We start from the raw sequence: 58,325 nt of genomic DNA on the forward strand, positions 1-58,325 counted from the left end.
CACTACGGCGTCCCTCATAGCCTGAATTGCTTTGGGACGTTAACACCCAATAAACCGATAAACCAACATTATTTGCTGCTTCTCCGTAACGAAATTATCGGTTGACGTCACAGGGCCACGTGATCTCAATCGGCCAATCAGGGGGCATAGGGAAATTTGAAAATCCCCAGAAAACTCCCTGATTGGTCGAGACAGGTCACGTGACCTCATGACGTCGCCACAGCCTGTTCACTGTGGAGCGTGGCAACCTACCCACCGTCACCAAATCAAATAATGCATTTGCCACTTGCCCACTCTGGCACCGCCCATGTGCCTTAGGGAGCTCAGGAAGAGCAACCTTGGTCTCACAAGCCCCACTAGTGGCTGTGCTTGAAACACACTCGCCGGGACAGTGGCGCAACGCTTAACCGCTACCGTGGCCTCCGAGATTACCCACCCGGTGGTTGATCTCGGAAGCCATGCCGCTGCACCATAGCGCCAGCAGGGATATGAGGACTCCCCGCGGTCTATGAACGCGATTGAGAGGGTCGTGACGTTATCTACACCATTCATAGGGTACCGCCAAAGTTGAAAATCTGAGGTCACCTGAAATTTGGAAGTTGGCCATCCGCCAGATTCCTAAGGACCTCAAAAATTTTGGAAGTCACCCCAGACCAGAAAATGAATAAGGTGGATTGATAAGTCATTTTGGTCAAATGTTTAGGGGAATCCCCCAAGGTGGAGTAGATTTGTAATAAGGGAGTAATTACTCATTGACATCCACCCGAGCGCAGCCATACGGCTACAAAGGAAAGCTACACAGCTTTCTCAGAAACTTCGTAGTTAAAGAAAAATTCGTCCTGGTCCGGGGTTCGAACCCGGGACCACCGCTTCGAGTTATTGATCAATTCGCTCTCGCCCTACCATAAGCTTGCTGTCCCGGTTAGCTCAGTTGGTAGAGCGACTGTTCCGGTGTAGCGGTGGTCCCGGGTTCGAACCCCGGACCAGGACGAATTTTTCTTTAACTACGAAGTTTCTGAGAAACCTGTGTAGCTTTCCTTTGTAGCCGTATGGCTGCGCTCGGGTGGATGTCAATGAGTAATTACTCCCTTATTATAAGTCATTTTAGTATAAACTCTTATGATACTCCAATGTAAGATAATGTGATGACTCATGAATACCATGTAAGCATGTAAGGACAGTGGAACCGGTTCCAACGGGAATTTTGGCGATAAAATCGCAGGGACTACATTAGACTTTCATGAGGTTTTAGAAGACTTTAGAGAACATTAGACTAAATGTTATCACATTTTCTTCTTTAATAACGTGATTAAGAAGGCCCCCAAGTTTTTAATATTTAAACAACGTTGCTTGTAATTCCTGAAATGTAATTTAGCTGTTTTCGAGTATGTGTGTAAAGTGACTTCATTGGGGTAGGCACTCGGGCTAGCCTGCTGGTGCCATGATACGAAGAAATACGTACCCCGAAAGACAGGGAAACTCTAGGGCTCTGTATAGCGCTCTGTGCGCGTGCCCTAACTGCCCATGCGTTGGTTGCGGTAGGTATTTCTTCGTGTCTTAACGGCTGCACATTTCCTCTTGGTTAATTGCTCCTACCGATATCAGTTCATTATTTTTTTGCATTTTCGCGAAAGGCATTGGGCCATTAGCCACTTTAATTGTACCTGATCATTCCTAAGCCAGCAGTGCACGCACTTTTATACGCTGGACAGTGCTTGCATCAGTTGAGTATTGGTTCGTTTCCTGGCATCCCTGCTGATATCAATTCAGTTTTTTGTATATGCTGATACATTTTTGGGCGGTTGCCTTTTTAATTCTTCCTAGCTGTATCGATGTAAACTTTACACGTGTTCAAACAATATTCACAATGCTGGTCTATTTGTCTGCGCTGCAATCAACCATATTTCAAAACGGTGCTGTGCTTATTTCTTCATTATGGTGCTCCTTTCTTCAAAAAGCAGATTTTCCGGGAACCTTCGCCCTTAGTGGTACGTTCTAAATGTAACATCGCATGTGATATTGAAGTATACTGATATACTGATATAGAAGGATACTGATACTGACATAGAAAGAATATGAATTATGTTTAAGTGTCTTCGGGCGTCTTGGCAGCCTGAAAAAATGGCGAAGAAAATATTAGCAACATTAACAAAAAAATTGCTACAGCGCGAAGATTAAGGAGACAAATGAAGTGTTTTTCTGGACAGAAACAGAAATGCCCGCGACGGGTGCTGTAGCATTAAAAAATACGGTGTAAACGTCGTATAACGAGGTCAATGCGTTATACTTGGGGGAAATGCATCCGTATATGGAGGGATGGCCACGGTGAAGAATTAGAGGGAATAAAGAATTTTTTTCTGGAAGTTTCCACCTCTTATGGCCGCCACATGCAGAAGAAGGCTACACTCTATTCAGAAAGGTTAGCCGTTGCAAGTATGTGCTTCCATCGCATTTCGCGCGCGCTGGACTGAGAGAACGAGGCGCCTACTGAAGGCCGGAGCGGAGGGCTAATCTCTTGAAATGCGAGGTGTGCTTGCTGAGGCCACTCTCGATGTCTTCAGCGATAACCAATTTGTCCGTTCAGCGCTCGCACTCCGAGGCAGCAGGTGAGTGGCCTCGCTATCGGTGCTGGCAGGTGCACCTTAGAAAAAACGCACTGCCTCGCCTGCCACGCAGTGCGCACGGTTGCCATGGGGCGCCTCGTTGTCCTGTTCCCGCTCCTGCTGGTTGCGGCATGGGCGTCCGGTGATCAGGTGTACACCTGCAATGGCACTCAGCTCTTGTCCGCGGGGCTCCTCGCAGAGATTCGAAGCTACGCACCCGTGGTGCAGAGCATCGTCGATTACGTGGTTCAGGGTCCCGAGAGGAACCGCACCTACGAGGAGCTAGCCAAGTTCGTAGATCGATTCGGCGCTCGGATCTCGGGATCTCAGAACCTGGAGAACTCCATCGACTACGTGGTGGAGCTGCTGGGGCGCCAGGGGCTGGACAGCGTGTACACGGAGCGCGTGCCCGTGCCCCACTGGGTGCGCGGCAACGAGTCAGCGTGGATCGTCCGGCCTCGCATGCAGAGGCTCAACATGCTGGGCCTAGGCGGCAGCGTGGGCACGCCTCCTGGTGGCATCATTGCTCCCGTGCTGGTCGTCAGTTCCTTCCAGGAGCTTCACGCCAACGCTGCAAAGGTTAGATCGCTTACACCGCTATAGAATGGAGGCACGGCATTGCGATGAACAGAGCGAACAGGTCGGGACTGGACAGTACAAGCTAGCGCTTGTCCGTGCTCTTCTTGACAGAGTTCCGTCCTGTTCGTGCTGTTCTTCGCAAATTATTTCAGCGGTGGTTTCAATGTGAGAACAGTCTCCTCCGGTACTCTTATCCGATCTCGTCGGATCAGCATCCGCTTCACCCTCGGTCCTCTCCCCAGCCACCAACTGCGTGCACGTTCTCGCCTCTCGCAGCTCCTGCTCTCTTGCGATCCCGAGAGATTTGCTCTGACGTAGATATGTAGATAAGTAAGTGGGGAGAACGATTCCCCTCCAAATTATGAGTGAATGCTTCCTTCTCCAGCTGGTTTCCGGAAATAAACGAAGCTCACAAAGCGAAGTCAACCAGGGGATCGTGCCCGACCACTGAGCAAAACATAGCTAATACTAGCTGAGACGCCTTTACGCAGACGCGTCACACGAGAGCTTGGACCGAAATGCGTTAGCACAAGTGGCTCCGCTTTCACAGCCCCGTGTTCAGTGTGTTTCCTGCCCAAGAGTTAAATCAGAGACGAAACGATAGTGGCAGAGTTAGCAGTTCTCCCACCCAGTTATAGTATCGTTGTTTGCTGCTTGTCATCAACCAGCAACTACTCATCAGACAGCGGCTGTTTTCTGATAGTTTCAACCTTGTTAAATGCTGGCTGAACGCTGTATGTTTTCGTCCACTTGACATCCGCATGACGAATAGCAGACCACTTAAGGACGACCGCGGGGCGCCCATTTTTATCTCTAACCGGATGCGTTAACTAACCGACTTGGAACGATTTTCCGACGAAAAAACAAAGAACGACGTCCGGCGGCGTCTTTCCGGCGGCCAGCGGCCAAGTAGTTGTGCCTCGTTGATCAGCAGAGCTATATACAGGGCGTCCCAGCTAACTTGGACCAAGATTAAAAAAACAAAAAAACTAAGCTTTCTTCGGAACTGGAATCGCATGGATGTTGTTAGGGTTTATCTAAAGTTACAGTACAATTTTATTGCTCGTCCTACTTGAATAATTGGTCGAGATAAATTAATTCACTTTTTAAATATAGCATGAAACGTTCAGGCGCCAACAGGAAAGTTGTGGAGCTCCACAAATATTGTCCAACCCAGGAACTTCCAACGAGATAGAGTTAGCGTAGCCGTTTTTCTTCGAGAAAAGCAAAAGCCGACGGCGTTTAAAAAATACCACGTGACAGCGCGCTCCGTGCGCCCGAATGCGCCGCAATTACGACGACCTCATATGCGCTTTGCAAAAAACATCGCCCGCGCTGCGCCTTCTGTTCGCTTACGAGAAAGGGTTTCAGTCGTTGCTCGGCTCTGATATTACCGGCAGCGGCTGGCGACGGCGCTCCGAAAAAGCGCTTCGTCAGCAGCCGCTCACAGATCTCGCAGATCTCGCGGAAGAACGCGCCGTCATTAACCGTTTATTCCGGTATGATGAAAAGAGCAGATTTTTTTTTTTTTTTCAGTATTAAAGTCGATGCGGAATAGAAAAAAATACACAGAAAACATGTATCATATATCGGCAACCTGTGCGAGACAGGGCATCATTTGTTATAATGCTGCTTTCTTTTCAAGCTGTGCCAACGGCTGGATGCATGCGAGCTCAACTGTATATTACTGTCGTGCCACGTGCAACCGCTTTGAAGAATTTGTTTGCAGTGCCTAAAGCATGCCGTACTCAAGCGAGCAGAACGCAAACATGGTCTTAGCTTTGAGAGTGGCACGGTGCGATAAGAGGAAAGCTGCCAAGGTATACCGAAATTGGCAGTGTGGGGGAAGACTTAGCGCAACCACAACTATGAGGGGTTACTTGACGCTGCAACAAACAGGTAGCTTCAAGAAGACGCGGCACAAAAAGGGTACCATCAGTGAAGAGACTGAGGGAGACATTTTGGTCTTCATGGCTGCAAATCCTCATGCCAGCATGCGTGATGTGAGTGCTGAGGTCGGCATTTCAAAGTCATCAATGTCAAGAATTCTTAGCAAGGCTGAAATGCGTCCGTATCACCTCCAACTGCATCAAAAGCTGGAAGAAAGAGACTTACAATGTCGGCTTGACTTGGCAAACTGGATCCTGGAGAACAATGACGAAATACCGGATTTTGTTGAAAAAGTTCTCTGGACAGATGAGGCAAGCTTCTCCAGAAGAAGTTGCGGGGATACGGTGGCCACAACTGGCAAAGGACAGGGTTAATTGCATAGACATGGGAGAGGCCTTTTCCCTGCAGTGTGAGTAGTCAGGCTGATGATTATGATGACGAACCCACACTGGGTGGCGCAAACCAAACACGCGCACCAATGGTCGTTCAGCGTGTGGTGTTGTATCTTAGGCGGAAGAATAATTGGCCCCATATTTTTGACCTCATGCTCACTGCTCAGCGGTACCTCAACGACATCTTGAAAGGCCCAGTCGACGATTTTCGCTGTGATCTTCCTCTCGCGCTTTTAAAGCGAACTTGCTATCAGCATGACGGTGCACCAGCTCACAGCAGCAGCCTTGCCCGAGTCTGGCTTGACGAAGCCTTCGAACTCCAATGAATCGGGTGGCATGGACCAGCGGCCTGGCGTGCAAGATCACCAGACTCGACCCCTCTTGACCTTTTCGTGTGAATATGTGAAAGACCGCGTGTATCGCAAACCTACAACTACAACGGAAGCGCTAAAGGCAGAGATTGCTGAGGCCTCCGGCGAGATACCGTCTTGCGTCATCAAGAAAGCTACATCGGACGTGATGAAAAGGTGCCAATGCTGCATTATGGTAGAGGGCGACTTGTGTGAACACTTCATTAGACAGACATCACAGCGGATGAATCTCTGCAACCGTTATCCATGAAAAGAGCTATCTGTGTAACTCGTGTACGATGTGGAAAAGGCACATAAGTACTATGAAACTACGCATTCCCTGCCGAGAAGGAATGGTAGGGAAATTAAAGCAACCTTCTGTGTCCATTTACAGTTCTTCCTTTATGAAAACCAGAGTAATTCACACGACGTTATCAATCTTGATACAATGCGTCTTTGCTTGTTGGGATCTTGCTCGCTAATTCGAACTCAAGAGATTGTCATTTTTCCTCTGCATGCATTTTGTTAGCGTGAGAGCACAATTATCGCCGCAGAAACGGGAGCCGCGTTTTCTTTCAGCTGCCGCCCGAATCCACTGGCGCTTATCTTGGAACCAAGCGCAACGCGAAGCTCTGTCGTGGCCAGCACGAAGGGAGCGAAGCGGCGATGTTTTTTACAAAGCACGGATGAGGGCGCTGTAATTGCGGCGCAACCCTGGGTATCAGGTACAATTGCTGGTAAAAAGGACATGGCTAGAGGTAGTTTATTTAAGGACAGGGGACAAACGCAGGCAAGTAAACAATGATCTAGTTAAGTGCCTCAATGACGATATAAAGCAGTTTGGAGACGGTGTCGATATTATTCTGCTCGGTGACATGAATGGCCACATCGATTATCTGGATGGATACACAGATTGTAACGGGAAGTTAATGCTAGACTTCTGTGAGCGGCACAACCAAGTTGTTGTCAAGAGAGAAACTAAATGTGAGGGACAAATCACGTGGGAATCCCGTAACAGGCAGACAACCATTGACTACTGTCTAATGTCGCAGGGCATCTATAGCAAGCTTACAATAATGGAAATAGACGAAGGGGGGACGTACAGCCTAGGAAGTGATCATAAACGTATCAGTCTACAGTTGGGAGCACTGGTCACAGAGAAATGCAGCGATGTCAAAAAGAGAACGCAAAATTAAACGACGAACAAATAGCGCTAATAGCAACCGACATAGAGGAAGCAATCGAGAAACGCCCCATGGAAAAGAGATTATAATCAGTTAGAACTACTCATCAGTACAAAAATGAAACAAGTAAAGGAGTAAACCGCAGGAGAAGAAAGAGGAAGCCACGAAGCTGGCGGAATATGGAAATTAAGGAGGCCATCGAACAACGACGGGCGGCTTCAAGGGAACACAGAGAAGCAAAGAGGGCGCAGTTATCTGAAGAGGAAATAGGCCAAAAATGGGAATCTTATCAACAAAAGAAACAGCAAATCCAGGCCCTCATCCAGGTTAAAATAAAGCAGTCCTCTGATCAATGGCTGGATGAAGTTCGCGATGCAAAGAAAGGGGGGCCAAGAAAATTCTGCACCCATATAAGCTTGTTGGGTAAAACAAATAAAAAAAAGCAGGAACAGATTAAAGATTCTGAGGGAAAATGTTTAGAGGGAGACGACGCTGTGAACTACATTACGTTAGTTATAGCTGCGTCATTTAGCAACGACCATAGGGTAATCTCCCCAAGTGAGGGAACACAGGACCGCACAATAGAATCTCCCGAAGTGAGGGAACACAGGACAGCACAATAAAAAGCAGCTTAGAACTGACTAGTCTTAACTGGAAAAAGACGGAAGCAAATATTCCTAAATCCACATCCGCAGGGATAGACGAAATTCCAATTAAGCTGATTAATGAACTTGGCCCAAGAAGCAAGGAAATGCTGATAAAAGCATTGGACACAGTCACAACAAATAAGCAAATTCCGCACAGTTGGAGACAGAGTAAAATGAATTTGATTTATAAAGGGAAAGGAGATGAGATGAACATAAAATCCTTCCGACCGATTACGATAACATCTGTTATTTACAGGCTGGCAATGCAGGCGGTGAAATTAAAAATGCAGTCATGGGTAGAAGCTAATAGGATACTCGGAGAGCTTCAGAATGGGTTCAGAAGGGATAGGCGCTTAGATTATAGCCTGTTCGTGCTTACCCAATGCATAGAAATAGCTAAGGCGGAAAACAGACGTCTATATTTAGCCTTTCTGGACATAAGCGGTGCACACGACAACGTGAACAGGGAACTCCTGTGGAACATATTAAAAGATTTAGGTATCTGTTATGAGGTAACTGATTTTCTGCAGGAAATCTACCGAGATAATAAAGTTGAAATTGCATGGGAAGAGATAAAAAGTACCACAACTGTGGGGGTACACAAAGGATTAAGGCAAGGTTGTCCTCTATCACCGCTGCTGTTCATGCTTTATGTGATAGATATGGAAAGAAGGCTACAAGAAAGTAACCTAGGTTATAATTATTGTTGATTGGTGTAAAAACTGGCACATGATTCTTAACCCTAATAAATGTAAATCAATGACTTTTAGCCGCAAGCATGTTATTTCTAACTTCATATACTCTATAAATAATACCTCTCTATCAAGGGTTACGTCGTACAAATACCTTGGAATTCAGTTCACACCAAATCTTTCATGGTCTTCTCATATTTCTGCAGTCTGCAACAAGGTATCGAGGACATTAGGTTTCATACGCCGGAACCTTCGGAACTCACCTAGCTCCGTTCGAAAACTTGCATATTTAACATTTGTTCGCCCACAGCTGGAATTTATCTCACCTATATGGTCTCCCCATCAAAAATATCTCATAGATATGCTCGAGTCCATTCAAAGCAGAGCTGCCCGGTACATTTTTAGCAATTATAGTCCCCTTGCAAGTGTATCCCAGCTTAAAAACCTTAATGACATACAGATACTTGAAATTCGTCGCTCCATTTTACTTCTGTGTTTGTTCCATATATATGTTCACACCCGTCCTTCGTTGTTACCTCTGGAATCACCTTTCCGCTCTTCACAACTCTTACACAATCAACTCAGCTTCAACTGGATATATGGGAAGACCCTGTCGTTTAATTCCTCTACATTACCTAGAGCAATAAAACTCTGGAATGATCTTCCTGACAACATAATCTCTTTCATTGATCCTGGTGAGTTTAAAAAACATCTATGTATACATTTATTGCCATAGTGATGTTCGAAATGTACGACAGTTTCATTTGTTCTTGACGTTGTTTTCCCATTTACCACTTCTGTTGCCCCTGGTTGCTTTTTTTTTTTCTCATGTTCGTGTCTCGCTTTTTTTTCTCTATTTTCGTGTCTGATGTTATTTTAACTCCGTTTTGTATAAATTTCGTGTTCCTTTCTTGTATTTGACTTGTACCGCGTTCTTGTACCGATATTACGGTTTTTTCCATCTGTATATACCTTTTTTCGATTTGCCCCCCTCACCCAATGCTCTTCGGGGCCTGTGAGGTACTAATAAATAAATAATAAATAAATAAATAATCTGTCGTAAAGATTAGGCGGAAATGTAGTTGAGCAGCGGCTCCTGGGTTTAATGTATGCGGACGATAATGTGCTGTTAGCAGATAGCCAGGAAGATTTGCGAAATTTGGTTAATTGTTGTGGAGACAAAGGAGACGCTCTAGGTTTCAGTTTTAGCGCAACTAAGTCAGGTGTGATGATCTTCAACGATACAACTGATCACGTGCTTACAATACAAGGCCACGAAATACCCAGAGTGGCCGAATACAAATACCTCGGGATATGGCTAAACGAAGGGCAGATATACACGGAAAAGCATTAACAGTCTCTTAGAGCAAAAGAGCGAAGAGACATCGGGATAATAAAACATAGGGCATTATGTGGGTACAACAAATATGAAGTACTGAGAGGTATTTGGAAAAGAATAATGGTGCCGGGCTTACTTTCGGGAATGCTGTTCTGTGCTTAAGGGCAGAAGTTCAGTCGAGATTAGACGTAAATCAGAGAGCTGTTGGAAGATTAGCACAAGGTGCACTAAGGTATTTGTTTGGGCTAGTCGGTTCATTGTTAAAACTGAAGGCACAGCGCACGAAAGACAGGACTAAGGAAGGGACAAACACAGCGCTGACTTGCGACTAAAATGCTTTATTGCTCGCATGCAATAAAGCGTCAGCGCGTCGCAAGTCAGCGCTGTGTTTGTCCCTTCCTTAGTCCTGTCTTTCGTGCGTTGTGCCTTCAGTTTTAGCACAAGGTGCCCATGGCAAAACCACAAACGAGGCAGTACAAGGGGATATGGGCTGGGCATCGTTCGAAGCACGGGAAGCTCAGAGTAAAATACTATACGAAGAACGCCTGAGGAAATTGGATGATAACAGGTGGGCAGCTAAGGTATTTAAATACTTATACAGAAAGAGTGTTGACTCACAGTGGCGGAAAAGAACTAGGAAACTAACCAGTAAGTATTCCGGACCCGAGGACGGAGAAAGAAAGAGCATTAAACGACAGGTTAAAAACGCGGAAGTTAAAAGTTGGATTAATTCAATGGAAAAGAAGCATAGTGTAGAACTATATCGATACTGGAAAAGGTAGACCAGGAAAGAATTTTTCTATGATAACTCAAGAGGCAGTACCCTACTCTTTGAACTAGGTCAGGGTGTCTTAGAACGCGCAACTACAAAAAAAAATTAACGAAGATGATGACACATGTGCTTTGTGTGGTATATCTGTAGAAATAATTGAACACCTCATACTCAAATGTGATGGTATCCATCCGGATGTCAATGCAGACACAGTCACTCTTCCTGAGGCCCTAGGGTTTAAAGATAACAGTGGTCATGTAAATAAATCTGCGGTCTAAGTTAGCAAAAAGCGATTGGAGGATTGGTGGCTGAAAAGCAGAGAAGTGACATAAGGTTAGAAGTGTAGGAAACTGTACTGAAAGAAGATGGCGCACTTTAATGAGAATTTACAACACAGTTGAACAAAAATAAAGAAAAAAAAAAGCTGAGCATGGTGGCAATTGTCACCACCCCGTTTCAAAGGGGGCGCTCCTATCAATCCATCCATCCAACCCATGGAGGAAAAAAAACTGAGGAGGGAGCGTCCGGCGACAACCTTGAAGCCTAGTCTTTGCAAGTAAAGATATAGCAAAAAAAAAGAGAGCGTGTCCCCCCGTGATCACACCACTTGATAGCGTGCGGTAAAGCCTAGCCTCGCTGCGCGCGCGCATGCGCCGATTAGCGCGGCAGACTATCTGTAGATCAACTTCCTTGCTGTAGACGCCCGCGCCGCGGGTCGCGCATACGCGCGCACTAAAACATACCAGAATCAAAACATAACGGACTGACTAGGAGAGCGAAAAACTGAGGGAGAAAACGACTTCAAAACACTCGGCTTGCGAACGCTGGCCGCGTGACGTCACGCTCCCTCCTTAGTTTTTTTTCCTCCATGATCCAACCCTACTAAAAGTAACGACATCTCCTTCCTCCTCCTCCTATGCCAGCGCTCGTTCTCTCGGCTCCTCCAGGGCGCCGACTGTGGCGGCACCTAGGCCGCGTGAAGCTAGCAGACGCTTCCAACGCTCGCCCTTTGGCGCGCAGTAGACCGCGCGCGCGTTTTGTGCCTTGGCTTCGCTCGAAATGAGATCATGACATGGGAGATTAAAGAATTAGTTACTCAAATAACTGGCACGAGCAAGGTTGCGCTGTTTTATCCAAACTTCTCGAACTGCGATCGATTTGATTGCGGTGCACGCGGTGGAGGTGCCGTGGGTGGCCGAGAGTATCCTCGGAGTGTTGTTTCCCAACGCTCGCGCTTTGACGCGCAGCGAACCACGCGCCCGAATCACTTGTTTGCATTTTCTGAATCGATTCAGCCGCAGTGAGATCCTGGCATGGGAGATTTAAAAAAATTATAGTTATCCAAACAACTGCCCCGACTCATGTTGCACTGCTGCATCGGAACTTTGTGTACTGCGATCGCTTTGATTGCGGTGTACACGCGGTGGAAATGGCATGCGCGAGCGAGCTCACAGCACAGCAGTGAATATCCTCGGAGTGTTGCTTTTCGACCGGCGTCTTTTGTCGAATCTTAATCAAAATTTAACTCCGCCAAGAGGAAGTGGTGCGACATACTACTCGACGTCCGGCCTAGGCTTTATATGAACGGATGGCGGTGTAATGCTGCCATAATATATTCTCCTCCCAAAGGCGCGTTTGCTCGTGCAATCAGCTGTTCGTAGGAGCCTACTCTTCAGTTTTATTTTTTTTTTAGTGATGGGAAGCTTAGCGATTATTTCGGAGTTCCTATATACCTCGGATACCTCGCAGGCTAACGTTAAAAGGACCCCACTGAAGGTATCTTACTGTTTGTTTGTAAATAGGTGAATACGATGCCATAGTTGCGCACTGTAACACGATTGTGACCAGAAGAATTTTGATGTAGGGTTATTGTTTGGGTTGAGTAACAGCAATCAAAAAAGGCTTTTACCAGCTGCTTCGTGCACAGCTACAGAGCTGCATGACTCACTAGAATGTTGTTTGTTTAAGTGATTGTCATCTTGGGTCAGCATGTGCAATAATGGCTTATAAGAGGACATTGTCTTCCCTCGTGTAATTGTTATGCATAACGCGCAACAGCCTGGACTGCCACAGTTAGTCGCTTTCGGTCGAAGCAGCGCGAAGAAAAAAATTCAAGTTCTGAAAAAGCAAAACTCGAATTTACTCAGTCCTATTCGAAGCAAAACGTTCGTTTAGGAAGTTGCTCGACGCGAAAATTGCAGACAAACAAATGTATGCAACTATGTTTGACGGAGGTGCTCGCTTGCATTCTCAAGTATTATCCACGCAGATATCGAGTATTCAAGCTATAGTTCAATCACTGTGGCTAGGCACAGTAACGACCGATTTTGGTATGAACCCTGCCAGAACAAATACTGTCAGCATTGCGCGCAATATGAATGCTAGACCTGCACCACGAGCAGCATGAACAGCGGAGGCTTCAACAGCGAGAACTGCCCTTTGGTATCGAGTTCGCGAGCGAATGAGTCCAACTGCAACAAAACAAATATGTCCAGCGATGAGCGCAACATGAAAGCTATATCTGCACCGCGAGCAGCGTAAACGGCGGAGCTCAAGCAACATGAAGCGCACGTTTTGAGCCGAGCCCACGAACGAGTCCGACTACAACCAAACCGTAATGTGCGCGACATGAAAGTGCACCTGCAGAGCCTAGCAGAGCCAGCAGAGTGAACGGCGGGGCTAAGACAACGAGAAGCACGGCTTTCGTAGGCCGCGAGCGAACGAATCCATCTACAACATGCCAAACGGCATTAACTGCGAAGAAAGACTGCAGTCGCTCGCTCTTCACAACAAATCCCCTGAAAAAAAAAAAAATGCGACTGACAACTGAAAAACATCCACTGACATTGTGAAGACGGGGATTCAGCTCATTATCAGTGTTTTCCCGGCCGATCCTATGCAGCCAAACCTTTCGGCAAGCCGCACTGCTTTTTCCGGACGGAATGACGAAAAACCTTTTCCCACTGCCCCCTCGGTTATTGCACCCGTAAGCGCAGCAGAAGCTCGGCGTCGCCGCAACTCGTAGACGTCGTCAAAGCAGGCGAAACGCTTCCCGCCAAAACTCTGTCGCACAAAAAGAAAACGAAGCGCGATTTCTACCCCCGATAGTGGCGCCGGTGTCTGCTGCGGAGCCAAAAAGCGCGCGCTAACACGTGACCACAGTGCCCCTCGATTATCCGGCCGCGCGCAAGGAGAGGAGAGGAGCCGGAAAGTTCAAAGCTTTTCGCTACTTTTGCTTATTGAGGGGCTTTAGGCGCATTCGGGTGGTGTGAGGTGAAGAAAATGTTCCCGCCAGATGAAGACCCGTGCCCCTCCGGGTCCGCACGCAGGCGTCCGGGGAGGGGCAGCGTCGCAACTGGAAGACTAGCAACGATATAGTCGCGCAGCTTCTGCTGCCAGGCGGGTAGCGTATCGTTGTATGCGCCACGCTAAGTCTATCTCTTGTGTTGGACAATATTTGTGGAGCTCCACAACTTTCCTATTGGCGCCTGAACTTTTCAAGCTATATTTATCAATCAATCAATCAATCAATCAATCAATCAATCAATCAATCAATCAATCAATCATTTTTTATTCAAGACAATAATACAAAACTATTGTCTTGGGGGACGTGACAAAAGGCGGAAAAGTGCCTGACGAGGTCACGCCACCCTGTGGCAAGCAGCGGTTTGACACTCATGCAGAGTTTCAACAGAGTTTGCATGCAGAGAAATTTCTTAGATGAAACTGTATCCCCCAACCCCCTTATTATATTTTTTTTACAGTGCAAGAATATGTACAGGAACGGAGTACAAGAATAAGTGCAGTAACTTCTACTAGCAATGCATGTTAACAAAACACTTCCAAACATAAAATACATGTAAACTATCGAACTTGAAGCACATGGAACATAAAATTGAAAACAAGAAGAAAAACATGAACATAACACACTACTCTTCCTTTAAGAATAATCCCTTCAGTGTTTTCTTAAACCTGCTTAATGAAAGATTTTCGGTTAATAGGGCATGAATGACGGGATAGCTGTTTAATAAATCTGCTATCTGACAGCTTAATCTTTGATGTCCATAGTTTGTTCGAGCTCGGGGCTTGACTATGATGCTCTTTCTTAAATCGTACACACTTCTTTTCTCCTGGTATCTTGTTTCAAAGGTAGATTTATCCAACCGGTATTGGCGGTAAACTTCCAGGCTTAGTCTGTATTTGTAGAACTGAGGCATTTGGAGTATTCCATGCGATCTATAGTAGGGCGCACAACTAGAGGACAGCTCTAAGTTACTGATAGCGCGTATTGCTCTTTTTTGTATTGATAGTAGGGAATCTAAATTTGTTTTCGTCGTGGTTTGCCACACAAGAGAGCAATAGCTAAAACGTGAATGTATAAGGGAATAGTACACCAGTCGTTTGATAGAAGCTGGGAGGTAACACCTCAGTCTGTTTAAGATGCCTAAGGCACGAGAGAGATCAGTTCTAAGTGTGTGGATGTGAGCATTCCATAAGAGATTTTCGTGGAATGTCACACCTAGAAATCTGGTAGTAGAAGACTGTTGTATGTCCAGGCCATTAAATTTTAAACATGGAATTGAAAACATTTCAGTACCTTTGGAGCGAAAGAGTACATACTTTGTTTTGTTTATGTTTAATGCGAGCCGGTTACTTCCCAGCCATGAGGTTAAGCCCAACATCCAATTGTTTGCCTCCCTGAACAGCACATCTAAATCCCTACCCGAAAAGAACACATGAAGTTAATTAATTTTTCTCGACTAATTATTCAAATAGGACGAGCAAAAAATGGTACTGTAACTTTAGATAAACCCTAACAATAACCACGCGATTTCAGTTCTGAAGAACGCTTAGGTTTTTTTGAAATCTTGGTCCAAGTTAGCTGGGACACCCTGTATAGTCTCGCACTACTCAAGAAAGAAGGGGCAAACACTCCTCAAGGAAGGCGCTCCAACCAATGGCGGCGGCTGATTGTCATGACGTCACTATTAATCCCATTTCACGAAGGCACTTACCATTCACTTGCGATGTCACACCAAGGGATTAAGCGCGACGTTATTACAAGTAGTTGATACCATGGGATGGAGAGCCTCCTTTGAGGGATGTTGGCCGCTTACATGATCTCCAGGCGACCTGCCGCTCGCCGGAAGCGGTGAATGCGGGCGTCAGCGCGGTCCAACCAGAGGCGCTACTTCTTCCGACTACTGCTGCCTCGTCTAGCCGGCCGGAGTGCACATGACGACGAACGCGGTGCGCATCGTGTACGATAGAGAGCTTTACAAGAGCGCATGCGCGTTAAAGCACCCTAAACACAAGCATTTTTTGCGACGCTACGCTGTATGTCACATCCGTGCATTTAGTTCAGAGTAGCAAAGGCGACGATACCTATCTAGTTTTTATAAAGGGCGCCATTTTTATCAACAAACTGACGCCTCTTCTTAGGCCTAGAATCTGGCGAATCGTGAAAAGAAATAAAAAAAAGAACAAATTTATTGCAAAGACGAAGCGAAAGCCCTATGAGCCACATACAGCCAGTGGCAATCTGGAAAAGGGCAGCAAAATGACGAATTCACTTCGAACCAAAGGTCCCGCCTGCTTTTCGTCGCGTGTGGTGCAGGTGTGCCGCCGCGCCTGCGGCGAAGTTCGTCGTGTAAATTCGTCCCATGTAGGTTGGCCTTGGTGTAAACGCTAGCCCTCTGTGAAATCTGTGCTGCAGAGCTGCTGTTGCAGTATATCGTCTTGCTTATACTAAGGAATGATCCACGGTGACAGTCTTTGGCGCGTGTGTGTCCCGCAAAAGTAATATGTTTAATATCGTTTGATCGCTATAATCGCAATTTCTGGTCGCAATTTCAGTGTCTTTTAGATGCGGCAGTTATGCAGAGTAAAGGTTATTTGCGTTCATGACGCATACAAGTCCTCAAAAGCGGATCGATAATGTACAAATAATTTTTTTAATTCTCATTCCCGCGCCACTGACGCCAGTCGTGAGGGGCTGTCACTGGCTCGCCAAAAATCGCAACGACGTTCGTAGACAAAGCAGGCGAAAAAGGGGGGCGGGGCATGGCTGGCTGGAGACGGCGGCGCGTGCCATGGTGGGAGAGCGAGCGGTCAAAAAAAAAAGATTATTCAGCTGTGCCTGGGCAGTTGGCCTGGGGATGTATTCGTGGACGAAGCGCATCCTCGCCTGTAATCTTAATTTTTTTTTTTCAGGCTCGCAATGGTGTGCATGCTCAGAGAGAAGAGGAACAGTCACTTTTCAGTCGCCGATATCTATGGTGCTACATAAGCTATAGATCGAATACTCCTGCGGGAGAATGATGGGTGATTAAATGTCAGTCAGCCTTTCGCTTTTCTTACCGCCGGCGCAAACCATTGCGGGTACCCTTTAACACAGCTACTGGTCTTAAATTTCACTGAGAAGCGTTGAGGTCAGTTGAACAAAGCTGTATGGGGTTCACATATCTTGAATAAACATTATAAACATTATCAGCGGCGTAGTGCATCAGAATGCAGCTAAGACAAGCTAACTAGCGGGCTTTTTAAGTAATATGAATAGTTAAATTTTGAACTAGTGCTGTTAGGCTGCTTATTTATTGAGGGGCGCGTAGCCCACCGTAAATAATATTCATATCAGATTTTAGAATTTATAAATCGCGATTACCCTCTCCACCGTCGCTTAATAAATTTGTGCCATTTCTCGCACGTCATTCGACAATCGCGCGCCTGCGGAGTCCGGATAGCGGCGTCCAACAAACCACGTCGTTCGCTCCTCGCCCCCTCGCTTCTCCAGCGCGGGCGGTGCAACGCCACTCTCCACAGGCACGCGATTTTCGAATGACGCACGAGAAATGGACCAAATTTGTTGAGCCACGGTGGCAAGGGTAATCGCGTTTTCAGAATTCTAAAAACTCATACGAATACCACTGAAGGTGGGCTACACGTATCTCAGTAAATAAGCAGCCTAACGGCAATAGTTCAAAATTGGAGGGGGACACTTAACCCTGCCTAAAAGGTATACGACGGGATAAGGTTAATAGTTAAATGCCAATATATGCGGAATTCGTGATTCCCTACTTTACATTCATGGCTCCCTGCACTCTAAACAGAAGGAATGAAATGGAGAAAGGTGTCCTCTAGCGCATTCCCTTTTATAAAGGGGAGGGTGGTAGAGTGCACATTAATCCCTTCTTTACTCCCATATATAGGCGCATCGCATTGGCTGCTGCGAAAGGTGACTTCACTGCGCTTTGGGCGCACTCATGCTGATTACAAAACGTTACAAAACGCTGCACATGGGGCCGAAACGGTATATCTTTGACCAAGCTACGCAGACAGTCAAAGAAATCCCATAGGAATCTTTTCGCCGTCGGAAAGCGCGCAAGCAGCCGCCGACTAACTGTCGAGTTAATCTTTCCTTTTCTATAATCTACACTAATGCACGCAGTTTCCTTCCAAAGCGCGAGGCCTTGTCTAATCTCCTTTTATCTTCTGGCAGCAACATATTAATCCTAACGGAAACGTGGCTATCAAGCGACGTCAGTGATAATGAAGTTTTAGATGACTTACCGAATTTTACCGTTTATCGTAAAGATCGTCAGGGCAAACGCGGAGGAGGTGTTCTTATTGCTATTAACAACCAAATTTCGTGTTCCCTTGTTAACATAACTTCAGATCTAGAAATATTATGGATAAAATGCAGCGCTTCACCGGAAACCGTTCTGCTTGGCGTGTGCTACAGGGCCCCTAACACCAACCCGTTATTCGCTCCTAAACTAAACGATTCTCTAGACCAAATTACAAAGAAATACCCCACTGCACAAGTTGTTCTCTTTGGAGACTTTAACTTCCCGAGTATAGATTGGCAAAATGTAGGCCAACTAACAGCAGGTAACTCTGAAGCTAGAGATTTTGTAAATGTTTGTTTAAATTTTAACTTGAGGCAAATGGTGCTCGAACCGACTCGCGTTACGCACGAATCTTCAAACATCCTAGATTTAATACTCACCAACGACCCTGAAAGCTTATCATCAATTACATACCTGCGCGAAGTCAGTGATCATAAGGTTACTCATGCCACGTTCAAGTTTTCCCCCACCTCCCGCCAAACGTTCACGAAAACCATCCGCTTATACAATAAAGGAAACTACGAAGCAATCAATAGAGCACTAGAAGCTTTTCTGCCTTGTTTTCAAACAGTATTCCATCACCGGACTCTCATTGATAACTGGTCAGTCTTCAAAAACAAGATAAACGAACTATCACACAAATTCATCCCCTGTATTAGCTTTCGTGCAAACCGCCAAAAACCGTGGTTCTCACACGATCTTAAGAGATTAGAAAGAAAAAAAAACGACTTTATAATACTGCGAAATGGAATCGAAGTGCCGATGCATGGGAACGCTACTATACGGCTGAAGAAACATATTATGCTGCAGTTCGATCCGCCAAACGTGCCTTTTTTCAAAAAGATCTGCCAAAAATCCTAACCAATAACCCCAAGAGATTTTGGGAAATAATAAACCCCCAAGCACCAAGCAACATGCAACACACCCATTACAAACGCCGCGGGTGAGGAAGCCACTGATGATGAAGGTGCTGAAATATTTAACCGTGCTTTTGCGACCGTCTTCACAGACGAAACAAACTCATCACTACCCACTCCGCCTACTGTAACACTACCAACAATGCAACCCCTTGACATCACAGTGCAAGGCATAACTAACCATATTGACAGAATAAAACTTTCATCAGCTGCTGGAGTGGACGAAATCAACTCCAAAATACTGAAAAACACCAAACACATTTCAGCTATATACCTTTCATTATTGTATTCGCAATCGCTTTCAGCAGGAATGCTACCGGATGACTGGAAGGTTGGGAGGGTCATTCCGGTCCACAAATCAAGTCTAAAGGACTCTCCACTGAATTACCGCCCCATCTCCTTAACCAGTGTGCCTTGCAAAATCATGGAACATGTCATCTATTCCCATGTCATAAACTTCCTCGATTCTAACAACTTTTTTCATCCGGCTCAGCACGGGTTTCGTAGGGGACTCTCCTGCGAGACCCAATTGGCAATCTTCACTTTCGATCTGCATGCTAACCTCGACCGTAACCTACAGACCGATGCATTATTTTTAGATTTCGCGAAGGCTTTTGACAAGGTACCACACCAACGCCTATTACTTAAACTATCCTTTTTAAATTTGCACCCTAATATTTTAGACTGGATTAAAGAATTCCTAGCTAACCGTTCTCAGTTTGTTTCTATTAACAATCACAACTCAAGCACTCTCTCCATAACGTCCGGCGTTCCGCAGGGATCTGTGCTCGGCCCACTTTTATTCTTAATATATATTAACGATCTGGTGCCACAAGTATCGTGTAACATCCGCATATTCGCCGACGACTGTGTAATTTATCGTACCGTTACTAACATTTCTGATCAAGTGGCTCTTCAAAATGACCTCAACCGCGTCCATGAATGGTGTGACCTCTGGCTAATGACACTAAACGCTAAAAAATGCAAACTCGTCTCATTTCACCGTCAACGCAGCCCCGTTATTTTCCCCTATACAGCTGCCAACTCATCTATAGAAAGCGTCCAATCGTTCAAGTACCTCGGTGTAACACTCTGTAGCGATCTTTCTTGGCGAACACACATTACCACAATCATATCATCTGCTAACAGATCTCTAGGATTCCTAAAACGTCATCTTCGCCATGCACCGCAACACGTGAAACTTCTAGCTTACAAAACCCTTATTAGACCTAAACTCGAGTACGCCAGTCCCATCTGGAATCCACACCAAATATACCTAACAAATGCCCTCGAATCTGTTCAAAACCGCGCCATTCGCTTCGTTCATTCTGCATATTCATATACAATCAGCGTTTCATCTCTAAAGAATAATTCCGGTCTCGAAAGCCTTGAAACTCGCCGTCGCGTCGCCTGCATGTGTTTGCTCCACAAATTTTTTCATAGCACTCTGAATCAAACACCTTACATTTCTCATCCGACCCGCATATCTCACCGCACTGCACACCCGTTTCAGATCGCCCGGCCTCTATCGCGCACTGCAACTTTTTCAGGTTCCTTTTTTCCCCGCACCATTGTGGACTGGAATGCCCTCCCCGCCGATGTTGCCGCCATCACGTGCCCATCTTCATTCTTATCCGCTGTAACCACTTGTATCATAGTGCAATGACATGTATTTATTATTGTTGAATATATTAACCCACCCCTTATGTAATACCCCCTGAAGGGGGTCTTTAAGGTGAATAAAGTGAAAGTGAAGTGAAGTAGAGACAATAATATTTTGGTTACGTGCGCTTTCTTGATTGTAAGTTTGGAAAGGTGCGTAGGGCATTAGTTAGCATGGACCACTACAAGGAATTCGCCTGGTCCCGGCAAATTACTTTCTATTGAATTTCTCTTCAACTGTAACTTCAGTTTAGGTTTCGGCAGCGAATAGAGGCTATGACATCACAAGTGTGGTTGAGGTCACGAGAAGCATACAAAAACTACGATTTAATAGTTGTACTCTTTCTCATTCTGGCTCCAGAGACAGGCTAGCGCAAGAATTGGAGCGAATTAAAACGACGAAGCAGTGATTACATAGCAGCTGTGTGCCATATATGATCTCAACCCTATCATGTGATGTCGGCTGGTGAAACAGAAAGCGAAACGACATGGTAAAGTATTCAATTATAAATTATTTCCCAGCCGTAGATGAATAACAGGCGCTCATCTACGCATATGTCTTGCACATCCCTCCAAAGAAACAACGCACAACGAATTTTGTTGTCTTCGGCCCGTAATACGCGCATAGTTATCCACACTTGCGAGTTTCTAGTGTTATGAACACTTTCGATTCATTGTCCCATCTTGATCGCCCCGCTTTGAAAAATAGTTTGGGTTAATTTTAGAAACATTTCTGGAGCGGTTTCCACATTTAGGTATGGATCGAAAGTTATCATGCATGCAGTCACCACGAAACTGACAACGACCACCGCAGCGCCTAATTGATCCATCTTTCTTAATTAGCAGAAAGGCTGCAACTGCGGTACATGGTAGGTTCCTACAAAGCAACGACCAACGGAAGACGGAGATGAAACATCACCATATATTTTCCTGACCATCAACTGCGAAAAATGCTTCACATAGTCAGCGCGTGTATTCATTCACACATGTTTTCTTTTTCTTCCGTCGGTCGCCGCTGCATCTAGAAACCGATTATGTTTCGACATCAGCTGGCAGAGGCTTTTTCTTTGTAGTTGCTAACTTAGAGCTGCAGCCACACGAGACATGACACCCACTTTTCTGGTCTTGCTCGTACAGAAGCGCGTAGCGCGAGCAGAAGGGGATGTGCCTGTACAGAACAGCGCAGAACGAGGTGCAACTAGGCTTACTCTCATAAAAGTAATGTAGTGCCTGCTCGCCGCAGATGACCCCAAGGTCATCCCTGAGCACGTCTTGGTGCTACTGCACAAGCGCGTTCAAAGAGTGTGGCGCTAGACATTTCAGCGACTGAGCTGCTACTTTAACGACTTGGTGAAGGCGGTGAATGCCGCTTCAGTCTAACATGACGCGCTGAAACCAGCTCTAAGTCATCAGAGGCGTGCCTTCTTCGAGGAATGATTCTCCTGTCGCGACGAACCAGGTCTTCGCCTGTCCCGCCTGGCTCAGCGATCACTCAATTGTAAGTGTGATGACTGTGTTTTCTTGACGGGAAAAACCTGCTTAAAGTGACTAGCGATATGATGCACAGGTCAGTTTTTGTGTCAGGCTCCATCTGCGACGCAGTTCTCCCGGCAATGGCAGTTCGTGATGGGCGACGTCTGCGAGGCATTCACTTTTTCCATCACCAAAATTCGAAACTGGTTCTCTTGTTTGAGCGTGCGTATGGGAATTCTCCCGTTTGTAGGCCAGGGCTCATAAATCCTCTCGCATACTCGTTGCATGTGTTCATATTGATGACACTTTTAATAGCTGTCTCGAATTTACATGCATGTTGTAACATTCCAGGTAGCAGCGAAACGTTACAACAATGGTACGTTTTTTTTTTTTTGGTTTTGGTCAAACATACCTATATTGTTCTTAATATCCTTTTTTTTTCTAGCTTTTGCGAAACGTTACAAATAAACGTTGGAATACCATTTGCCTATCCTCATGTATGCATTTTTCTCTAAAATGATAAGTATCCGTGCAAAGCCTGTGCGAATACAAAGCTTCAGACAACACTTTGCAAGGAGCAAATAAAGGACAATGAGGAAGACAATCAAGCCCAACAGAACAGGCATAATATATGCAACCCATACACTCACCTTTGTTAGGATTGGGCATCCCAACCTGTCTCACTGTTGGGACTGGAGCATCTCAGCCTGCTCACCACTGTTGCGAAGAGCTGAGCGAAGAAACGGTCGAGGCGACGGTGAGTCAACGAAACGTGTATGTACGGTATGTACAAGGGCTTTACATGATCGGCACAGGGGCCGAGAGCACAGCGGGCTAGCACAAAGGAGTAGGGCGATGCCCCGGAAGAGCGTCTCTCTGGCGTGATGTCTGGTCTGCTGCCCGTCTGCTGCTCCGGCTCAGCGCAGCTCCGTTTTTATAGCCTCCGGTGACGGTTGCAGCAGCCAGCCGTTCGGACCCTCCGATCAGGTCACGTTACTAACCACCGTTTGGATTGTACGAATGGTTGAGAGGAGCTCGGCTGTTGAAAGTTTGCAGCCCGGAAAGGGCGGCCGACGAAGCGTCGGTTGAGTCTCGAGACGACGCTAGCGTCGAGAGGGGGATCGGGCGAGCCAGGATGAATCATGCTGCAGCCGCGACGTGTCCGAGAGCCCGGGCTTGCTTTGGGCAATGGCGGGCGCACGGCCCTGGTTTCCTCGGGGGCCAGAAAAATGTGTGCTCGGGCATAACACCTTCGAACAGATACCCATGGCTTCAAGCTTTTATGGCCAGCCAGCTAGGAAGGGTACGTGTCCCGTAATAAGCAGTTTTCAGGTTAAGTTTAGGGGTTCTGAATGCAATCTACAGCAGGCACGATCTGATAGATTAAAGGCAAAATTCTGTTCGTTGAAGGACATAATCACTGCACAAACAGTGGTAAAAGTTCTGGAAGACAATGCTTGAAATATATTTTTAATGTTGCTTTTTAGTTATCATCTGAACATTATAATAGCATTTATAACATAGCATTATCATAATGTTTATTTTGAACTTCAATTAATGTTTACGATACAGCATATAACAGCATTTCTTGCTCTTTAACATCACAATAACATACCAATGAAACATTTCTGCAAGGAACATGCAAGAAAATGTTTCCTTTGTTGCGTGACACTTAAAGCTATAGGGATTATCAGCGGAGCTGGGCCTCAGGAGAGAGGTGCGGCGAAGCTGTCCCGGAAAGAAGGGGCATTTTGCCGAGAGGGACGCGTAGCAGCCCACCACGTGACTTAGGAATGCGTGGGAGCGAACGCGTAAGGTGAGCGCACGGCGGGGAGCGTGTAAAATGAGGCGTGTGGTCGGCGCACCCAAAACACAACCACATCACCAACACCGAGCGATCCGCGACGGCGCTGACGTGAGCGTCAGGTCGGCGCGTGAGAGCCAGACAGGGTGCACAGAACAACATGCTTTCGCGGTTCTTTAGAAGCAAGCGATGAGTATTGTGGAATGCGCGCAAACAACACAAGCATAAGCGAGGAGGCACGTGCAGCGCTCTCCTCGTCTGAGACGCTGGACTTTGTGACGGTCTTTTCCCGTCTGTAATTTTCAAATAAAAAAAGAATTCCGAGCTGCCGCGCAGAAGAGAGACGGAAATACCCCGAGTGAGCGACCACTGCGTCGAGACGGAAAGGGGTCCCCCTTGCAGTATTTTGCTATGCGACCTCTTTCTCTGTTATAATATTAAATGTATTCATCTGTACGTTTCATGTAGCTAAAAAAAATGAATAAAACTTAAAACTTGAAAATTGATTGCGTTCTGGAGGAGAGCACTGAAGATGGCCAGGCTATCGTGCCTCGCCTATGATCCGATATCAGCTATGCGGCTGTCCGGAATGCTCTTCTCGTAATGGACCAGCTTTGAAACGCATTTTAACGCCATGAACGCCTCCGCGGAACCTAGACGCGTCATCATAGGCTCGCACTGTTTCGCATGACGTCGCGACAAGTGCTGGACGCAGCATTTTGGTCCTCGCTCGAATGCCAAATCATGATTGCTGGCGCAGTACCCTCTAAGACGAATTTTTTACCTCCGGCCGCTGCCGCTAGCAGCCGCGGACTCACTGTATACTCTCTGGCAGGAGTGTTTCAGTACTGAATGCCGGAAATGTGTTTTCTGACGTAACTAAGTGTAACTAATGTCATGCCTCCATATTCATGTATGTAAAAATGATTGTGCAATTTTGGGGAAAAAGTGACATAAAAGTTTTTCTTGGTCCCGAGCGCGACAGGGCAGTTGGTGCTGTCGATGATGATTTGTTGGCGGCCATATTGTGAGCTGCCGCACGTACGAAACGACCAATTCGTGTCTTCGTGTTTATGAAACCAATCGAAGCTTACCAGGACAGATCCTCCTAAATTCTTACCTCTTGCATGCCATTTAACGCATGAGCTTGCACGTCTTTTAAGCAATGGTGTACACCTCCGACCCCGTGAGATCATGCCCGGCACCTGTCCTTTTTTTCTTAGCAGTGTGATGGTTTTGGCTAGTGGGTAGCGCAACAAATAGGCGCGGATGAAGAGGATAAAAGAGTATACGAGCGCCTTCCTTCTCTTTGTTCTCTGCTGCTTTGCGATTGCGGACCGAAAGAAGGATATATGCTTCAGAGCTCGCTTTGACACTGTATAAAAGCTAACGTTAAAATCACTCAGTAACGCAAAGGCAGCAAGGGGGGCAAACTGGCTGCGAGAGAGCGGTGAGCAGTTAGTTGTACTGTGCAGCTGATTTTAAATCCTTGTCGTTGGAGGCAGCAGTCATATTTCAATAAATGTTGAGCCACATTACGAGCTGCAAAGCTCTACCTCGTTTCGCGAGGGAAAGCACCCGCTTCCAGTGGAAGGAGCAGGGCTTCCAAATATCCCAGCTTCACATGAAGCATCACTCGTATCCCGGTTTCGCGCTCGTCGTTTGCCGCCACGCTGCCGTATATTATCACCGCGTTCGCCCTTGACCGCACCGTATGGAAAGAAAAATATTAGGAATAACGTTTAGAGGCAAAGAGAAGAGAGTGGGCTATATAACTATAGCACTAACTACAAACTATAGCTATATAGCTATAGCTAATAGAGTTAACTATAAAAAAATCCGCGAGTCAATGGAATTGCTTAACCCCGCAGGCCTTGGGTGCAGCCCGATCTTGGTGACCACAACCGACAACGCACTCCCTCACCAGAACAGGATTAGACCACCCTGGTGTAGTATTTTGCCACAACTTCCTACATGAACAAACTAAATAATGGTATACTCCCAGTGCTTAAAGTCAGGGGGGTCTCGGAGGGACTCAGAGACCTCCCCACCAGTATTGACAAGAAATCTAGACCCCCCCTCCGCGCTAGAACGTAGAGACTGCATGAATCCGAAGCAAGCAACAATTTTTTATTCTTCTTTTCAGTGGCGGTGAGAACATTTCTCCTCTATCGTTTCGAAAATTCCACTGTGATTTTTAGCTAGGATCATTAACATGTTTTCTAAAACACGAGAAGAAGAAAAATAAAAAAGTCGGCAGCACTACACGAAGACTGGAAGAAAGAGAAACCCCGTGCCCTCGCACCGCGAGTCTTGTGCAATTAAGCCAGAGGACATCGTCACCATCATCATCACCGCGAGTCAGTCCAGAGCTGGCCACTCAGCTCCAAGGCTACGCAACAACAACGAGCACACTGGCGGAGCGTGGGAATCGTTTGTTTCCTGTCTGTGGCATGAACTGAGAGCAAACAACTCCCTTTAAAAATGATTTCTCGCCTTTGTATCGAACGATGTGTAAAACACGCCGCCAGCCCCTTTCTCTCTCCCTCTTTATTTCCCTCTCCACCTGTGTTCGAATTACTAGAGACCCCTTTCGATGCAGCCAGATTCAAAGCACTGCACGCACTCTATCTGAAACCAACAAGAGGTAACATGTAATTGGGCAGGGCATGCCTTGCGAAGAACAGGTAACCGATGTTATATTACGAAAGCATAGTGCACCCGAAGTGAAGGGGGGGGGGGGGGGGGCAGTAGGGGGCGACAGTTGGGAAAAGCTGGGATAAGGTTATGGTGATGACGATGATGCTGATGACCCTTGACCGGCAGACGAATTTCGGGACAGCCTACACTCCGCGTTTCAAGTCATGTGCCCCTGAATATCGACTGAGTCACTCGTGCAAACGCTGAAGCAAATGTCAGAAGGAGCCGTGAAGCGGCGCCCCAGTGTGATCACCCTTGGCGGCTGCCGTCCGCAGGCCCGGGGCAAGGTGGTGGTGTTCGACGAGGACTTTAGCAGCTACGCGCGCACGGTGCTGTACCGCGAAAACGGCGCCGCCGAGGCTGAGCGCGTGGGCGCCGTGGCCGCGCTGGTGCGCTCCGTGACGCCCTTCTCGATCGGCAGCCCGCACACGGGGTGGATGAACTACGCGACCGGTGAGCCCCGCATACCGTGCGCCGCCATCACCGTCGAGGACGCCCAGCTGCTGAGGAGGATGCAGGACAGAGGTGAGCGCATTCACGCACTGACATCACAATTTCATACACGTGCAGGTCGATCTGTCAGTCGAGGGCACTCTAGTAGAGCTTTTAAATTTCGGGTTCGTTTTCCTCTAACGGAGACCGATCATATGAGAACAACACACGCTCGTTGTAAGTCCGGAGTTAAGAACTTCGGCTGCCATAAGTGCGGGCTGGCAAGCGTTCCGTACCACTTGAACGACCATCGAAATTGGATAGTTCTCGATTCGCTGCTTTGGCAAGTTTTAAAGAAGCAATTGTAAGCGTTATATTCAAATTACTCATCTGGGAGATGAAGCAGCAAGCTCCAGCGACGACGAGGTGCGTGCCGCTGTTTCTCTCGGTAAACTTACTTCGATGCTCAGCACGTACTGTACACCCTTTGCAGGAGTAGGAACAACGAGCAGAGCATTATTTTCCTGGTATATTAAATTGCCTCAATTTTTTTTATATGCTGCGTGCACAGCGAGATTCGCACACTCGATCTTTCGCTATTTGGTCCTGCTGAACGCTACGCGCAATTCATTTTGTTCCCTTTCTCCAGCATTGTCTTCAATCATCTAGCCGCCTCCTTTCTGTTTTCTCTTCAGGAATCGAGATGGACGTGCATATAATAATGGACGCCAAAAACCTGCCCCTGGCCACGTCTCGGAATACGATAGCTGAGCTGAGGGGCACAACCAAATCCGAGGAGGTAAGCTTCACGTGCACCCCAACTAAACCAAACGATCGGAGAAGCATGCAGCAGAAAGGCAGCTTACATATATGGATAGCGCGCGTTGCATTCAGCGAAAGAGGAGCCTTCGCCTTGTAGTATGGTGCACGGTTTCTGCTTAGATATACACCTAATACATATGAATGAGGTCGCAACCAAGATTGAAGTTGAGCCGCCGCAGTGGAACAGTGGTTATGGCGCTCGGCTGCTGACCCGAAAGACGCGGGTTCGATCCCGGCCGCGGCGGCCGAATTTCGATGGAGGTGAAATTCTAGAGGCGCCTGGACTGTGCGATGTCAGTGCACATTAAGGAACCCCAGGCGGTCGAAATTTCCGGAGCCCTTCACTACGGCGCCCCTCATAGCCTGAGTCGCTTTGGGACGTTTAACCCCCATAAACCAAACCGAGATTGAAGTTTTTGTTGGATTTCACACATAAGTTTTTCAGCCTCACACCGTGAAAAAAAAAAATATATATATATATATATATATATATATAGTGCCACGTTTCTACAGGTAGCCGCTGGGCGGCTGCTCTTCGCAAGTCTCGTGCACCGGCGAGTGAAAGAAGAAGCTCGGTCCCAGCCTCCTCTGGGTGTTGTGCGCTTGGCTTGCTCTCCGGTGCCGTCCAGGTCAACCCCCATTAAAGCCTGTCGGTTACGAGCCCCAACGGCTACGTAACAATATATATATATATATATATATATATATATAATAAAGGAGTAATTACTCATTATATATATATATATATATATATATATATATATATATATATATATATATATATATATATATATATATATATATATATATATATATGAAAGAAGCCAACAGCCACAGAAACCAAGGGGCACAGGGGATTTTTTATTTGTAATTAATTTATTTATTTTGTGGTGTTGATCAATTTAGAATATTACTGAATATGTTATGGCTTAAAGCTAATTGATTAGGAAAGCAGAAGAAAAAACAACCACTGCCGCCGGTGGGATCCGAACCCACGACCTCCGAATTACGCGTCCGGTGCTCTACCTCTGAGCTACGGCGACGGCTGTCAAATCTTCTGCTTTCGGGGCTATTTATGTTTACAAGTAACCTAACCTTGAGAGTGTTCATCAGCGCCACCCACGTTCATAAGCGGCGGACGTGGAACGTCCTGAGTTACCGCAGGTGTGACGTAGAACGTCATCGAACGTCATATATATATATATATATATATATATATATATATATATATATATATATATAGGTTTATTTATTTATTTATTTATTGGTGCATACTGTCAATCCCATATGAGATTATAACAGGAAGGGCATAAGTTAAACAGTCTAATCAATAAGCGCAATAAGGCAAGCTAGCATAATACAAAGGTAAACACTCAGCGTTGTGAGAGTAAGATGTTTAACAAGAACTCAGGAATAGAAGTAAAAGGTTATAAACTTTCAAATGCACGGAGCAATCATGGAACAGAAAACAGACACTGGAAGCCAATGAATAAATATTTTGAAAACAATAGGCAAAAATGGAAGGTAATGCAACGGAAGAACATGTAGTAATGCGCACACAATAAGCACGATCTGTGCCTGGAAGGCGGGTAGATATTCAAGAAAAAACAATATATATATATATATATATATATACATCAGAGTATCAAAGCGAACGAAAACATTGAGAAAAGAGCCACCAACCCAAAGAGCATTTATCCAAAGCCGCGCAGCAAGAACAAATCTCTTAGGAAGAATCCCGTCACATGACCAGACGAAAACTCCGCTCATGTATGCCCAGTAGCCAGAAAGCCTCTCATGTAGACAATATAGTATGCACCGCACTTTTGAGAAACATTGATTTGAAGAGCTGAAAAAAAACGTTCATCATATGTATTGACCAAAGAACACGCTGTGGAGTCAAAGTATAATTAGGGCGTCCTGTATAGCGGAGCACGCGGCACCGGTTTCATTTCCCGGCCACGGCGGCTATTTGTGCACTGAGATTTTGATGCACGAACCCCAGTTTTTCGTCGAAATGAATTCGCAGCTCTCCACTGCGAGCTCCTAGCCCAGGTGTTAGCTCTGGCTGATAAAATTTCCTTTTTTTTTCTGCGAACCGCTACTAACTGACACACAAACTCGGAAACACGCCATATTTGGGAGCAATTTATGTAGTCCAGTCCTCTTCAAGCTTCAATTCGCACTATCTGCCTCGAGATTAATATAGGGTACCGAGATAACGAACTGAATTTCATAATTAAGGTATTTTCCACCCCCCCCCCCTACCTTATTTATTCCCTTATTTGCAACTACTTTTTTTTTTTTGGGGGGGGGGGGGGGAGTTGACACGCCATAACTTTTGTCGACGTGTCACCGCAAACGAAGCGTGCGTTGAACGAAAGGTGGCCTTGTGCAAATGCTGTATGTCATTGTTTTTGGCGAACGGCCGTATGCTTTCAGTGCTGAAACCAAACACGACTCCGGATCGAATACGCAAATTCGTTCTTACTCAAACGAACCGGAAGGGGAAAGCTCCATCAAACGGGACGGAGGTGAGGACGGGTGCAGCCTGTTTGAAATGCGAAGCTTCTGCCATTCGTCGAAATAAGGCAGGAGGTACCGGCCGCAGCGCTTGCTTTTAGCTCTACCAGTCGGCAGCGCGACGCGATGTAAAGGGCGTCCAGATTTGTGCCAACTGTTCCGTCTTAGCTTGCGAGGTTTTGGATCCCACTGATTCATCTTGCCTAACATAGGACCCAGTGCAGCAGGAGAGAGCAGCTGCGGTTAACGGTACGGCAGAAATGTCATTCGCTCTAGCGAGTTTCATGAAGAGGTGTGCGTGCTGCTAGCTTGCAATGCCTGCATGTCAAGGGCATTATTGCTGTTGAGAATGGCCGAGAACCTCTTGCTCTGCGGGACGCAGCGCCGGAAGATTCACCGGAGTCCATACCCAGAAATTCTAGACAAGCGCCTTTTTTTGCAGCGGGAAGTTATTTACGAAAGCAATATTTTGCTATGCATCGGAAGGTTGGACCATTCCCACCAATATGTTCATAACGGTATCTTACGATATTTCCCATATGCCTCACAATTAAAAGTGATGTCCAAGAAAGCTGGACTTGCTTAGACTTTTGGGCTTCTTGCTCCGTAAGTAATCGAATAGTCGAGTGGTACTTGAATACTGAAAACTTTACCACCGATATCGTTCGAGTATCAAGAAGACTTCAGTAGGAACTTCGTTTTTGCATGGCATTGCTTTAATGCTGTCTAATGAATGGGTCAAGTAGCTAATGCCACGTTACCGTAGTTGAGTTAGGCGCGTGCATCATTCTGGAGTGCTCGACCGGGACCAGCTGAGCGTCAGTGGCAAGCTAGGTGATCCCGGCCCACGGTCGCTGAAACAGGAGGCTCGCTTTGAGTCCCTCGCTTCGCTTTCACGAGAGTCTTGTTGGCTTGCTAGTTTGAACGTAGCTTCGCCTAAAACCGCCCCACAATATTCGAAGAGGCGACCGGCCTACTTCCACACGCGGCGAGGCGAGTGGCCGTAAGAGCATGCCCGGTGTCTGAGCTGAGGCGGGGGGCAATGGCGCAGCTGGTGCTCGTGAGCGGCCACCTGGACTCGTGGGACGTAGGCCAGGGCGCCATGGACGACGGCGGCGGCGCCTTCATCTCGTGGCGTGCTCTGGCGCTGCTTCGTCGGCTGGGGCTGCGTCCGCGGCGCACGCTGCGAGCCCTGCTCTGGACGGGCGAGGAGGAAGGCGTATGGGGCGGCCGCTCCTACTACGAGCGCCACGGCGCACGCGACCGCGGCCGGCTCAGCCTGGTCATGGAGTCGGACCTGGGCACGTTCCGGCCGCTGGGCCTCCGGCTGGCCGCCGCCGACCCCCGTGCGCGCTGCATGGCGGACCAGGTGATGCGCCTCTTCGGGGCCATCAACGCCACGCGGCTGACGCTGGGCGCCGACGGGCCCGACATCCAGCCCTGGATAGACGCCGGCGTGCCGGGCGCCTCGCTGGACACGGACAACAAGGAGTACTTCTACTTCCACCACACGGACGGTGACTCCATGACCGTGGAGGACCCGACGAACCTGGACCTGTGCACCGCCTTCTGGGCAGCGACCGCCTACGTCTTCGCCGACCTGAGCGAGCGCCTTCCGCGCCCCTAGACTCGAATAAAACCCGCCACTGATCCGTTCCGTGTTCACGCTGGCCGTGGCTGATCCGCGCCCCTACGACTAGGCGGACTGAGCGGTTGAATAAAGTAAATTGGAGGCGTTGCCAACGTTCTCTGAATTGCGACACGATTTTTTTTGCGACGAAGCAAAAGTGACACCGGCTTAGCAAAGTGACACCGGCTTAGCATCAAGGTGGCACCCCTTCATACGAGGCCACTTCATATAAGCATCCTCGAAGAAAGGTGCAGCTGGTACATGAACACACGTTGTTGTTTATGAAGGAGTACACCATATCAGGTGTCCCGATTAAATTTAATCTTTTTTTTTAGATGGAGTATGCCAGGCAAGTGAAACCGACTCAGTGCTGTTGAGAGTCGGGTGGCCTTGTCTGCGTATACGTTTTTCTTTCTGCAATGTTAGTTAATTATTAAGACTAACTAACTGACTTTATAAATATTGGCTTTAAGGAAAAAAAAGTGCCAATACAGAAATTGTAGATCACCTTGAAAAACAGTGGGTTGAAATGTGTGCCACAAGGTACCGTTTACGTCGCTATTTTTATCGGCTTTAAAAGAAAGCGGACGAAATTCAAAATCTACCACACGACAGCGGTGCTACTTGAGCGGCCCAAACGCGATCTCAGTGAGAAAAATCCGCTCAACTCATATCCCACGCCCAGTGCAAACGCAAAACACGGTCGGAGACAGCGTACCGGAGATAAGCGGATTTTGTTTTTGTCTCAGAGCGCATCTCGCTGCGCTGAAGAAGCACCACTGTGAAGTGGCAGATTTTGAATTTCTCCCGCTATCTTTTAAGGCCAGTAAAAAAAAAACTACGTGAACAGCACCTTGTTGCAAACATAGCCGGTTGTTTTTCAAGGTTATCTACAACTTTCGTATTGAAATATTTCTTCACCGAATCCAATGTTGCAAAAAGCTAGCTAGTTAGTCTTAACAAATTCAGTAACTTCGCAGAACGAAAAAATACTGCAGACTCGACTACACGACTCTCAACAGCACCGAGTTGGTTTCACTCTTGTAGGACACTCCATATTTTTTTAAAAACTTGGTTACGTTTACCTGGGACGCTCTGTATATACGAACACACAGCTAACCGGTAACAAGACACAGGCGGCTGGGTGCACCTTCTTTTCATTGCAAACGTGCACCTAAGAATAGCTCTTGTGCAAAGGGAACGAGCCGCACATTATCAAGACTGTGTAAAACTGGACAACCGAAAATGAAAATAAGAAACACTGAATCGTGAACAATGCCAGTGTCTAATTTTTGGAGGTTCCCATTTTTTTTTAATGTGAAATCACTGTATGGATCTACGGTGATGAAACCCGGCGTTGTTATCCAGCAGCAGTGGTCTGAAAACCCCAATGCCGTCACCATGGTCTCGCATGACGTCATTAGTAGACCATATGATAGTAGTGGGTGATCATAGGCAATGCAGCAAACATTAGGCGAGACAGTAGCACTTATTAATAGTGATAGTTATAGTGATATAGTGCCAGTTTTTGAACAATAATGAACGTTGCAAAATATTGGTAAAGGTCATTAATGACAACGGCAGTGATGAAGACATTTGGATCAAAGGCCTTCAGGACCTTTGTGTCAAAACTCTTTATGGTAAAGACATTCAGGTTGAAGGCCTTTAGATTAAAAGCTTTTACGGTAAATGCCTTTACGCCAAAGGTCTTTATGGTAAAGGCGTGGTAGTGTACCGCGCCAGGAGCTGGCCACTAGTGTCGGAAAAAGTTGTCAGTTGGCCGTTATCGATAATGGCATGAATAATGGCATTATCGAAATGTGCATACAAGGAATGAAATCGTAACTGTAAACAGACAACTCAGTGTTCATAAACACGTACTCCTTTCACAAAATTCAGAACTCAATATATCGAGACCGCTGCCACATAATGTATTCTAGAAGCGCTGATGTGTGTTAGATGTGCGGGAATGCCTGACACATCATCGCCCGTTCACTTGACCATATCAAAAGCAGTGAAACCACTAGGGGTAAGTATTTCTAGCTTTCATTTTTGTCATGCTCCGAACTTTTCAACTCGAAACTCTCGACTCTCGGTTACGATAAAAGAATATTGGCAATGTTTTTTCCTAAACTTGCATGCTTTGTGTTCTGTCTGGCATGTACGCCATGTACAGGTACACCCAAAATAAAGCCGGGGCACTGGAGCGGAGAAAAACTTGAATCGCGGACAGCTCCAACAGCGCATGCGCGTGTATGCAGCATAGGCGCACGAGGCACAACTATTACTACACACTTTTGGCGTTGGCCTTATTAGCCATGCGGGTGAAGCAGCCCATTTATACCACAGACGCGGGCTACATTTTACTTTTTGGGCACCTGTACTGTCGGCAGGAAACGTAAATGGACCACGAAAAGCGACTCCAAATTTTTATTACCGTACAGCTTAACATATTACGTCAGAAAATAATGATCATCTAGCGGTCTACGGTGCCTAGCTTCTATCGACAGAGTAAACAATTCCTGCTACGCCTGATTTCGACAAATTAAACTTGCAACCAGCGCACGGGGTTCATTTTTTCCGGCCGACAGTACACGGTCTGTGACAAAGAGATGCAAAATCAAGCTTCAGTCAAACTTGCCAGCTCAAACGTACAAAGAAAGGAATCCAAGTGTACTATAGGAGGAGCCACAGTTACGCACCCCCTGAATCGTATACCGCGAAGTCTCAACTGAGAAAGGGGGGGGGGGGGGGGTCCTGTTCACTCACCGCGCATATTCGCAAGCAATCTCAGTTTTAATAGCCGTGGCACAAAAACCTGCCATCGTCTGAGTTAAGAAAACAACGCAGCCGCCCTGGAAGCTGCAGCTTTAAGTGTGAAACGTAAAAGTTGAAACGACTAACGACCACCACAACGCAGCCTTCAGCTCTGATAGGAAGGAATTTCGTTACGGTTTATCACGGTGCTCGTGCAGTGGAGGGTATCTACTAACACACTCGCGTTCGTTTCTGCATAGTATTGTTAGTGTGCGCCGGCGAATCAAGCCCGTTCAGACACCACGGTGAGATAATATGTGATGGCATCGAAACCTGAAAGGCAAAAATTTCAGTGCCAAGATTTTGTGGTTAACCGACACTTTTATCACAAAAAAACTAATGGACCATTACTGCTGTGTAACACGATTTTCAGCGACAGCTGCTGAACTATTTTCGTTTCGCGATTTATGAGGTAAAAAATTTGAGAGTGGTATGCATATACGTATAGTTATATAGAACACTCTTTTTTATTTTCCACATCCTCCCTCCACGACGACCCCCCCCCCGGTGGTTCCCGTGGCAATCACCGTCCGGTTACGCTGACAAAACTATTACTACAACGACGCCAAATCCAGGGAACGGGCCTTTAACAGCTGTTGCTGTAAAATTGACGCATGGAACAATACACGCTTAAGACCTTTGATCTGAATTTAGTGGAATCCTATGGTAGAGATTGATTTCAAGAAGCCAGCGCAGTATGAAGAAATCAAAGTCTGACGTCATCTGTTCACCATCGCATGCTGTCTCTGTTTCAGTTTATCATCAGCTATAACCACCTGGCCGTGGACGTTCTCGGATTATGAGGCATAGAAACACCAGAAACACAGAAAAAGCCGTGATCGTTGAACGAAGTGAACTAACCGGAATGGCTGTCGTTGAAAATAACTTTTAAAAATGTGCTAAGAATTTCAAGAAAGTAAAAAAACGCGATGGAGCCTCACCTTCGAAAAATTATCTGCACGTGAAATCGGGACTCACAAAAGACAGGAGGGGAGTATAGCACAGGACGAAGAAGTCGACTGCTTAGACGCAGAGAACGAAAGCGAAGACGAAAACGGGGGTCAAAAAGCCATTTCTGGCCACGGTTCTGGCCATGAGAAAGTTATGTGCTCAGTACTGTAAGGTCATTATTGTGACTAATGCCATTTAAGCTTGTACAGCCCTGACATTTCCAACCCGGACAGATTTGCGTCTTCTCTTTTTCGCTCTTCGGCCTTGCCATGTTCGTCAGGTTAGTCATGTGTAGGTCCCCGGCCACAGCGGGATTCGCATGAATGAGACGGCGGACCTTCTTGTATAGTCTTCCTTGAATAAGCCTGTTCTGCACTGCTTCCACGTTTTCCATTGTGGGCAGGTGGCCATTTCAAGCGGTTTTATTGGTGAAGCATACTAAGTGATCATCACTCTCTCCTGATGACTTCTGGCATCAAAGTTCAGGTCAATGCCTTTCTCGTCAATGCGAGGTGACTCTCTACCAGCTTTATGTGCAGGATGCTTCCTCTAAATTTCTACCGCCATAGATCTCAGTGTTCACTAACATCCCGGTGTTCTTTCTTGAATGAGCCTGCAACATTCGAACATTTCCTCACTCCGTCTCGCCGATTCGCCACCCTCTGAAAACTTTTCCTTGAAATTCGTTTTTTCCTGAAATTGACTTTTCCAAATTTACTCTCGTTTGCCGCTACACAGCTGGGCTACAGCCCCGGAACAGTTCTCTCCGGTGTCCACAAGTTCATTCATTCCTCTGGAAGGATTCCCTCCTAATGGTGGCGATCACGCTGTGGCTTTTTACTTTCTTTTCTCCACTTGTCGATTTCTGTATCATTCTAAACTGTGGTTATGTTTGTTTTCTTCGTATTTATTTTCTAATGAAAGCGCTGCTCTTTTTGCATTGTTTAAATTTCTCAGCGTGTAATTAGCCCGGTAATATGTGTCTTTGAATTCCTTTTGTGGCCAATCCGCCCTGTAGGTATGTGCCAAAGACCAAGGCCACAACAGCAACAACGACAACGAAGCTGTTCCTCTGGCATGGGTGCGTACCATTTATAATTTTTATTTTATTTTATTTCATTTTTTAACGTTTTGAGCACCTGCCAGTCGCCGCCTGTCTTGGCCAATCCCCCGCAGTGGGTACGCGCCATGATCTTCTTGAGTACAACAACAGAAACATTTGACGTGTGACAAAACTTCGTATTCGGACTGCGTCAGCTACCGCGCTAAACGTTCACAGCCAGTGCTGCATATACTGCACTTTCTCGTGGGTGAACGGCGTTGTATACAGTGTGGTATGATGCAGCCGAGAACTCTGGCAGCCACCTGTTCGGGGATACTCAGGCCGTAAGGATTATAGAGCATGTCATCTGTTCTCGCGCGATTCATATGGTCATATGGAGGTTGCGATACCGTTGTCACTGTCAGTTATTCCCCCAGGTGACGGCAGATAGTCTGGGAGCTTTTTGTACTTGTTATTTTTATTCTAATTACAGCATTTGCCTTTTTGATTTGATGTCTGCCCGACTTTGCTCAAATGTGCGTGTTTTCTCACTTATTTTCTTCTCAATACGTGTACTTGCTCATCAGCAATCTCTTGCCACCCGAGTCCGGGGCAAGCACCCAGAGTGGGTATTCGCCACATGACGTGAGAAAAGCATCAACAACTGTCCCTCATCGGTGGTACGTACCAGTAGGAATGAGACCGGCAACAACGGAGTCCAAGTATGCGCGGGGCAGGGTAGAAGGGGAGCTTGAATTCACCGCCCATGCAGTGAGCAGCGAGAAAGCGATAATCACGATGTCGACAGCGACAGAGAGACACATTCAATGAGAGAATACCATCGAAACTGTGCGATTTGTACCAATGAGTAAAAAATTCCAGCAGCGAAAAAAGCGCTCCCGCAAAAAGTAGGCGTTCGTTGCTCTTTGCTCCTATCGTCCATCATCTATGTAATCCGCTAGTACGAATTATTTCACACAAGACGGGGCTTCTGGCACGCTAAGCTCGTTGAATCTTTTTCCCACCAGTATAAACGTTTCCTTGTGCTATTTCTCGCACTACTGTTGCCCATTTTATGGGAACGGTCTTTCTTCCGTCTCTCTTTTTATCGTTTTTTTTTTTCTACGTAGCTGCTCCACCATCGTGAGCGCCTTGCGCAAACGATTCCCCGCAACTCGGGGAGACAGTGCGTCCGCATGCACCCACAGCGTGCTGCGCCCATGGGCCCACGCCGGCCGCTCCGATTGCGCTGCTTGGCACGTCGCCCCTGCAACGTTCCTGCAGACACTACCGGGACGAAGACGTTTCAGATAAGAACTCCTGGATCGAGTATCGCGGCAACTGGGGCTGCGCTTATCGGAAGGGTGCAAGCCGATGGCCGTCCCTAGCGCGGTCGGCCGGGAGAGCCGTCGCTCGCTGACTCGTGCGCACGACAGGGCCTCCTATAGCCAGCCATGATGAACCCCGTGCTGTCCTTGCTCTTCTCGGCGCTGCTGTCGAGGAGTGGACTCCCGGCAGAGAGGTGCGAGCTGTCCCCGGAGCTCGCCGCGGAGATCGACGGATACGGACCCGTGGTGCGGAGCATCCTTTCGGCCTTCGACGGGGGTCCCCAGTCCGGCACCACGTACCGGGCGGTGGCCGACTTCGCCGACCGGTTCGGCCACCGCCTGGTGGGCACGGACAGCCTCGAGGCAGCCATCGATCACCTCGTGTCGGAGCTGCGGGCCGCCGGCGTGGACCGCGTGGAGACGGAGCCCGTGGCCACGCCGGTGTGGCTCCGAGGCAGAGAGCGGGCCACGCTGGTAGAGCCCCGCCGCATGCCGCTAGCGGTGCTGGGCCTCGGGGGCTCGGTGGCCACGCCGCCCGGGGGTCTCGAGGCTCCGGTGCTGGTGGTGCGCTCCTTCGAAGAGCTCGACGCGCGCCGCGACCAGGTGACTCTTGCTCTCGCCATGCGTATATGTTAGGCCTGTAAAAAAAGGTCCTTTGTCAGCTGCCGAAAAGGCGAAATACGAACTGCTCTAGAGCCATCTCGCATTTAATCATGACGAAAGCGACACCAAGAGCTTTGTCATCTAGGGGAGGTGAAAGTGACGACTATTTGAGACGGCTGAAATGGCTGCTCTAACGAGGGCGTTTCACAATTATAAAATTTCGTCGGCAATCAGCTTGATTGTAACCAAAACGGGGGAGTCCGCGAAACCGCAACTGCTAACAGAACTTCATTTGCGCACTTCCTGCAACGCGCCAGCTCATTGTTCGTAACTAAAATCAATTATAAATGGACACAGAAGACAAATAGAAGTTTCCCTTATCGATAGGGTACCGCAGTCGAATCACAGATACTGCGCTAACCGAAAACGGAGCAGTTATAAGCTAGCAAAAAAAAACAACAAAATCCAAGTGTCGCCATCACCGACCGATTTTGCAAGTAAAATGCATGCATCGACACCGATTTTCCGGCGGAGACATCGATTGTGCGTGAACGTTTTCTCCCCCCGCCTCCTGAATTGTTATTCGACCACTACAAGCAGCACGTCCACAATTGTTTTCGTCCTTCTATTCACCAACTCGCATCCGTGTACAAAGGCTGACACCATTTATTCCCACTAATGCGCTCGGTCGACTTTTAGGAAGGAGCTGCAATTATAGTGCGCTAGCACTTAAAGTGGCCATTCCCCGCATTTAGCCGATGCCTGTCTGTCTGTCTGTCTGTCTGTCTGTCTGTCCGTCTGTCCGTCCGTCCGTCCGTCTGTCCCTCTGTCTGTCCGTCCGTCCGTCCGCCCGCCCGCCCGCCCGCCCGCCCGCCCGTCCGTCCGCCCGTCCGTCCGTCCGTCCGTCCGTCCGTCCGTCTGTCTGTCTGTCCGTCCGTCCGTCCGTCCGTCCGTCTGTCTGTCTGTCTGTCTGTCTGTCTGTCCGTCCGTCCGTCCGTCCGTCCGTCCGTCCGTCCGTCTGTCTGTCTGTCTGTCTGTCTGTCTGTCTGTCCGTCCGTCCGTCCGTCCGTCCGTCCGCCCGCCCGTCCGTCTGTCTGTCTGTCTGTCTGTCTGTCTGTCTGTCTGTCTGTCTGTCCGTCCGTCCGTCCGTCCGTCCGTCCGTCCGTCTGTCTGTCTGTCTGTCTGTCTGTCTGTCTGTCTGTCTGTCTGTCTGTCTGTCTGTCTGTCTGTCTGTCTGTCTGTCTGTCTGTCCGTCCGTCCGTCCGCCCGCCCGCCCGCCTGTCTGTCTGTCTGTCTGTCTGTCTGTCTGTCTGTCCGTCCGTCCGTCCGTCCGTCCGTCTGTCTGTCTGTCTGTCTGTCTGTCTGTCTGTCTGTCTGTCTGTCTGTCTGTCTGTCTGTCTGTCTGTCCGTCCGTCCGTCCGTCCGTCCGTCCGTCCGTCCGTCCGTCCATCCGTCCGTCCGTCTGTCTGTCTGTCTGTCTGTCTGTCTGAAGCCGGTTTTGTGGCAGGCTGCTCACGTGCCCATCGGGTGGTGGGCAACCTACCCAGGTGTGCGTGTGTGTGTGTGTGTGTGTGCGTGCGTGTGTGTGTGTGTGTGTGTGCGTGCGTGCGTGCGTGCGTGTGTACGGTATAAGTCGGTTGAGCAACCTTTTTGCAACCCCTATAAATACTCGTCTGGAATAATCATGTAGCACTCTGAAAAAGATTGGTCACCAGTCGAAACGTCAGTAAACCCTCGTTATGTGTTAGTATATATATATATATCAAAACTTATTTCTTGGCAGCTGATCGATCAATTTAAGATAAAGTCACCAGAAATTGAAAAACATAACATGAATTAATTCACGACGTTTCGGCTGGAGGTGGTGGTAGTGGTTTATTTAAAAAATAAAAAGTGAAGCAAAAGAGTGTTACCGGCCGCGGCAATTGCTATCTAATATCTTAAGCACCCGAGCTGCAGCCGGCGGAAATGAAAGGGAAAGGGAGAGGATAGTGAGGAAAAGTATAGAGGGGAGCGACAGCAAGAAAGGACAGGGGAGAGCTTTGTACACTATTTACAAAATACAAAAGTAATCAAGTTCGCGCCGCTCGCGCGCTAATGTCCAAGCATTGTCCGAAAATAAGTGCGCGCGAGCGGCCACTGCGCACAATCACTTACACAAGAAGTAAACTGTATGTACAGGGGTAGTCAAAAAATCCCAGGCCGCTCCGAACAGCCGCGGAGCGGCTGCTCTCCGCTATCGGGGCGCTGTTATCGCACGCGTGTCTCGCCGCGCTCGGGTTGCGAGGGTATCCGCTGAGAGGAGGTGACGCTCCCTCTCTCTCTCGCTCTCCATGATAACAAAGCAGTGAAAAAGACAGTGAGGCGCGCGCCTTCACGCCTTCGCTGTTCGAGATTTCCGCACTCGGCTGCCGTGCAGCGCGTCGCGGAGCAGACGACCATTTGCGCAGTGACGCGCGCTGGCGGCCGTATTTAAATGGACTTCGCCTGCTTCTCCCAACTTCTCGGCTTCCTGGCATACGATATAATGCATTTACCTTCACCTAAGCTCTGTTGCGATTGAAGATTTTATTCACATATATTTGACGCCAGCGAACATAATTGAATTTTCAGCACCAACTGCCATTTCTATCACAAGACAAATCAGCACGCGGGTAGCACATCCTGGTTCATCATATTTCGTTCCCATCTTGGTTCTATTCTATAATTATAAGTGGTCGCGGACGTTATACGTGTAAATACTGTTCAACAACATTTTTTTACCTCTGAAATGAATTGACGCTATGAACAGCTCGCCGGACGATGGCTGCGGATGGAGTATAGCTACACAGATTTCATGAGCAATTTAGTTCCACTACAGCTGAGCACGCAAGGCCAGATACTGACGTCAACGGCGGAGACAGTCGGCTTATAGTACGAGCTCCACGACAGATACAGCGGGAGGCCGCCGTTGAAGAATAAAAAACTGGAAGTTTGTCAAAGAAACAGCTTATTTTCGTATATGATATTCGGCTAAACATATTAAATTCCTACCATTTCTGCGCTCCTGAATGAAACAGTGAGGACGCAGAAGCAAAAAAAGTTCCCTGACAGGGACACCGCACGTATATAGTAGAGATGCGTACAAGTGCCCAGACGCGAAATGATTCGCTCTTTTTCCGAAGCCGAACGCAACATCTTTGAACGCAAAGTGGACAGCAGTCCGGCAAGCCAACCACAAACACATCCGAGTACAAGCACATAATCACAGATGCCGACTTTACGCCTATCCAGAGTTGACGAGTATATTGGCGCGTCTAAGAGCAGCGCGGTGCCTGAAATCGAAGGAACGGTGCAAGAATATCTGGCTGAATCTCTACAATTTTGATTGCCCATATATGACGGCATGTCGTGAAACCCACGCGTTGGGCGCTTATATTCTGACATTGTGACAAAATACTCATTCTCGCTACGAATTCGCGAGCGCCGAGGGAGGAGTGCAAGTGCCGGAAACGCAAACCTCTTAGCTGGAGCATACTGCATAGCATGGCATGAAATACTCGCCAAAGCTTCAGAAACACGTGCTAACTCCCCAACACACGACCGACTCTACCTGCTTTACCTGCGCGAAAGCATTAAACCTACTCATTAATACAAGACTCGACATGGCGACATGGCAATAACGGAGCAATAAAAACCCTTGAGAATTTCAGGCAGAGAATGTGTCCTGAAATCGTATTCGAGTGTACTAAATTTCCAGAAAGTTGAACAATAATGCTATAAATATAGCACGTCACAACTCAAAGTGAGTGCTCAGAGAGCCGCAACAGAGCTTAGGTGAAGGTAAATGCATTATATCGTATGCCAGGAAGCCGAGAAGTTGGGAGAAGCAGGCGAAGTCCATTTAAATACGGCCGCCAGCGCGCGTCACTGCGCAAATGGTCGTCTGCTCCGCGACGCGCTGCACGGCAGCCGAGTGCGGAAATCTCGAACAGCGAAGGCGTGAAGGCGCGCGCCTCACTGTCTTTTTCACTGCTTTGTTATCATGGAGAGCGAGAGAGAGAGGGAGCGTCACCTCCTCTCAGCGGATACCCTCGCAACCCGAGCGCGGCGAGACACGCGTGCGATAACAGCGCCCCGATAGCGGAGAGCAGCCGCTCCGCGGCTGTTCGGAGCGGCCTGGGATTTTTTGACTACCCCTGTACATAGCCGCGCGCACGTAGCGTCCTGTCTCGGATTAATCGCGCGCGCGGCACACTGCACTAGCGGCCGGGGTGGGGCGCCCGGCCGCGTATACCGTCCGAGGTAGCACCCACGGAGCGTTCGTGTCACGCGTGCACTACCTGGCGTAGAGCAAGCGGGGAGTCAAGTCCGCCTGCTCGATGAACGCACAGAGGCTCACCATTGTTCTGTCACGGGTGCGCGCACTGCCGCGCGGCCACAGGAGCGCTTCGAGACTGGTCCTTCACCCGAAACGTCGTGAATTAAATTCTGTTATGTTTTTCAACTGTAATACACTCGAAAAAGGGTGGTCCTCCAGCCGAAACGTCGTGAATTAATTCCTGTTATGTTTTTCAATTTATGGTGAATATATATATATATATATATATATATATATATATATATATATATACGGCACACCTGTGCCGTCCCCCCCCCCCCCCGGGTGTGCTCACCTTGTGGTCACGCGAATGCCACACAATTTCTTTTTTTATTTTTTTTTATTTTTCCTTTTTAATTTTACTATGTAAGCTCACATTTTTTATATTTTTTTACATTCCTTCCAATACTTCCCCTCAACCAGGGATGGGTGCACTATTGCTGGGTGCGAAGAAAAAGCACTACTTTAAAGGTTTTCTTTTACCTATTTCACTTTTTTTTTCGAGGTTTCTTCTATGCTCTTTTCATTTTCTCTTTTTTTTCTGTTGTCTGCTCTCTCTGTTGGAGGTTCATATTTTATATATTTTTTTTGCTCTCGCGGCCAGGAGAAGGAACAAGTTTTCGCATTTTTCTACGAAAGTTGTTGCACGGCCACGCACCTGTCGAGTACCTCCCAGCTGGACACGCCTGTCAATAAGCAAGCCTGTGGTGCTTAACAAAGCAGAGTCCGCATCTGGACGTTGTATTTTCTTACTGTGTACCTATTCCTCGCACTCTCTCCTTCTTTTTTTTCTTTTTTTTCTTTTCTCTTTTTTTTTGAGTGTGTGTGTGTGGGTCGCATGCCTCTAATAATTTTTATGCGTATTTTTCTGCTAAGTGCTTTGCGTTTCCCACTTACCTGTTCTGTGCCCACCCCTATAAAAGGGGATGCATTAACAATGTAACATCACTCCTGAAGAAGATCGGTCTTCCGATCGAAACGTCGAGTTGAATAAATATGTTTCCTTTAACGAAGCGTATACTTCGCTATATATTCTTATAAGCAGTCTAGTACTTCACGCTTTCGCAACCTATATATATATATATATATATATATATATATATATATATAGATATATATATATATATATATATAGATATATATATATATATATATATATATATATATATATATATATATATATATATATATATATATATATATATATATATATACACACACACATGGCGGCAACTGATTTAATCGCTAGAGGCTGGTCGGGAAGCCCAACCTGGGGTCCACCCTAGCCCCAATCAACCCCAAGTCCCGCCAATGGCAGCACCTCCCATAGAAGAGCAGTGACGCACCAGGAGTGGTAGGAAGGCTTCCAGGGTTCTATGAATGGAGAGAATGACCAGTTCCGCATATATGGACCCATTACCGCTATCCGAACAACTGCCATCCGGAAACACTGGATCTGAACACCAGAACCGAAGGCAAAACCGAACTGCTAGCGCGCCTAATTCGCATTCGGCGCAACAACTCAAATCGCCATCATTTTTTTTGCATCATTAATCAATAGAGGCGGTTTTAATTCGTGGAACATACTGATATTTGCTCATTTCAGCCATCCTTATATATAGAAAGTTTTCTGAGCGCGATCTTTTCGCATTCGGTAGGCACTTGTATTGCGTCAATCACTCAGACAACTTTATAATCGAGCGCTTTCTGTGCAAATGCCTATTTCCTACTGCAGCATGCATGGACAGCTATTTTCTGGAGTAGATATATGGTTCAAAAGCCCATGAAGTGCACCACGCGGCCGTAGGTGTGACGCTCTTCTGTTGCGCGGCTGTTGCGTCCAGGTGAACGGCACCATCGTGCTCTTCAATCCAGTGTGGACCGACTACTGGCAGTACGTCCCGTACCGGAGTAAGGGACCCTCCCGGGCAGCCAGGTATGCGCGCCCCTCCCATGCACTTGGCAAGACGCCTCCGCGGTCGATCAGCTGACACGGTCATCTTGTATTCTGAGCACATTTATCTTAGACACAGAATGTAGCTCACCACGCCCAGTTTTAAGAGGTTCCGTCATATCGAAATCTACCGGTCAGAATTTTGCCCACGTCGGCGCACGGATTGTATACGTCCTCCCGATCCTGATCGACAAGTGCAAGAGCCTTTGGTATATCGATATGCATGCGTGTGCAAGCTGTGCATATAGTGCACCTGTGTTGTCACTCTTTAGTAGTTTTCCTAAGTTCTCGTCACAAGCTGTCCTTGGAGCGCAACGAAAAAAAAACTCGGAGGCCCCGCGAAAACGATTACGTCGGTGCGACCATGAGAGGCAGGGAGGGATGCTGCGCAGGCACGGCGCCGTGGCCACTCTGGTGCGCTCTGCGGCCCCGGAATCCCTCTATACGCTGCACACCGGCATGATGGCATACGAGCCCGGTGAGCCCAAGGTACCGGCTGCTGCCGTCACCATCGAAGACGCCGACTTCCTGACGCGGCTCGTGGAACGGGGTGAGTTCTTCTCAACTCGGCCGAGTAAAGAGATTTCGGGCTTGTGTCAAGTAATAGATTTTACGAAATAGGCCAATGAATATGAATGATATCGATGCTGTCCAGCCGCATATTTACGCTGCCTGCTAAGCTAGGAAAGTAGCACTTGGTGCTGCTGCTGTTTAAAATTTATTTGTGAGCACCTTTTCCCAGCAAATACATGTTCTCTGTTATTGATTTGTGTACAACCTCTGGTCGAAAGGCTGCCGTAAAACTGTCTTTCAGGATCCACCCACCCTTTCTTTCTTTTTTTTTTTTTTTACGGCGAGAGGGGAGCCCACTCTGAGCCATCGTGTAGCTGTTTTTGGCACCAATCCAAGCGAATCTAGCTAGGCAAGGTAAGCCAAGCCAAGAGAGAGAACAAGAAAATAAAGAAGATTGGTTTTATGGGGTTTACGGTCCCAAAGGGACTCAGGCTATGTGGGACGTCGAAGTGGAGGGCTGCGGTGGTGGTGGTGGTAAAAAGACTTTATTGTCACTTGTAGAAGGCATTGACGGGCTGGGACCTTATTCTGGAACTCCGTTGGCGAAGGCTGCAGCTCTGGATCTTGTCACGAGGGTCTTCTGGGGGGCTACGGATGATTTCGACTATATGGGGTTCTTTAACGTGCACTGACATCGCACAGTACACAGGCCTCTAGCATTCCGCCTCCATTGAAATTCGGCAGCCGCGGCCGGGATCGAACCCGTGTCTTTCGGGTCAGCAGCCGAGCGCCATAACCACTGAGCCACCGCGCGATCAAGATAAAGAAGCGAAGGAGAAGGGGGAGAAAATGGAAAGAGAAAAAAATGCTGGCTAAACTTAGCTAAAACATAACGGCTCCCGCCGAATATTTCACGTAAACCGTAGCCTTAGCCAGTCATTTTTTGTCCACACAAGGGGCCAGACAGACTGGCCAGTTAAGCGACCAAACAAAAACCCCGACAAGCTTTTTTTGGGTCCCATGAAACCCTTTCCGCTTGCGTGCACAGCCTTAGTGAAAAGTGCAGAGCCCACCGAGTTTGCTTCCAGGCCGTACAGCATGGCTCGTTTGGCGTCGGTCAAGCGCTCCGAAGCTTACAACTCCCGTGTGTGCAAGAGCGTCCCCTAAAACGGACTACAAGCAAACCCTTTGGGTTGTATATTTTTGACGAAGGGTGCATCCATGCATGAGCATGCCGTTCGAATTGAAGCATTCTTTTTTCCCTTAAACTCAACAGGCTCCAAAGTGGTTGTGCACCTGGAGATGGACAACAACCACACGGACGGCGTGTCTAGGAACATCGTCGCCGACATCACGGGCTCGGAATTTCCGGATCAGGTAACCTTGCGACTGAGGAGATGCACTTGCAGGTCTCTTTGTTTTCTAAGAAGCGGCGGTACTGGTAAACGTCCCTACAACGTAACACCGTGGAGTGCAAGGAACTATATCTATAGAGGCTGTTTCAGGGAAGGTGGAGCAGAATTTTTTTAAAATAGGCTTTTTGAATTACAGAGATGGCTTCTGCAGCATTTTAATACCAGTTCTGACGGACACCAGAAAACAGGCGAATTAAATTAACTAGTAAGCTGATTAACTATTTCTAATAGTGAACTTTTAACTATTTCAGATAGGCGCTTGCTTACAACTGTAAATTTGTAACCAGCCGTTGGCGACAGCCATATCACTATTTAGAATTTAGAAAACGCGATTGCCCTCGCCGCTGTGACTTGCCCAATTTCGGCCGCCGCGCATTTCCTTGGTATCATCAATTGCCTTTTAATTCTTACGCGCCCTCTCGAGTTCTATAACTTATAATGCACGTTGATGGCGTTCGAAACATTGCTCATTACTGCTATCGCAGGTTGTATAGCTAGCATAATACGGATGTCGAAAGTATGGCAAACTTCTTTATTGTAAGGCATCATCTCACCCCACAGTTTACTCTGCTTGAGGCAACCTTGGGCTTTTATTTGCCTTTTATTTTTTCTTCAAGCGTGTTGATTATCTTTGCTGATAAAGAAAACGTTGTTGACCTGATATCGTTAGCTAAACTACTGACTAGGAGTCCCATAGTCGTCCCTGCTAATTACACTACCAATACACAAGCGTGTATGCTCCAGAAAAGTTAACGTTTCTTAAAATTATCGAAATAATAAAAGACGCGCAGTGGCGCTCAACGGGATGCGCTACTTGACGGCATCATCCCGACAGTGCTCTCGGTATTGCAATGTGTGACAGGCGACACGAAAGAGGCGGGTAAAGAGACCCTTTCTCACTGAGGCCCCGCTCGGTGCTCTCTGCATCGTAAAGTGGGTTCCAATATACAACTTTCGTAGCTCATATTGGGTGCGACTGTGTATCGCGTACCATCGAGGCTTCGTAGAGCCCAGGCGTCGCTCCGCATACTGCGGCTCAGCCTTGCGATCGCAGCGCGGCAACTCGGCTCAGCGGAACGCGCGTGTCGTGCAGTATGTGGTCGTGGGCGCGCACACGGACAGCTGGGACGTGGGCCAGGGCGTGGTGGACGACGCGGGCGGCGTGTTCATCGGCCTGGCGGCGATGGCGCAGCTGCGCCGCATGCGCTTGCGGCCGCGGCGCACGCTGCGCCTGGTGCTGTGGACGGCCGAGGAGAACGGGCTGCGGGGCTCCGCCGAGTTCGTGCGCCGGCACCGGCACGAGATGGACGCCGTGTCGCTCGCTATCGAGTCCGACCAGGGAACGTTTGCGCCCGTCGGCCTCACCACGGGCGGCGGCAGCAACACCACCGTGTGCATCCTGCGCCGGCTGCTGGCGCTGACGGCGCCCATCGGCGCCACACGGCTCGAGGCCGACCGCGGCCGCGGCTCGGACGTCACCAAGATGGCCGAGCTGGGCGTGCCGGTGTCCTTGCTGCTGAACCGCAACGAGCGCTACTTCCACTACCACCACAGCCCCGCCGACGCTGTGGGCGCGTACAGCAGCCGTGATTTGGACCTGTGCGCAGCTTTCTGGACGGCCGTCGCCTTCGTGGTCGCCGATTTGCGGGACATGCTACCGCGGGCGTGAGTGCGCGACGGCGGCCGCTTTCTTTCTGCTGATGCACGGGTGGCCCAGCTGCTCACTGTCTGCAGAGCCACCGTTCGTGCGCGAAAAGCTGTGCGGGGGTGAGCACAGGATGAGGAGCGACATGCGCCACCAACATGTGGCGTAGTGGTTCTTCCTGGCGAACACGGAGGAAGTGCCTTACACTGCCATTCACCTGCGTCGTCTGAATGCGTGACAGCATCTGCCGCGTCCTACGCGGAAACGTGCGCTCTCTCAACCTGTCATGTAGCAGAGACACGACAAAAATAAAAATGCATTCACTATCGAGCCGGAAATCGATGTTGGTGCCCTTCCAGAATTTGACAGGCCGCCTGCACCTGCACTCGCTGCGGCGTCAGCTCGAGGCTGGGTTCGGCGAATAAGGCAGAGTAGTCGTCGACCCATTACCGATTTCTAAATACTACGGACACAGGCCCATATTAATACAATATCATTTAGATTTTGTTTTTGTCTCGCAAAAACCACACGGCATCTCTGTAACGAAATTCCCTGATTGGGAAATTGGGAGATGACGTCATCAAGGTCATGTGAACCCACTGGAACCAATCGGAGAGCACCGTCAAATTTGAATTTCCAAACGACTCCCAAAATTTGGCATTGGCACAGGGCACCATCAAATTATAAAATTCCAAAGGACCCCCAAATATTGTCAGTTGGCCCACCTCCAGAAAGCTTGCCAGTGGGCCCATCCACAACATCTTGCACCTTGCCCACCCCAACAACTGGCATTTGGCCCACCAAGAAAATTTGGCACTTGGCCCACCTCCAAAAATTGGCAGTTGTCCTACCCCCAAAAGTTGTCATTTGACTCATGTCCAAAATTTGGGAGTTGGCCCATCTCCAAAACATTTCCTACTTGGCGCACCCCCAAAATGTGGATCTTAGCCGACCCCCCAAAATTTGACACTTAGACCAGCCCTCAAAGTTTCGGTGCTGGTCTACTCCCAAAATTTCCAATTTTCCCACCAACTAAATTTGATAGTTGGATCACCCCTAAAATTTCGAAGCTGGCCTATCTCCAAATTTGGCATTTGGCCACTCCAAAAATTCAGTGATTAGCCTACCTCCCAAAACATGGCACTTGTCCCACCCTCGAAATTTTAAGATTGCCCCCCCTCCCCCCCCCCCCCAAAAAAAAAAGAAAAAAAATGGCATTAGGCCCACCTGGCGTGTGTTAAGTTGGCATAGTGCGTGGATTTGCAGTTTTGGCGCGAAAAGGTGGCGCGATGTGAAAAAGGTGGGGATATGTGGTTTCAACCGGCTTGTGATGGGAAACGATGCTATTATGTGCGGCGGTGGTGCGCCCAGCGTCCGTCTGCCAGAAGCTCACGCATCGGGAGGCCGCATTCAGTCTCTCTCTGAAGGGCTTCTTTGTGTTTGTGCCTATGTAAAATAGCGACGCCGAAGGGTCCAAAATTTAACTGCACGAAAGACGTCGACATTACAACGTAGACAGCAAAAGCGAAAATATAAAATCGCATTTCCTTCGTTAAGAAATCGTTATGAAGGCCCCTAATTTATTTTTTTTTTCCCCATATTCTTCCCGGTACCCAGTAGACACGATACAGTAATCATGAACTTAGCCCCCCACCCCGTCTGGAGAGACCAGTGTACGCCTTACATAATCACATAAGCGCACTGAAATAGAGATACAATCAATGAATTTTAATGCTTCAGAAGTACACCGTGAGTAGAGACACATCGCAGGAGGGGGCTCCGAAATAATTTCGGCAACTTAGGATCTTTAACACGTAGCATAACGTTTTCAAACTAAATTTATATTTAGCCCCCATCAATGCGGCCAAAGCTACCGTGAACCGAACCCACGGCCTTGTGCTCAGTTGCACAACGGCATAGCCACTGAGCTTCCACGGCAAGTTGTTGCAGTTTTTCAGTGTTTATCTGTCCTCGTGGGCGAGCCATTCTCGTTTTTTAGTCCGGTAGCACTACTGTGCGCATCTTCCGATTTCTGGCATACGTACGTATGCGTCTATGGGGCCTGCTTTGTGGCACAGGCGGCCCACTTTCCCACCGGGTAGTGGGCACCTTTCAGGTGCGTACACCTAGCAGGCCTTCACCCGAGTGAAGGCCTAGGTGAAGGGTACACCTGGGTAAAGAAGGCTTTTAGGGTGAAAGCCTTCAGGGTGAAAGCCTTCCGGGTAGGCCTTTTGCAGAATACCTTTATGGTAAGGGCCTTTAGGTGAGATGCCTTTACCACGTAAAGACCTTAAGTGCCCACCGTAACTAGTGCTACTGCACGATATTCCGTGCTTATCCATGCTAATCAGTCTGCTAATTTTTTTTTACTCCTGTAACACTTATTTTCTGTTCTTCAAAAGCTAGCAGTACTTCTGAAATAAATAAATAGAAATAGGGCTCGCACTTCCGGAAAGCATAAAACGAGAAAAAGTTTGCTCTGACGGTGCCTTTATTTAGCGTAAGACGCGCATGTATGCAGGTTATTAGGCACAAATACAAAGCCACCAGGAGTTACGTGCTCTCTGAATTGCCTAAGTTAATTCAGTTAAGCCTGCGTGTTTGAACACAACAGAAACAAGATGCCATGTAAGCTGCTTATGTCATCTAGTAGTAGTTTATTGTTTAAATAAGAAGAATAATCGGAACAATGTTATGTCCTAGCTGCTCGAATGGTATTGCCAAATATTGCCTAATGATTAATGTCATGAAGTGCGAAAACATATTATTTCCCCCTAAAAATTATAATGTTGTTATTGCTGATGAATTAAGATTGGGTTCATCACACATTCTCATATTATCCGACATTGTCTGGAGTTTGTGGCGCAGGCGGCCCACTTTACCACCGGGTAGTGGGCAACCTTTCAGGTGCGTACACCTAAGAGGCCTTCACCTGAGTGAAGGCTTAGGTGAAGGGTTAAAGGCATCTGACCTAAAGGCCCTTACCATAAAGGTATTCTGGAGTTATTCGAACGCATGGAGTCGGACGCTCATATCGGTCTGTTGGCAAAGAAATACACTTGTCCTGTTGGTGAGCTCTATCGATGCCGCGATATGTTTCCTCTTAGTATATTAAGCTTCACATTTACTGCTTGCCTTTCCACTTGCGCATAAAGTGTTGAACATTAGTGCGGATTACGAAAAACAAAAATAAAATAGTAGTGCTGCCCTCAGACAAGAAGGCTATTCGCTGCGTTAACGACGTAGCTTATGTGCACCCAACGAAACCATTATTTGAACAACCACGGCCGGATTGGATGCGACTGCGGCACGCCTCTTGAACACCACAGTATGACTAGCGTTCAGAAACTTTTTTTTTTATTTTACAAGATTGTCAAGAATAATAGTGCAGCTTAATATTTGTGGAACCAGGGATAATGAAAATTATTTGGTGTCTCGCTGCTGCACAAATTATGTTTCGGTTATTATTCTACAATGTCCCCACAATATTAACCAAACTACACAAATTACATGTTGTATGTGTCACATTGACACATGCCTAAAAGCGGCAACTTGTTTGTAACTGGTAATTTCAACTGTTATTTATGTTTTGCGCACTTGTTCTAGAACGCTTCTTTATAAACTTTAAAACAAACACGCATAGCAAATGTGAGTTAATTGATTTTTATACGGTTATTCCAGACATGATGTTCCTCCTCGCTTGAAGATCACGCTTTCTAGGTGTTGCATTCTAAAACGACCTCGCTTAGCAAGCATAATCACACATGCCGCGTCATGCTTGGCAGGTACCCCCCCCCCCCCCCCCCCCCCCTCGGGTTTATTTCGTGCATTCATCGGAAACGGGCGATGCCGTTCTTCACACCTCCGAGCGCGAGAGTTGGGCTCCCTCGAGTCAGGTGGGCTGTAGGATTCAAATATGCCATCAGAACACGATGTCTCCTGGTGCGATGGCGGTAATTCTGAAAAGCGAGCATAAAAAATAGAGTGCTTGAGTCTCTGCGTAATAAATACCTGTACTGTTCTCAGTTTTCTGGAAGCGAGAGAGTACGGGCGCGGCAAAAGCAGACCTGACCCCTTTCGGCTCGGTGCTCGAACCACGCAGTTGGTCTCTCCCTTCGTACGCTGCCGAGACATGCAAGGAAGCCCACTCATAGGCTGTACACTGACACCGTGCGCGGAGAGATGTAAGTAGAGATCCCCACACTCTAATAGTACAACGGGTTTTCTTTTCGCATTACATATCTGGCCCATTCTCCTTCGTCCTACAGCTTTTCCTAGTTAGAAAAAGTAAATACGAAGCAAGCAGTTTGAACAGTAGGTTCATCATGTGCATTTCGCGGCATTCAACTCGCGGAAACATCGCTCGTGCGGAACTAGAGTGGATTGCGTTAAAAAACACGTTTGCGTGTCATTCCTAATTGCTGGACTATCCACCGCCAGGTCAACCGACCATCTTCCATGATTCGGTCGGGAACGCGAGTTACATTGTCTTCCATGTTCGCACTTTTCGGACGACCGAAACGGCAGCCATCAGCGATGGACTGCCACTTACTTTTCAACGCAGGAACCCACCTTCGCAATGTTGCGTAATGTGGAGCACAGCCTTTCAGTGTTTCTATCATGTCCGCGAAGATGTCAACCGCCGTTATAATCCCTTCAAAAACAAACAAAAAATCAGAACGCGATTCGCGACACGTTCATCATTGAACTGACGTTCATGGATATGCGGATCGAGGAAACTTGGCGGGGTGTGCGCCTTTCCAGAAGAGAATTCCGTCATTCCACAGTGCTAATTCACATTTAGGAGCAAAACTATTCATCCAGCCATCATATTTATTTATTTATTTACACATACTGCAGTCATAGAGACCAAGCAGGGGGGCAACATTCAAAAAGCAAAAATAATATCAACACTACGCAAATCCAGCGTTCCGGCAACAATAAAAGAAGAAAACCAAACAGAGGGCAATGATATTGTTAAGTTTACACATACAATAAGACACTCTTTTCAAAAGCAGCGGCATCCTGAGCCGAAAAGACATTTGCTGGCAGTGAGTTCCATGTTGTGATTGTTCGGGGAAAAAATGAGTTTTTGAACGTATTTGTGCGTGCAAAGTACGGGGTAAGGTTATGGTTGTGGCTATTGCGTGTCTGCCGTGTAGAACGGGGGGATATATAGGGAGCAGGATTAATATTAAATTGACTAGAGTAAAATGAGTACAGAAATTTAAGCCTTGCGAGTGCTCTCCTTCTTTCTAGAGTGCATATGTTCTTCGTAGACATCAGAACGGATGGCGAGATAGAGCTATGGTAAGCGTTAAAAATGAAACGGACGGCTTTTCTTTGGATCATTTCAAGTTTCTTTATATCCTTTTTTAAGTGCGGATCCCATACGACGGAAGCATACTCAAGTTTCGGACGAATTAGTGTGTTGAAGGCAAGTTGTTTAAGTTCAGAGGGAGCGTGTTTTAACTTGTGTCTTAGAAGGCCGAGGTTCCTTGAAGCAGACGAGCAAATGCTATTAATGTGGCTGGACCATGAAAGGCGATTTGTAATGGTGACTCCAAGATATTTGTATTCGCTCACCTGTAGCAGTGGAAGATTGTTTATTGCGTAATTAAAACTGTATGGTGCTTTCTTGTTAGTAACCTGAAGAAGAACCGATTTGTCGCTATTTATTTTCATGGACCAAAGGGTGCACCACTCTAGGACATTATTAAGATTTGACTGCAAGCATTCTTGGTCGGTAGTGCTGCTAATTTTCTTAAACAGAATGCAGTCATCTGCGAATAGTCTAATACTGACTTCGGACGTATTTACGGAGTTAACCAAATCATTGATATAAATAAGGAATAAAAGAGGCCCAAGTACGCTGCCTTGAGGCACACCAGAGGTAACGGGTAAAATACCTGAATGAGATTTTTTAACATCGACGAACTGTTTTCTGTTGGAAAGATAGGTTTTAATCCATTTGACAAGTGCTGTTGGAAGACCAAGATGCTGAAGTTTAAAGATGAGCTTATTGTGCATGACGCGATCAAACGCCTTGCTGAAATCTAAAAAAATGACGTCAACCTGTCCAGCATTGTCAATCGATGAAGCGAATTCATGAACTGTAGTGACGAGCTGAGTAACCGTAGATAAGCCTCTTCTAAAACCATGTTGAAAGGGAGACAGGATGTTATTTTTTTCCAGAAATGACATAAGATATTTAGATATAACATGCTCCATAAGCTTGCAGGTACCTGAAGTTAGCGATATGGGACGGTAATTGTTAACGTTCAAACGATCACCTTTCTTAAAAATTGGAACAACGCGAGCTAAGCGCCAGTCATCAGGGACAACAGAATCTTTTAATGAAAGTTCGAAGAGGCGAGTTAAAATGTGGGCTAATGGTTCGGAATAACGGCGCAGAAACTCATTAGGGATATCATCAGGCCCCACTGCCGATTTCGTTTTTAAGTTTAGCAGCATGTTTAGTACGCCTTCATAGCTTATAAAGTCACCTGATATATCAGATCCAGATACCTGCAGTTCCAAATCTGGATCACTCGAGGCAAAGACAGAATGAAAGAAACTATTGAAGTGATTTGCAATATCCAAAGGAATCTCCGAGACCATGCCGTCAATAGATAGCTGATTTACCTCATCTTTAGAATCACGTAGGTAACGCCAAAACTTCTCAGGGCTCTCTCTTAAGAAGTTGGGCAGTGCCTGCGAAAAGTAGTTTTTTTTTGCTTCGGAAAGCTTAGAAGCTAGCTGAGTTTTCAGCGTGCAAAAACAGGTAGTTTTATGACCGCTTCGTTTAGCGCGTTTAATTTTGCGATGCAAATGAATGATTTCTCTAGTAATCCACGGATTAGGCTTATTTGTACGTACACGCTGGTTGGGAACAAAATTTTCAATGCAAAAGTGAATAGTGTCCTTAAGTGTAGTCCATATTGCTGTGACGTCGCTAGGCAGGTTATCACATAAATCCCAGAGTTTGTCTAGGATCGCAAGATCATCGGCACGTGAAAAAATTTTTACAGTGTTATTGTTCGCTATCTTATGGTTTTTCTGGGCATCAAGCAGCAAAGACAAATGAACGCTTTTGTGATCAGAGATAGCCGTGTCAACATGCACACTGTATTCAGATAAACTAGCGCTGACAAATACCAAATCAAGAATTGAACGAGCGTTACCCACTTCTCTAGTGAAATCAGAGACAGTCTGCACCAAATCACACATCAGCATAATATTCAAAAGAGGGTTGGTTGAATCATTAAAAACACAATCAGGGTTAGCCCAATCAAGTAAAGGAAGGTTGAAATCACCAGCGAGAATAAGGCGGTCATCTTTGAACAAAGACATATGATCATACAGCTCAACCAAGAAATCGGGGGAGGCAGATGGTGGTCTGTACACTGCGCAGACTGTGAACAAACTACCCCAGCAGTTTACCCTAACAAATAAACTCTCATGATCATCTATCTGGTTAAGAACAGTGCCATTCAAACAGTTTTTTATTATGACGGCTACGCCCCCACCACGGGTAGGTCGGTCTCTTCGGAACATTTTATGTGACGCGGGGACAATAACACTGTCAGTAATGCCGTCATGCAACCAAGTTTCGGTAATTATCATTATGTGGGGATCATGGGCCAAAATGAGAAACTCAAGCTGGTCAACTTTATTGGCAATACTCTGTGCATTCAAGTTCACTACCCGTAACTCTTTGGGCGCAGTGGATGCATTCCGTCATGTCTCTACGGCGTTCCTAGAAGGAAGCGCGACGCGTGTGTTGTTAACTTCGTCCCAAACGAACAGGTTACCGTCAATTTTCAACTTATCATAAACAAGATACACCTTTTGTTTATTATCTCTTTCTGCCTTCGAGCTTTCCCAAAGCAGTTTGCGTTTGCGCAGCGTGTGCTGGCTGTAATCGTTTTGCAGGTATATATTGCTACCTTTGAGCTTGCTTACGTTCCGCCAGACGGCTTGTTTTTCATTAAAATCTTGGAAGTACGCAATGACTGGTCTGCGAGTTCCGCTGAGCCCAAGACGGTGAATGCGAGCGACGGACGTGCACTGGACGCCCAGTTTTACACCAAATACATCCGAAATCACCTTAGTTCTCAGTGTTTCTTCACTTTCATCCGGGGATTCATCAATGCCATACACAACAACGTTAGAGCGACGACTGCGGTCCTCAAGATCCGTTAATTTGTCCTTTTGCCAAGTAATAATGCTCTGAAGGGAAGCGGTAGAATTTTCTAAAGTGGCAATCTCAGGGGACTTTACATGCATTTGTTTCAGCTGTCCATCTAAAGAACGCAACCGAGAATCGACATCACGCAACAGTTGCTCGTTTTCTGACACACAGGTTTTAATGGATTCAAGCTCTTTAAAGATTCGAGTCTGACCTTCCAAAATACACTGAAACATATCTTCGACTGAAGGTCCAGGGTTTTGCTCAACATCGCCGCAGAGTAGCATTTTGCACATGAAGTAAAATTCATACACCAGGTTCATATAAGTGCGTGGGCACGGCACAACAACAAGAAAAATTTCGTTGCCAGAACGAACTTTTGAAAAGGAACAACTAACCTGTGTTGTGAAAAAGAATTTCGTGGTAAGCGACATGATGCCAATCGCTTCGCCGCGCCCACTGCCGAAGAACTGCTGTGGAGGCTCTTTTATAGCTGGGTTCAGTGTCGACGTAACGGATGTGCGAATGTCGGGTAGAACAGTATCCGGTTTGCTGGCCAGGAACGGAGGATGCGCAGAAAAGGCAGTGTCCACAGCGCAGCTTGAAACCTTTGGCCATGTACACATGCCGTTGACAGTTGATGAATCGGCGATCACACACAGGAGAACCTGTGTTGTGAAAAAGAATTTCGTGGTAAGCGACATGATGCCAATCGCTTCGCCGCGCCCACTGCCGAAGAACTGCTGTGGAGGCTCTTTTATAGCTGGGTTCAGTGTCGACGTAACGGATGTGCGAATGTCGGGTAGAACAGTATCCGGTTTGCTGGCCAGGAACGGAGGATGCGCAGAAAAGGCAGTGTCCACAGCGCAGCTTGAAACCTTTGGCCATGTACACATGCCGTTGACAGTTGATGAATCGGCGATCACACACAGGAGAACCTGTGTTGTGAAAAAGAATTTCGTGGTAAGCGACATGATGCCAATCGCTTCGCCGCGCCCACTCAATCAGACATGAGACTTCATCAGCCATATCAGACATCATCAGCCATCATCCAACCATCCCTGACGTCATAGTGGCGACATGCAGGAGACCAGAAACACAGCCAAAATTAGCGCGTTTCCTAATCCTCTTATTACAGCTTGCTGCGGAATGCACTGTGGGAGCTTTGTATTGTCCACCTTCATGGCGCTTTTGACGACACGATCAAGGCATCTATGTAGAAGATTATGGTAGGTAGTAAACGTATATGTTGTCTACTCCCCTTTTTTACAGCCCAACTTTTGATTTAAAAGTTAAAAAATAAAAGATTATCCTTTATCAGCGAATAAATATACTGTCGACAGCCAGGCTAACGTGTTTTGGCGCCGTAGTTATCAAAGTATGTTTAGCGTGTTTTCATGCATTGGTTATAATACGCAGCAAATTCTGCAAGACTAATCTGACTGAATCTTCACGCAGGTGACGACG

The 58,325-nt window shown here is 47.2% G+C and overlaps 2 protein-coding genes across 2 annotated transcripts; both read left to right on the forward strand.

Moving 5' to 3' along the window:
* Nucleotides 1-2,690: 2,690 nt before the first annotated feature.
* LOC149351009 (carboxypeptidase Q-like) lies at nt 2,691-32,147 on the forward strand. Its single transcript, XM_089576960.1, has 4 exons — nt 2,691-3,182; nt 26,908-27,157; nt 27,760-27,863; nt 31,461-32,147. Exons 1-4 carry the CDS (start codon nt 2,691-2,693, stop codon nt 32,034-32,036), a joined length of 1,422 nt encoding a protein of 473 aa, XP_089433086.1. The 3' UTR covers nt 32,037-32,147.
* Nucleotides 32,148-38,033: 5,886 nt separating this feature from the next.
* On the forward strand, nt 38,034-48,991 carry LOC149351010 (carboxypeptidase Q-like). Its single transcript, XM_089576961.1, has 5 exons — nt 38,034-38,780; nt 44,985-45,076; nt 45,487-45,644; nt 46,884-46,984; nt 48,116-48,991. The coding sequence occupies exons 1-5, from the start codon at nt 38,304-38,306 to the stop codon at nt 48,689-48,691; spliced, it is 1,404 nt and encodes a 467-aa protein (XP_089433087.1). The 5' UTR covers nt 38,034-38,303; the 3' UTR covers nt 48,692-48,991.
* Nucleotides 48,992-58,325: the final 9,334 nt, after the last annotated feature.

The sequence above is a fragment of the Amblyomma mixtum genome, chromosome 3 (assembly GCF_055824585.1).
Source record: "Amblyomma mixtum isolate Tamu chromosome 3, ASM5582458v1, whole genome shotgun sequence".
NCBI classification, from domain to species: domain Eukaryota; kingdom Metazoa; phylum Arthropoda; class Arachnida; order Ixodida; family Ixodidae; genus Amblyomma; species Amblyomma mixtum.

Coding starts and splice junctions, on each gene's coding strand:
- LOC149351009 (XM_089576960.1), top strand. CDS start 2,691: ATGGGGCGCCTCGTTGTCCTGTTCCCGCTCCTGCTGGTTGCGGCATGG. Junction 27,158..27,759: donor GAGGAGGATGCAGGACAGAG/GTGAGCGCATTC, acceptor TTTTCTCTTCAG/GAATCGAGATGGACGTGCAT. Junction 27,864..31,460: donor GCACAACCAAATCCGAGGAG/GTAAGCTTCACG, acceptor GCAATGGCGCAG/CTGGTGCTCGTGAGCGGCCA.
- LOC149351010 (XM_089576961.1), top strand. CDS start 38,304: ATGATGAACCCCGTGCTGTCCTTGCTCTTCTCGGCGCTGCTGTCGAGG. Junction 38,781..44,984: donor TCGACGCGCGCCGCGACCAG/GTGACTCTTGCT, acceptor TGTTGCGTCCAG/GTGAACGGCACCATCGTGCT. Junction 45,077..45,486: donor GGACCCTCCCGGGCAGCCAG/GTATGCGCGCCC, acceptor GATGCTGCGCAG/GCACGGCGCCGTGGCCACTC.